Source organism: Doryrhamphus excisus, linkage group LG1 (genome assembly GCF_037039965.1).
Source record: "Doryrhamphus excisus strain RoL-2023G ecotype Guam linkage group LG1, RoL_Dexc_Guam_v1.1, whole genome shotgun sequence".
In the NCBI taxonomy this organism is placed as follows: Eukaryota; Metazoa; Chordata; class Actinopteri; order Syngnathiformes; family Syngnathidae; genus Doryrhamphus; species Doryrhamphus excisus.
This window is the reverse complement of record NC_136357.1, coordinates 3473860-3538555: the sequence shown is the minus strand read 5'-3', so window position 1 is coordinate 3538555 and position 64696 is coordinate 3473860. Positions and strand designations below refer to the sequence as shown.

At 38.7% G+C, this 64696-nt stretch overlaps 2 protein-coding genes across 2 annotated transcripts; one reads left to right on the top strand and one right to left on the bottom strand.

Annotated features, from left to right (window-relative positions):
• Window positions 1-4106: 4106 nt before the first annotated feature.
• On the top strand, window positions 4107-11858 carry rag1 (recombination activating 1). The gene is made up of 4 exons (XM_058075674.2): window positions 4107-4128; window positions 6009-6360; window positions 6706-7817; window positions 9704-11858. The coding sequence occupies exons 2-4, from the start codon at window positions 6023-6025 to the stop codon at window positions 11434-11436; spliced, it is 3183 nt and encodes a 1060-aa protein (XP_057931657.2). The 5' UTR covers window positions 4107-4128; window positions 6009-6022; the 3' UTR covers window positions 11437-11858.
• A 2759-nt stretch (window positions 11859-14617) lies between these two features.
• rag2 (recombination activating gene 2) lies at window positions 14618-16440 on the bottom strand. The gene has a single exon (XM_058075865.2). The coding sequence runs from the start codon at window positions 16438-16440 to the stop codon at window positions 14839-14841; it is 1602 nt and encodes a 533-aa protein (XP_057931848.2). The 3' UTR covers window positions 14618-14838.
• Between the last annotated feature and the right edge of the window lie 48256 nt (window positions 16441-64696).

The following is a 64696-nucleotide window of genomic DNA, read 5'->3' as shown; positions in this document are numbered from 1 at the left end:
TGGGAGGTCTAAACACAATCATACAGTATATTATCTTATATTTATATAAAGCTGTTTATATACACGGGCTATATTGCTGTGGCAAGATTATTTTAACTTAACTCTGTAATTTTTTTTCTCAGTTTTTTCTTCCTTTTAATTGTGGAAATTGTTTTAATTCTGTGAAGGACTTTGTGTTGCATTTCTTTGCAGGAAAAGTGCTATACAAATAAAGTTGATTTTATTTTATTTAAATGAATGTGCATTGTTTAAGTTACTTTCTGTCTAAATCAGGGTCCCTCAAACTCGGGTCTGGTAGTTTGGGGATTTGCCAATTTTATTTGCAATAAATGAATTTAATTATGGCATATAATTTAAATGTGCAGCACTATGAATATGCACCACTATACCAGAGGTGGGCAAACTTTTTGACTCTCGCGCCGCATTGACGGGGTGCCAGAATATATATTTTACACATATAATTCCAACACTCCACCTGGAATTACTGTATCTGTAAAAGTGTTATATGGGCTTGGGTCCCTTTTTTCAGGACCACATCAAATAACCAAATAGCTAAAAAAGCTACCGAAACCATGAAAAGGTTGGCTCAAGCCATGATGCCAAGTTTCAATGAAATACTTTGCAAAGAACGGGTGGGCCGTATTTAAACACTTGGCGGGCCGGACGTGGCCCCCGGGCCGTAGTTTGCCCACCCCTGCACTATATTAATAAAAACAAATATTTGGAGCCAATGAGGCACTTTGGTAAGTGAATTTAAAATGGCCGCACACATACACTTCCCCAACAAGAAGTTACCCAGCATGCCTTGCGGGTTCTAAATGAATGTATTATAGTATTGTTTTGTATGTATATGAGTGTGAGAGTTTTGACTTTTTATGGGCACCAACGTTATTTTTATTTGGTTGGTTTTATTTCATTTGAACATGCATCAGATTACAATTGAATGCATCACATAATCAGTTCACAGTTCCACATGTCCAAAAGGAGTAGGAAGAAGCAAAGCTTATTAAATCCTACCCCTCCATCTGGTACTTTTACAATCAGTAACTGTTACATTTGTTCACTTCCTGCTTTCCTAATATAATATAATTTTTTTTTTATTTATTTTTGTATTTATTTTTATAAATAATATTTTTATAATTATTTTATATATAATATTGTAATAATAATATAATATAATAATATAATATATTATTTTTTATATTGTCAATAAATTGACATGCATCTGTGATTTTTCATTTCATCCAGGTACATTTCCAAACAAAAATGAAAATACTTATGATGCGTTTACTCCTTTTGGACATGTGGAACTGTCCAATGAATGTAACTCGATGCATGTTCAAAAAAAATTAAACCTTTGTCATTACCATACATCTAGCATTATAATGCAAGAATTTGAACAAATAAATGCAGCCCAAAGACTCGTCAATAAAATTAATATTTGGAAAGCTGGGCATGGATGATATTGTAATGTCATGGCGTTTTTTTTTTCCTGAGGCTGTGACGTTGTTTCACATCTCAGCACCCCTTTAAACCTCCATCAGTCACGATGAGCCAACAACAAAGTCACACAAGGCCGCAAGACGACATCACTCAACTCAGACGCCCCCTGGTGTGATTATAGACCCACTAACATGCGGAAAAGGATGGAAGGGGTGGACAGTAATTAATCACCTTATTGGAATAATCACACAATTGACTACAAACAAAACCTGAGGTGAGGGCGAGAAGAAGAGACAAGATGAGGGAAAACATCTTTGAGCAGGAACGACAATAGAAGACATACGAGGTGGATTTGAATCGTGATTTGAAGGGTTTGTTCTGACGGGTAGCTTTGAATAATTTCTTTGCATTCAAGTCCACCTCCTCAAAGTACTAATCTACCTAATCATGCATCGAGAATAGAATAGATGAGGTGTGTCCTGAAGGCAGGCCACTGAGAATTGGCAGTAGAGAGGCTGAAGCTGTTGAACCCGGCATGAAAGTGCAATTAAAAATTTGCATCAATATATTGCATAACACTCAGTGGGAATACAGGAGTGAAATGCCCTTCTTCTATAATCATAAATTCCTACATATTTCATGACATTTACAAAGATCATGCATCAATTTTGAATCGTCTATTCAAACGGAGATACACAATGTTTGACATTTCATTCACGATGAGAAATATTCGGGCGCATCACTCATATTCATTCATTGTCAATATCCATTTATTGACATTTTTCTGTATGCTGCAATGTGACTTGAGCTTCTCAGGGGGCCTTTTTAGACCTCAACGGTTATGCTTGGAAGACTTGATCTCCTCACCCCCTTTCCTTGTCACAGCGTGCAATCAACCTAAAGCCCTGACGTGTTCTTCACAGTGAGCTAAGCCTGTTATCCTTTGCAACTCTTTTATGCAAGATCACTGCTACTATATCCTCCTTCTATGTTTTCTCTTATATTATTCTCTTCTCAGCCTCTTCTATACACTCAAACCACAAATTAAAGATAGTAATGCTGCTCGGGTTGGGCTACTTTATATTCATTCAGGCTTGTTTATCACATCGCATCACATCAAATTCGCAAACAAAAACAGAAAATGCACATAAACAACCTTAAAGTCAAACAAATAACACAAACTAGAGTCAATTAGTCCATCATAAAACTGGCTTTTCTTCTGCAGGAAGGTATTGAAAGCGTAACAAAAAGCAGATCAGTTTAATTAATTCCTTCATTTTCTACTGCTTATCCTAACAAGAGTCGCAGGTATGCTGGAGCCTATCCCAGCTGTCTTCTGATGTTTGCTAAATACAAGGATGAAGAGTCTTGAACCAGTCATGATGTGCTATATATATCACTATATTGACACTTACTTTGGTACCCATTATGTCATTGTATGCTCATATCACCTCCTACTTCGGTACGGTAAAAAATTAAATAACAAAAAAATTTGTCAAGTTTTTGTTTTTAAATAAATAAAAAAAAACTTTGTCACTTTATTTATTTATTTAATTATTTATTTAATTTAATCATTAAATATATAACAAAAAAAACTTGACCAAGTTTTTTTTTTCAAATAAATAACAAAGAAAATGTCTTATTTTTTTGTACATTTGTCACACTTTACAAATTTTTCAGATCATCAAACAAATTTAAATACTATTCACACTACTATTAATACTATTAATATACTCATTATTACCATACTATTAATACTCATTGACAACGCTACTGAACTAAAAAAAAAAATTATTTAGGGAGAAAAAAATGCTAACTTACTACACTGTATGTGTACAGTACTATATATACCGTATTTTCTGGACTATAAGTCGCTCCGGAGTATAAGTTACACAAGGCAAAAAATGCATAATTAAGTAGAAAAAAAACATACATAAGTCGCACTTTTTGCGAGTAATTTATTTTATAAACTACTTGAGCAAAAAACAATAACAAAAAAATACTACTTGACCAAAACAAACATTACGTCCTCTTGGAAGGGAAGTTCTAACAATAAAAGAATATATATATATATATATATATATATATAAAATATGCTAACACAATGGTTATTCAGTTAAACGAAAAATAAAAATGAACAGAAAAGGTGTCCAGTTTTTATGTAACAAACAGTCGCTCTGGAGTATAAGTTGCAGGAACAGCCAACCTATGAAAAAACGTGCGACTTATAGTCAGGAAAATACAGTATTGTTTATACATGTATACACATGTATTTATTATAGTGTATTTTTGAAAAACAAAAAACCAGCCACAAAATTCAAAGCCCAAAGTATTGCGAGACAACAACTATACATAAGAGGCTGAAAGTTGTTTGTGTAGAACCCAGACCGTGAACATGTGTGACCTCATTTTTTGGGGTCAGAATCAGCTGCCTGCATCAGGTGTCGAGAGTTGACTGTTGGGATCCCGGCAAAGAAAGGGTATAAATACAAGCCACGAAAGTCAAGACAACATCAATTCCAGAATATGGAGGTTAGACTCCTGGTAACAGATGCCTGAAGCTGTGAAAGACAAACACATACAGTAACAGCAGCGTGTTTGGGCCTATAGCTCCAGGGTTTCCCTTGCGCCCCCATGCAGAGAGGGCCCCCAGGGGACTGACGCCAGCTGAGACTGAAAAACAAGGTAGGAGCCCAGCTGACACTCATGCACACGGGCTCAGCTGTGGGGCTAACAAGAAAGTTCAGTATGAGAAGTAAATAGAGGCCTCGGAGATGAAGGGTTAGGTGCATAGACAGGAGCTGCTACAGCGAGTGTGCAATGGTAAGACTTAATAAGAAATACTTAATACTTAATTATTATTTTAATATTATTATTATTTTAGTATTTTGCTAAATACAAGGATGAAGAGTCTTGAACCAGTCATGATGTGCTATATATATCACTATGTCATTGTATGGTCATACCACCTCATACTTTGGTACATGACAAAATTTAAAATTAAAAAAAATAAAAAATATATTTTTTAAATTTTTTTAAACATTTACAATTTTTGCTTAAAAATTTAAAAAAAAATAATTACAAAAATTCATAAACAATAAAAAAAACTTAAACTATATTATTGAAAGCAGGAAGTGAACAAATGTAACAGTCACTGATTGTAAAAGTACCAGATGGAGGGGTAGGATTTAATAAGCTTTGCTTCTTCCTACTCCTTTCGGACATGTGGAACTGTGAACTTATTATGTGATGCATTCAATTGTAATCTGATGCATGTTCAAATGAAATAAAACCATTACCATTACCATAATATTTGACAGGTAATGGTTGCTTCCTGGAATTAGACTCTCTTTTAAGTTGGTAGTCTTCTTGCACTTGTCTGTACCCATAGAATTATGAACTGCCAAACTGAACAATGTTATATTTGAAATAATTGGTTATCATCTCTATTCAGTGATGGCTTCACATGTTCCATTTCTTTTTCCAACATAAATCTATTGTGAAATAACTGTCTTGGATTTTCCTCTGCTTTCACAGATATAGTTTATGACTATGGCCCCCGCTCTCCAGCTTAGAGAATGACAAATATAAATGATTGACAGTCTTGCAAAGATCATGCTGCCATTTAGCAAGTTCTTTATGTCAGAGAGATAAAATCTCAATGGTTGCCTGGAAAAAAAGTGATTGGAGATGAAAGAAAATAAGATTTTGGGGCTGTATCGATTAAATGTATTCCATATAACATAGCATTGCAATTCAGGGATCATGTGATGATGATAAGATAAGATATGTCTTTATTTGTCCCTCAGTGGGGAAATTTGCATTGCACAGCAATCAAATGTACAGAATCAGTTAAGCAGTACAAAATACACAATATAAAAAAATAAAAATTAAATAAACAATATAAACAACCCAAGTATTAACAAATCAACAGTTTTACCCGGAGTTATATACAAATACAGTATGCAGATAATATGAAACGAGATGAAATATATGGTAATGGTTTTATTTCATTTGAACATGCATCAGATTACAATTGAATGCATCACATAATCAGTTCACAGTTCCACATGTCCAAAAGGAGTCGGAAGAAGCAAAGCTTATTAAATCCTACCCCTCCATCTGGTACTTTTACAATCAGTAAATGTTACATTTGTTCACTTCCTGCTTTCCATAATACAGTTTAAGTTTTTTTTTTGTTTTTTTTTAAATAATGATATGATCAGGCTATACACTATGAGATCTTACTAGTGAGTTAATATGAGGCATTATAGAAATACTTCACATAGAACTTAATATATTGCACTTAGAGCCTTAATATTGCACATGGAGCTTGATCAGATATTGCACAGAGAATGGAGTCTGGAGTAACTATACTGAATATAAAAAACAAAGTATTGCACGGATGTACATAGTGCTGTAGATACTAGATACTAGACCTGGGGATGAGATATTGTATTTTATACAAACATACTCTCATATGGACTTTTTTCCATGCTATTTTTGTCTGTATTATCCATATTAATCAGCCAATCATATACCACTCTTCCTTTCCCCTCTCCTAGGCCTAAGTCCAACCATGGCAGAGGAAAGCTTGGAGACAGATGGCCCCAGATCATCCATGCCGCCTGAGCTCCACCATCCTCATTCTAAGTACTCTCAGTGGAAGTTTAAACTGTTTAGAGTGAAGTCTATTGAAAAGGTTCCTGTGTCCAGTGAGACGCAGCCAGAGGAGGAAGACATGTCAGGCGTCTCTAACCCTAACCCATGTGGAATTCCAAATATACAGTTAGGTAATGGTGTGAGCCCAGGTACTGTTATGCCAGTGTGCATAAAAAGCAAGGAACATGTTAAAGGACCATGCCAAAGTATGGATTTGAAGGCAGAAGAAATAGAAAACCACATAAACCATCTCAGGTGATGAATCGACACAATCCTTTTTTTTATTTTAATAAATTAAAATTAAATTAAATTAAAATTTATAATTATTATAATTATGATTATAATAATTATGCTATATATATTATAATTATAATAAAAATATTATAATTATAATTATTATAAATTTTAATTTAATTAAATTTTAATTTCTTAAAATACAATAAAAATAAAAATAAAAATAAAAATAAAAATAAAAATAAAAATAAAAATAAAAATAAAAATAAAAATAAAAATAAAAATAAAAATAAAAATAAAAATAAAAATAAAAATAAAAATAAAAATTTAATCAAAAAAGACTAATGTTTTTTTTTTTCTTTTTAGGTCTCTGTGCCGTCTCTGTGGAACCACTTTTACAAAAGTCAAAGGTCCAATCCACGATGTTCACGCAGCTCTAGATGATGAAAGCAAGAATACCCTTCGCAAAATGGGCTGCAAGTCAACAAAATGGCCACAGATCATCCTGAAAGTATTCAAAGTGAACGTGACAGAAGATACAGAATCAGTCCATCCTCTTTCTTTCTGTCATCACTGCTGGATGACTGCCGTGCGAGGAGGGGGTGTTTGCAATTTCTCCAGAACAAAAGTCCCAGAGTGGAAACCTCATTGTGCCATCTGCCGCCTTTGCTCAACCAAGAAACGTGTATATCAGAGAACCGCAAGAAAAAGAAGCAAAGCCACTTCTAGAGCCCACAGCTTAATGAAAAGAATACGTCTGGACCACAGTGGTGATAGTCCACCATTTGGAGGCCATTTTCATGGTCCTGTGTTAAAAACATGGAGAAGTCCTAGTGTCCAAAGGGAGCACTGGGTGAGGACCATCACACACTGTCAAAAAGAACACCTGAGTAACAAGCTTATGTCTGAGAATCTCCCTGTTGACTTCCTCTGTTCCTTCACTTGCATGGTGTGTGACCATCTGCTGTCTGACCCAGTTCAAGCCCCCTGCGGGCACCTCTTCTGCAGCAACTGTATTATAAAATACAACCACATTATAGGACCTCACTGCCCTGCCTGCAACTTGCCCTGTTCCAGCGATGACCTCGTTCTACCCGCTCAAACTTTCTTGTTAGTCCTGCATTCTCTTCTTTTGCTCTGCCCAAGAGACGGCTGTGGCCAACAAGTAAGGCTAGACTCATTTAAAGCTCATTCTATGGACCATGATTTGCAAGAGCAGGATGCGGCCAGACGGCAATCACCACAGCTTGACAACTACTTGATAACCAATAAAGGAGGACGACCCCGGCAGCACTTGCTATCGCTCACACGTCGTGCTCAGAAGCATCGGCTGAGGAAACTGAAGAACCAGGTGAGGGCGTTTGCAGATAAAGAGGAAGGTGGCGACCTCAAGTCTGTGTGTCTGACACTGTATCTGCTGGCGCTGAGATCTGAGAATGAACACCGGAAGGCGGATGAGCTGGAGGTCATGATGCAAGGTAAGAGGCTGTTAATCAGGCCTTTGTTCAATCAGTAACATACAGTACACAAATAAATGAATTAGTTCGCATTAATATCTGGCATAATCTGAAGGCTGCGCTCTTCTCTTAATGGTAATGGTTTAATTTCATTTGAACATGCATCAGATTACAATTGAATGCATCACATAATCAGTTTCATTGTTCCACATGTCCAAAAGGAGTAGGAAGAAGCAAAGCTTATTAAATCCTACCCCTCCATCTGGTACTTTTACAATCAGTAACTGTTACATTTGTTCACTTCCTGCTTTCCTAATACAGTTAAAGTTTGTTTTATTTATTTTTATAAATAATATTTTTATAATATTTTTAATATATTTTTTATTTTTTATTATTTTTAATAATATTCACAGAACCTCAATGGTAATGGTTTCATTTCATTTGAACATGTATCAGATTACAATTGAATGCATCACATAATCAGTTCACACTTCCTGTTACATTTGTTCACTACCTGCTTTCCTAATATAGTTTACGTTTTTTTTTACATTTTTTTTAAATTTATTTGTATAAGTAATATTTTTTAGAATATTTTTAATATTATTTTATTATATATATTTGTATTATTTATAATATAATAGTCACAGAACCTCAATGGTAATGGTTTTATTTCATTTGAACATGCATCAGATTACAATTGAATGCATCACATAATCAGTTCACAGTTCCACATGTCCAAAAGGAGTAGGAAGAAGCAAAGCTTATTAAATCCCACCCCTTCATCTGGTACTTTTACAATCAGTAACTGTTACATTTGTTCACTTCCTGCTTTCCTAATATAATTTAAGTTTTTTTGTTATTATTATAGATGAAAAAATATTATTAGATACAATTATTAGATAAAAATATTTGTTATTTTTCATTATTATTTTATATTTAGATTTTTTTTACAAGACTCTTCATCCTTGTATTTAGCAAACATCAACTGCTTGTATTGTTTCTTGAATTGGCTCATCGTTGTGCATTGTTTGAGGGTCTTACTCAATCCATTCCATAGTTTGATTCCACATACTGAAATGCTATGGCTTTTTAACGTAGTCCTAGCATAGAAGTGTTTCAAATGTAGTTCTTCCCTGAGATCATATTTCTCCTCTCTTGTAGAGAAGTATTGGATGACATTTTTAGGTAATTGGTTATTTTTAGCCTTATGCATTACTTTAGCTGTTTGAAGATGAACTATATCAGCAAGTTGAAGTATTTGTGATTTTATAAATAAGGAGTTAGTATGTTCTCTGTAGGCGGCATTATGAATTATCCTTACTGACCTTTTTTGCAGTACATTTAGCGAGTAAAGATTGCTTTTATAGTTATTAACCAATATTTCCACACAATAAGTAAGATATGGTCGAAGCAGAGAGTTTAAAAGTTAACTGTTCAGAAGAGATGATTTTTTCTGTGCTTTTGATGGAAAAGCTTTTCATGCTTTTTCCATCTTTTTGTACTACACCACCATTGTTGGCTCCATCTTGATTTACTCCAGCATTTTACACTTTCTCTGCCTGACTGTCAGTCTTTCATTTTCACACTTCCTTTGATATAGAATAACAACTTTTGTGAAAGGGGCAACATCGGCGGCTCTTGTATCTGCAAATGACACAGACAGCAGCAACTTCGCCGTTTGGGAATTGAAGCCAGCTGGTGTCTGTTTTCATCTGCAGCCAATACATCACTTTTGCCAGTTTCGATGATTTACCCTCGAGCCCATTATAACATTTGATAATTAGGAAATGCTATATTGTGTACTTATGGGGTCGTGTGCTCTGGACAGGGGTCAAATTTGTGTTGAATAATTCTCTAGCCTTTGTCAGTGTTTGACTGAAATTGTCTAATTTGTATTTTTCCTGCAGGCAGAGGCTTTGCTTTGCATCCCGCCGTGTGTTTGGCCATCCGGGTCAACACTTTCCTGAGCTGCAGCCAATATCACAAAATGTACCGGACCGTTAAAGCCACAAGTGGCCGTCAGATCTTTCAGCCCTTGCACACTCTCCGAGCTGCAGAGAAAGAGCTCCTTCCTGGCTTTCACCAGTTTGAATGGCAGCCAGCTCTCAAGAACGTGTCTCCATCTTGCAATGTTGGCATCATTAATGGGCTCTCTGGATGGACTTCCTCTTTGGATGACTCACCGGCTGACACCATCACTCGAAGATTTCGCTATGATGTGGCTTTGGTGTCAGCGCTGAAGGATCTGGAGGAGGACATTGTGGAAGGGATGAGAATGACAGGTATGGAAGACAACGCCTGTAGCCTTGGCTTCAGTGTTATGATCAAAGAATCTTGCGACGGCATGGGAGACGTCAGTGAAAAACATGGAGGGGGACCACTTGTTCCTGAGAAAGCTGTGCGTTTCTCTTTCACCATTATGTCTATTTCGGTTATTCTCGGTGAAGACAACGAAGAGGTCACCGTCTTCACTGAACCAAAGCCAAACTCCGAACTGTCCTGTAAGCCTCTGTGTCTGATGTTTGTCGATGAATCAGACCACGAGACACTCACAGCTCTCTTGGGGCCGATTGTTGCAGAGCGTAACGCAATGAAGAACAGCAGGCTTATCCTGTCCATAGCTGGCCTGCCTCGATCGTTTTGCTTCAAATTCAGAGGCACGGGATACGATGAGAAGATCGTACGTGAATTCGAGGGACTGGAAGCCTCGGGGTCCACGTATATTTGCACCCTGTGTGACTCCAGTCGAGCTGAGGCATCTAAAAATATAGTACTTCACGCCATCACGCGGAACCATGATGAGAACCTGGCACGTTACGAAGTCTGGCGAACAAACCCTTTTTCCGAGTCTGTATCGGAATTGCGCGACAGAGTCAAAGGAGTTTCTGCAAAGCCTTTCTTGGAGACGCAGTCCACACTGGATGCGTTACACTGTGACATCGGCAACGCCACAGAGTTCTACAAAATATTCCAGGATGAAGTAGGAGAAGTGTACCGAAAGGAAAACCCCACTAAGGAGGAACGGCGCAGCTGGCGGGCAGCTGTAGATAAAGAACTGAGGCAGAAGCTGAAGCTCAAACCAGTCATGAGGATGAATGGCAACTACGCCCGCAAGCTAATGACCCTGGAGGCTGTGGAAGTGGTGTGTCAGCTGGTGCCCTCGGAGGACAGGAGGGAAGCCCTGAGGGAGCTGATGAGGCTGTACATCGAGATGAAACCAGTGTGGCGCTCCACCTGTCCGGCCAAAGAATGTCCTGACCAGCTCTGCCGCTACACCTTCAACTCTCAGAGCTTCGCTGACCTTATCTCCTCTACCTTCAAATACAGGTATAACGGCAAGATAACCAATTACATGCATAAGACCTTGGCTCATGTTCCTGAGATAATAGAGCGAGATGGATCCATCGGCGCCTGGGCAAGCGAGGGGAACGAGTCAGCAAATAAACTATTCAGGCGTTTCCGTAAGATGAATGCACGTCAGTCAAAGGCCTTTGAACTTGAAGACGTCTTGAAACATCACTGGCTCTACACCTCAAAGTACTTGCAGAAGTTTATGGAGGCTCATAAGAACTCTGGAAAATCCCTGAGAGCAGAGATCCAGGACAGTGAAATATCGCACCAGGAGGCCATTGAGTGTTGATTTTTTTTTTTTCAAATGTGAAATTAAGATTGAAGATTTGATTGATTTTACACTAGCAAGACTGATGTCCACACATTGTGCACTGGTGGTTTCATCATTTTATTTATTTTATGCAGTGCTGTTCTTCTAAAGCTTTTATGGTAATGGTTTGGTTATTTATTACCAAACCATTTATTTCATTATTCATTATTTTATTATTTCATTATTTCACAATGAAATTTTACAATCAGTAACTGTTACATTTGTTCACTTCCTGCTTTCCATAATGCAGTTTAAGGTTTTTTTTTTGTTTTTTTTTTAATAATGCACCTTGTACCGAAGTAGGAGGTGATATGAGCATCCAATGACATAATGGGTACCATAGTAAGTGTCAATATAGTGATATATATAGCACATCATGACTGGTTCAAGACTCTTCATCCTTGTGTTTAGCAAACATCAACTGCTTGTATTGTTTCTTGAATTGGCTCATTGTTGTAGCATTGGATGAGATTTTTAGGTAATTGGTTGTTTTTAGCCTGAAAATGAACTATATCAGCAAGTTGAAGTATTTGTAATTTTAGAAATAAGGAGTTAGTATGTTCTCTGTAGGCGGCATTATGAATTATCCTTACTGACCTTTTTTGCAGTGCATTTAGCGAGTGATTGCTTTTATAGTTATTACCCCATATTTCCACAAAATAAGTAAGATATAGCCGAACCAGATATTATACTGTAATTCAAAATATTCAAAAACTGCACCGTCATTAACTTTTAACGTAATATGTTCAGCCTGACCGGAATTTCAAGACTGCTATGCTTTATTAATTGTGTTTGTGACCCGTACCTTAAGAACAGCGTCACACACAGACTTTCACACACTTCCTATTTTACTTCCTATGCCGTGATGTATGGCTTATTTTATTGTATTGTGAGGATGTGACATACTTGTGGATTTATCGAGTGGGTATTTATGGAAGCAGATGAAAATGCTGTAAATCATAGTTGGGGAAAATGCGTTAAGATGACCGTATTTGTGGCTACTATATTTTGATATCATTTCTACTGGAGAAAAATGCAATCACAGAGACGTTAATGCTCTTTGCTTCACAGGTGACCTTTGAGAAAGATTAATTTATTGCTTTATTCTGGCACCCGTAGAACAGAATATATGCCAGGTCACTTTGAAGTGTTTTTTTAAATTTTATTTTGCGGACATTAGATGATAGATCATACTTAATAGACATTTTCACATAAAATAAAGCATATACTGGCCTTTTTCATATGTCATAAAAATGCAGGTTGTCCCGCGTGAAGCCAAACATCAGATTCCCCAGAGAGGATATTTCTTTAGCTTGGTATGAACCGAGCAGTTTTCCTCTGTTCTTTGCAGTGGTTGAAGATGGAGGCTGGAGGAAGGATGGAAGGGTGTCATGGAAACCAAGTTTCTTAGCAACTTTATTTTGTTTGACTGATTGCATTGTCTTTCCCTGCCCCCCAACATGTGAAGATGTGACAAGCAATTTGGTTTTCTTATTTGATGGAATGTCTGATTCTATTTTACTGTCATAAGTGCAACCATACACCAGCAGTGAAATATTACCAATTCATCGTATGGTTGTCACAGGCCTCCACAGACATCATGTTTTAGAATGCATCATGTCGCAGCTTGTCTCATATTTGTGTTTTGCCAAAATAAATTGCATTCCCAAAGTAATGGGTGATGGATGATTCACAAACATTTCCATCTCAGCCTTCTTCATTTTGTATTTTCCATCAACACTCAATTACAGATATTATTTTGCACACCGGGTTTCACAGGAAGTCTTCTGTTTTTTTTTTTAACACTTTAAACAGTCACAGTTATAATCTTTTGTATTCTTCTCGACTATTTTTCAATAAAAACTGAAAACCATCACAGTGTAATATTGTGTAGCTTTGTTTTACTAATGGCTGCACGGTGGATGAATGTGAGTGTGAATGGTTGTTTGTCTATATGTGCCCTGTGATTGGCTGGCCATCCAGTCCGAGGTGTACCCCGCCTCTCACCCAAAGACAGCTGGGATAGGCTCCAGCAATGATTTACATTTTTGAGTAGCTTCATGCATAATTTTTGTGACTTTACAGATGTCATTTGTATCAAGGTTAAACAGTTTTGGTCCCAGTATTGACCCCTGGGGTATGCCGCACAATCTATTTAACTCCATATTTCTTCCTGTTTGCTGTGGAGGAGGGCTGTACGGCGGTCGAGTGACCTCACAGCTAGGAGACTCGAGTTCAATCCCACCCTCGGGCATCTCTGTGTGGAGTTTGCATTTTCTCCCCGTGCATGCGTGGGTCTTCACCGGGTACTCTGGTTTCCTCCCACATTCCAAAAACATGCTAGGTTAATTAGCGACTCCAAATTGTCCATAGGTATGAATGTGAGTGTGAATGGTTGTTTGTCTATATGTGCCCTGTGATTGGCTGGCGACCAGTCCAGGGTGTACCCTAGCCTCTCACCCAAAGACAGCTGGGATAGGCTCCAGCAATGATTTACATTTTTGAGTAGCTTCATGCATAATTTTTGTGATTATACAGATGTAATTTATATAAAGGTTAAACAGTTTTGGTTACAGTATTGACCCCTGGGGTATGCCGCACAATCTATTTAACTCCATATTTCTTCCTGTTTGCTGTGGAGGAGGGCTGTACGGCGGTCGACTGACCTCACAGCTAGGAGATCTGAGTTCAATCCCACTCTCGGCCATCTCTGTGTGGAGTTTGCATGTTCTCCGGGTACTCCGGTTTCCTCCCACATTCCAAAAACATGCTAGGTTAATTAGCGACTCCAAATTGTTCATAGGTATGAATGTGAGTGTGAATGGTTGTTTGTCTATATGTGCCCTGTGATTGGCTGGCCCCCAGTCCAGGGTGTACCCCGCCACTCGCCCGAAGACAGCTGGGATAGGCTCCAGCACCCCGCGACCCTCGTGAGGATAAGCGGTAGAAAATGAATGAATGAATGAGTAAACAGGACATTTGACATCATATTCTAGAATGTTCCTTTTTATTAAATAGAGAATGCAGGGCCATTATGGTCCTCTTCATTATGTTGTTCACTAGTTCTAAAGTAGGGTCATTTAAAGTATTAGGATTGTTTTTTTAATATCAAGGACGTTAAGAGTCAGTCATGAATTTTATTGGATCAAAAACACACAACAAAAAAATCCATGCTCAGAAAATAGTTCATTTGTAAAAAGAAAGTGTAAATCTTTCTCTGATGTTGATTAGAAAACAAGCAATTGAAAGAAGTAAAGTAAAACCAATAAAAAAGAAAACATCACATGAAAATGCTGAGTGTTGTTATGTTTTGGTTTCCTGGATGTTTATTTTATTTATTACATTGGTCATCTTTGACCGTCACTTCACAAAATAAACTGATTAGTCAAAAAGTCTTCTAAAAACACTTTTTTTGAGATGTGAACTCTTGGTTCCTGTATGAGATTTCCTGTGTTTAACTTTAACTTTAAGTGGGGTGCGCTGCAAGGGCATGACCTTCGGAGGTGGGGTCATCTCCTGCTGAGGAAGACCACCATGTTCAAGGCAGAAGTATTTTTTATTACCCTGAGAGAGCTTAAGCAGCAGTGTCTCAGACAGCTCCATGCACTGGGCGTGGACCCAATGCCCCGCCTCTCCCTTGGAGCAGAAGATCATGGCCGGCCTGTGGAGCTCGGTGGAATAATACGGCTCCCACGTATTAGCGTCCACTTGACAACCACGACAGCATTTGATCCAGTAGCCCGACTGCGACTCATCCTCCTCATCTTTCTCGTTGTATTTATCATCTTCTCCATCACTACTATACTCCAGCTCATGAGGCTCACGGCCAAAGTAGAGTTCTTCTGAATCTTCAAGAGGAGTGGAGTTGTCGGTCAGATCCTGACTGCAGCCCTGCTGGGTCTGATCATCTTCACCTTCGACCTTTTTCTGAAAGTTCACCAGGTAGAAGTAATGCATGTCGGTTTGGCATGATCTTCCCTCAGCTGGTACAGCGAGCAGCATGCCGAGTTCCCCTGCGGCGCCACCATACCAAGTTCGACTATGAACAATATCTGGGGTCCATTTTGGTGCTTCCATAGGTTCAATGTTGATCCCTTTGTCATTAAGAGTAACACTACTGCATTGCATTCTTTTCTGAGCATTTGACTGATACCCCCCCAATATAATATATTCATGAGAAGGACCCGTGCGGGAAATTATGGCACTTGAGATGGATAAACCCAAGTCCAGGGTGTCACAGGACAATAATGGACTACCTTGCAGGAGTTCGACATGCAAACAAAAGAGCCGAGGAGGCCGGCTGTCAGATTTCAAAGAATGACCGCCAAGAAAGTAGACACGGTCCTCCCTAGCGAGGGCCGCATGGAACGACTGTCCATCACCGAGCTCTGGAAAAGTGTAAGCAGAACAACAACCAAACTCCAAGTCGAACAAGAACACCTGAGGAGGACAATCAATGACGCTATTCCAGTTCTCTGAGGTCCGCTCCTCTGTAGGAATGTTAGATCTTCCCCCGAATACAACAAAGGCCGTCTTCCCTCGGCTTTGAACTACACTGATGGTGTGGCCATATCTAGCATCGGGTACTTCTCCTACCAGGTCTTTTTCCTTACACCGTAGGGTGAGTTTGCGATTGCAACCACGACTATCCATGCTAAGAACATAAAGACTCGATGAGATTTCATTATTAGGTGTTCGGCCACCGTGGATGAGATAACTCTCTGGAAGCCCGTCATGAGGATCAAGGCGGCAAACAGCCGGGCAACGCAAAGGAGGAAGATAATTGGAGTCATTGGAGAAAGAGATGGCTCTCAACCTGAGTTCTCCTTGTTTAAAGCGGACACCAAAGACTCCCGTTGGACAAGAACGCTTGGGCCAGCCTTTCTGGCCAAACAGGAGAACTTCACCATCCAGCTGCAGCAGGGAACAACCAGGTTGCAGAAGGCCTTCACAGTTGACTGGATTTAATGGTTGCAGACTCATTTTGGCTGCAGGTGCTGCTACAAAACAACACAGGAACACATAAACAGTCAGATGTGGTTTTGGTTTTGAATTTGTAAAATTGCTTCCTGTTTATCACCATCATTATCAACAACTGTTGATGCCCTGCTGTACTTAAATAACACAATAAAGACATGAATGCATATAATACTTGAATTACTTGTAATTAATTAAAATAATTAAAATTATACTCAAGTGAAAGAGTTCAAAATAAAATGTAAGAAAAAATATAACAGACGTAGGAATAAGTGGAACTAATTGTGTTGACTGATACTGCTAACAAACCAATAATAATCCATAACTGGATATCAGAGGAGTGAATTTGTTATTACATAATTCTTTATTATCTTGCATCATATGTGCAAGATGATAATTTATGTTTGTTTCAACATATTCCCCATCCATCAATTTTCTATGATGCTTATTCTCACTTGCATCGCGGGTATGCTGGAGCCTATCCCAGCTGTCTTCTGTAAGGCCGGGTACACTCTGGACTGGTCGCCAGCCAATCACAGGGCACATATAGACAAACAACCATTCACACTCACATTCATACCTATGGACAATTTGGAGTCGCCAATTAACCTAGCATGTTTTTGGAATGCGGGAGGGAGGAACCCGGAGTACCCGGAGAAAAAGCCATACTTTTAAACACTGGAGAATCGAACCCAGGTTTTCCCGATCTGTCCGCCTGACTGTGTGGCCTACATGCTAGCCACTCAACCACCACTCAGCATATTCTCCTATTCTTTTTTTTGTCTTTAAAATATACAGTCATGGAGAAATGATTAGATCACCCTTGTATATTAAATTAAATTAAATTAAATTAAATTAAATTAAATTAAATTAAATTAAATTAAATTAAATTAAATTAAATTAAATTAAATTAAATTAAATTAAATTAAATTAAATTCTATAGTATTCATGTATTTATCAAGAAAACCATGAAAGTTCCGCCTTTGGCCATCTCTGTGTGGAGTTTGCATGTTCTCCCCGTGCATGTGTGGGTTTTCTCCGGGTACTCCGGTTTCCTCCCACATTCCAAAAACATGCTAGGTTAATTAGCGACTCCAAATTGTCCATAGGTATGAATGTGAGTGTGAATGGTTGTTTGTCTATATGTGCCCTGTGATTGGCTGGCGACCAGTCCAGGGTGTACCCCCGCCTCTCCACAGCTGGGATAGGCCCCCGCGACCCTCGTGAGGATAAGCGATAAATGAATGAATGTTTCAGATCATCAAACACAAAATTAAGTTTTTAAATGAAACACTTGATTTTTTGACCCTTTGTAGTTTGTAGTTTGAGTTGTGGACTCCTATAGAGCGGCTACACACAATAACCCGAAAACCTTTTAGACAGCTAGGATAGGCTCCAGCACCCCCGTGACCCTCATGAGGATAAACGGTTGAAAATAAATGAATGAATGAATGAACCATGGAAGTTGCTAGATTTCAGCTCTTAAATTAAACTGTTATGAGCTATTTTTGTTATCATCATTATATTTATCCAAACAAATCTACCTTTGGTAAAAAAAAAAGGGTGGTCGAATGAATCTTTCCATGACTGTAATATAAAAAATAACTCACCAAAATGTGAAATTAACTTATAATAGCAAGGTTCAAGACTGAAATACAGCTGCTAGACAAAATAACATCATATAATATAAGCAACATCAAGCACAATGTCAGCATGCCACTTATGCTGAGAGATTACAGTTCATTTAGCCAGTTTTTTTTGACACTATGGTGCCTTTGCATTTATCAGCAACAGAAGGCTTAAAGTCATTTACAAAAGTTAAGCAAAAATAACAATGCATAAATCTAGCTTCTCCCATTTACTTCACATCAATTTTAATGTGCTTACCTTGCAGCCAGGAACCGGGATTTAGTGCTTGAGCTCACTTGACTGTGAATTTTAAGATCACTAAGCTAAACCTAATCACTCTTTATACAGCCTAACTTTGACAAAAGCAGACACTGGCAGGGAGTTTGTGAAGCTTCGTTGAGTCACAAACACTTCCAGATCTTGAGGTTAACTGTCTGTGACTGCTGCTCATTGGCAGCGCTGCTTGACTGCATTTAGCCAGTCACTTCTGTGGTATAGTCGCACATCAAACACACCTAAGAAGGCAGGAAAAGCAGCGCAAGACTTTGGAGAGCAGATTATTTTCTTCAGATGTTTCTGTTGAAATATGTTTGTGATGAAGTCTTCATGAAATATCTCCAAGAAAAAAAGGGTCATTATTATTATTATTATTCTTTGACTTGGTTTCCAAAATGCCACACACAAAAAAAAATAATCTCAAATTATGAAACAGTTTAATTATTAATATATGCTCATTATCACAACAGAGGTGAAAACACAATACAGCGGGAAAAAAAATGACCCACATTATCCAGCCAATGGATGTTGACAGTTATTTGAATTAGTCCGCTCCTCTTTCAAGAGAGCAGACATTTTTAGGACTTGTCCGCAACTCCATAACAAAACAGTTTTTATATAAGTTCTGTTTTCATTTTTTAACAAGAAATGATGTGGAAATGATTATTTTGGGGCCGAGTGGTTAGCGCACAGGCCACACAGCTAGGAGACCCGAGTTCGATTCCACCATTGTCCATCTCTGTATGGAGTTTGCATGTTCTCCCCGTGCATGTGTAGGTTTTCTCCGGGTACAAAACATGCTAGGTTAATTGGCGACTCCAAATTGTCCACGTTTTGTCACAAAACATCCTTGTTAGACGGCTGCACGGTGGTCGAGTGGTTAGTGCGCAGAAGTCACAGCTAGAAGTGAGGAGTTCAATCCCACCCTCGGCCATCTCTCTGTGGAATTCGCATGGTTTTCCTCCCACATTCCAAAAACATGCTAAGTTAATTGGCGACTCCAAATTGTCCATAGGTTTGAATGTGAGTGTGAATGGTTGTTTGTCTATATGTGCCCTGTGATTGGCTGGCCACCAGTCCAGGGTGTACCCCGCCTATCGCCCAAAGACAGCTGGGATAGGCTCCAGCAACCTCCGCGACCCTTGTGAGGAAAACCGGTATAAAATGAATGTATGAAAAAATGAATATTGGCTGTGGTTGGAGCTCGGCGACCCGAGTTCGATTCCACCCTCGGCCATCTCTGTGTGGAGTTTGCATGTTCTCCTTGTGCATGCGTGGGTTTTCTCCGGGAACTCCGGTTTCCTCCCACATTCCAAAAACATGCTAGGTTAATTAGCGACTCCAAATTGTCCATAGGTATAAATGTGAGTGTGAATGGTTGTTTGTCTATATGTGCCCTGTGATTGGCTGGCGACCGAGACTTGCTCGGCCAAGCATTGTTTGCACAGAGGTTGAGATACGTTTGCCCCAAAATTGAACATTGAACATTTAAACATCTTCTTTGTGTACTGGCACACAGCTCAGCACGGCACAGTTGACACACACTTCACACCTGTTTACAACCAATTTACTCATTGGCACACACAATTGTGTAACACTGCAGGGACAAAATGTGTGAAAGTGTAAACTAGGTTTTACATTGGAGAAACAGTCACATGTTATTATTAGGGAAAGTCATTCATGGATCCAGATTGATTCATTTCCATTTCAAGGCAATTAACAAATGTGCAGTGTATCTAAAACCCACAATTCCACTGGTGACACATGGTACCCTGGGACTCGTGGGAACCGTGACCCCTGTATTGAACAGTTCGATACAAATACACATATTGTTGCACCCCTAATAAATAAATACGAATGATGACTGAGGGGGATAAAGGAATGTTTAAATAAGGCAGTGCAATTAACACAGACACCACCTTCATGTTTTGCCATGAGTTATTTCTTTAAGAGTCACCTTCATCATAAATGGGCAAGGGAACTGACTTTTGCTTCCTGTTTTATGTAGTGACAAGCTAACAGGATGCTAACAAGGATGTTCATTCATTCATTCATTTTCTTCCGCTTATCCCTACGAGGGTCGCATGGGTGCTGGAGCCTATCCCAGCTGTCTTCAGGCGAGAGGTGGGGTACACCCTGGACTGATCGCCGGCCAGCCAATCACAGGGCACATATAGACAAACAACCATTCACACTCACATTCATACCTAGGGACAATTTGGAGTCGCCAATTAACTTTGGCATGTTTTTGGAATGTGGGAGGAAAACCATGCAAATTCCACACAGAGATGGCCGAATGTGGGATTGAACTCCTCACTTCTAGCTGCGCTAACCACTCGACCACCGTGCAGCCAAGGTTGTTTTGTGATTAAAAAAAATAATTGTATTAACAACATGACAAAACGTGCTGACGTACGCCAACCAAGGTTCTACTGTATCATGTTATGAGTTTTAAAAAATGCTAAATAATGAATGGCAATGAAAGAGCATTGCACCTCCACATTATCCTAATATGATGCTCATGAAATGAAAGCGACGTCTCTCCTCCCACCTATTCAACCAGCACAGGACTGACAACAAGTAACCCATGTTTAAACATGCAGAGAGAGAAAAAGTGAACTGGAAACAGATGTCTACCCATTCATTAACATAATGTTTTTGTGCACTGAGCGGCTATGCGAGCACTCAAAGAGTGTGAAAAACAAAAGGCACAAACCACAAGTGCCTGGAAAAACGTTAGAGCTTGAAAAGTACGCAGCACCTGTGTGCCTAAGCTCATGTTTACAGACGCAAATGTTGGAGCGAAGGCTTCCCACTTGTTACTACAGGAGTTACGTGATGTCAGCGAGTTTTTTTTTTTCCTAAGAATTCTTCCATCTGTAGCGTTGGAAAGAAAAATCAACCTTTCAGGCCACCTAAAGGCATCCACTCAAAGCACTGTTAAAGCCTGCTGTGGAGTCACAGATGGGTTTTTGTGGAGTGTGCAGCGTGAGCAATGTGGGGCACACCTTAGGCAGTGCATGGATTTGTACATAATTAATGGAAGAAAGTCATTAGAAGCTACACTGGCACCTGTTCCTGTCCCTTGTAAAGCATCACTACTTTGCTGTTGTTACCCCTGACAGATAACACATCCGTACTATATGTTGCACATCGGAAACAAATTCATCCATTTTCTATACTGCTTATTCTCATTAGCTGACTTTGGGTCAGATTTTGGGTACACCAGGGACTCTGTGTATATGGTCAAAGAACCTATGGATGATTTAGAGTCTCCAATAACAGCACGTGATGTGGTAACCACTAAACCACCGTGTGGCCAAGTACGAATATAAAAAACAAACTCAAAACTGAAGACATTAAATTTCATTAATCTGTTTTAGATGGTCAATATTAGTATTTTGTCAAAAATATGCAAGAAGACGTCTCATTGTGTTGATATCACAAATACTTCAACTTGCTGATATAGTTAATCTTCAAACAGCTAAAATAATGCATAAGGCTAAAAATAACCAATTACCTAAAAATGTCATCCAATACTTCTCTACAAGAGAGGAGAAATATGATCTTACTATGGTACCCATTATGTCATATTATTGTCTGGTCATATCGCCTCCTACTTCGGTATGTGACAAAAAAATAAACAAATAAATAATAAATACTAAAAAATAATTACACTATATTAGGAAAGCAGGAAGTGAACAAATGTAACAGTTACTGATTGCAAAAGTACCAGATGAAGGGGTAGGATTTTTAATAAGCTTTGCTTCTTCCTACTCCTTTTGGACATGTGGAACTGTGAACTGATTATGTGATGCATTCGATTGCAATCTGATGCATGTTCAAATGAAATTAAACCATTACCATACTTGGAGAATATGTATGCAAACTAATACGTACGTAGAATAAATCATACTGGTGCTTTGCTACACATCACTTTTGTTACTTATACTTAACTGCAAGAGCTCGTTGGTCATGGCTGGCGCCATTAAATGTAATTTTTGCAAATCTTTTTGCAAAAATTGCTGGGTTCCACTGAATTTTAGGGCTTTTAATATCACCAAAATATTTGACTTGGAATGTAAAAAATATGTCAAGTGTATTCATGAATTTAACATATTCTACTGGCTTTTTGCTTTTATGGGACAACCTTCAGTTACTGAAATGTATTGTATTACTTCTTTTTGAATTCAAGAAAGAATACAAGCAGTTGATGTTTGCTCAATACAAGGATGAAGAGTCTTGAACCAGTCATGATGTGCTATATATATCACTATATTGACACTTACTATGGTACCCATTATGTCATTGGGTGCTCATATCACCTCGTACTTCGGTACAAGGTACATTATTAAAAACAAAACAAAAGAAAAAACCTTAAACTGTATTATGGAAAGCAGGAAGTGAACAAATGAAACAGTTACTGATTGTAAAAGTACCAGATGGAGGGGTGGGATTTAATAAGCTTTGCTTCTTCCTACTCCTTTTGGACATGTGGAACTGTGAACTGATTATGTGATTACCATTTTTCATATGCAAAATATAAAATTGGATATGTTTATGCAAATATCAAGTGCTGTATAGTAAAGGTAATAATTCCATAAACATACTAGTCAGTAAAGACGAACTGTAGGAGGAATATGTTACCTCGTAATGTTATTGGGTCAGTCAAATCCCCCCACCCAATGAAAAGTAATTCCAATTATTATGAGTTATTTATCGATTGTCATTTTAATATCCATTGTCTGATGCGGCTGGACAGTTGAGATCTATTCATGCTGAACTGTTTCCTATTCTAAGAGACTTTTCTCATTTTAAATGTAATCAAGAATGCTATTAATTGGAAGCCAAATATCGGATCCATTTTGGGACCATCAGTCTCATTTCGCAGTCTGCTGATCTCTTGTATTGATTGTGAACAAGGATCCGTCTAATCAGAATCATGGCAAAATCAATAGCTTGGCGTAGGTTGAAGTCCTGTTCATGCCTCAGTGTACATATCTGAAGTTAACTCTCCTGTGTTGCCTTTAGAAACGGAGAGTTTCTTGAATATGTACCACTTCAAAGACACTGGAGGAGAAACACAGTATGAACCAGAACCATATAGAGATATTATAGGTGAAGAAGAGAGAACATAAGAACGTTTCCCTTTGCTGAAGGTTTCTTCTACACTGAAGAATAAAAGCTTTCTCACTGCCTTACAGGCAAGATAAATCCACCACGGTGTTGTCACATCTCCTTCCTCATCCACACCGACTTCTCAGTTCGTCTTCCATCGTTTGATCACTCTCCCATTCCGTCTTCAATGGGACCAAGTTAAGTTGTAGGGACACATTCATATGCCTTTTCGTGGCGTTCCCTGTTGGGTGAAACAGGAAGCAGATCTGAACACATCCAATTAAAAGACGCCTTCAGAGCAACCGGTCAACATAATACAATCGCAGTACATTTTATTCTTTGTTTATACCACATGGCACAACACTAATGCTCAACCATCACTGAAGGGACATAAGAGACAGCTGCCGCTTGGAAAAAAAGTACCACTTCCACATGCGGTGGGAGTTTTTTTTTTATGTGATGTCCACAGTGACTGAAATATATGACTTGTCTTTGTACATTCTTTGTCCTGCAGGGGCACAAACCAGAATAAAACACATTTTTTTTCAGCATAGACTACAATACAAGGTTATAGTCAATACATGATGCATGCCATTATTGATATATTACTTTCAATGAGACCGAATATTTTCATTGTTTTTTTAATTACTTTTTTAAATATGTTTTTTTATACCATTATTAGAGCCCTGTAGACATGAAATAACACCCCTATAGTCATATTTGCACTCATTTTATTCTTTGTTTATACCACAGGACACAACACTAATGCTCAATAATTACTGAAGCGACATAGGAGACAGCCGCTGCTCGGAAAAATGTACCACTTCCACACGCAGTGGGAGTTTTTTTTTTATTAAATGTGATGTCTGTAGTGACTGGAATATATGACTTGTCTTTGTACATTCTTTGTCCTGCAGTGGCACAAACCAGAATAAAACACATTTTTTTCAGCATGGACTACAATACAAGGTTATAGTCAATACATGATGTATGCCATTATTGATATATTACTTTCAATGAGACCGAATATTTTCATTGTTAGAGCATAGAACACTTGTTTATGACTTTTCTAAATATGTTTTTTTAACCATTATTAGAGCCTTGTAGACATGAAACAACACCCCTATAGTCACATTTACACTCATTTTATTCTTTGTTTATACCACAGGGCACAACACTAATGCTCAACAATCACTGAAGGGACATAAGAGACAGCCGCCGCTCTGAAAAAAGTACCACTTCCACATGCAGTGGGAGTTTTTTTTCATGTGATGTCCGTAGTGACCGGAATATATGACTTGTCTTTGTACATTCTTTGTCCTGCAGTGGCACAAACCAGAATAAAACACATTTTTTTTCAGCATGGACTACAATACAAGGTTATAGTCAATACATGATGTATGCCATTATTGATATATTACTTTCAATGAGACCTCATTAAGCCATTAATGCCTTATTCCCTGTGCTCCATAAAACCTTCACAAAATATTTACTGCGTACTTGAGATATGACCAGCCACCCCCCAAAAAAGCACTTAAAGGTACTTAAAACTCTGAACATTAGAATGTTAACATGTGGAAGCAAGCTTGGACTGGAGTGCAGGTAACCATGTTAGTGGTATGTGTGCTCTTTGACCACAAGGGAAGATATGGTAATAGTAATGGTTTTATTTCATTTGAACATGCATCAGATTACAATTGAATGCATCACATAATCAGTTCACAGTTCCACATGTCCAAAAGGAGTAGGAAGAAGCAAAGCTTATTAAATCCTACCCCTCCATCTGGTACTTTTACAATCAGTAACTGTTACATTTGTTCACTTCCTGCTTTCTGTAATACAGTTTAAGGTTTTTTTTTTTTTTAATGTAGTAATTTTTTGTAATTTTTTTGATGAACTTCCCAATTAAATTTGATAAATAATTTGTCAAATATGCAGTTAATTTCCCCTGTTTCAAAAACCAGCACTGGGGTGCTAAATGGTATTGAACCACGCCTCTTAAACGTATTCTTAGATGGCAGCATGTGCCTCCATCTGGGTTCTCCAATTTGTTTTTGTTTTGGTGTAACTTTCTGCACTGAAAGGCTGATTTCCACAAAACAACAGGAATTCCTTGTTGGCCAAAGATAATCTGTTTTACAATCAAATGCAAATTAGATTCACTGTGTTTTAGAAATATTTTTTGCTGAATCAACCAGGAAATGCTGGTTTATTTAAGCACAGCCTTTTCTATAACCTTGTGGCAATTTAATGACTTGATTTAATTCAGTGGGTTGGAAACAATATTAAATATATATTATGTGTGTGATTAAGGAAGTCATTTCCTTTAAGTCTTCCCCATCGCCATTTTTCTGCATAATCAAAATGCCGTGCTTAACAGCGATCCTGTTTAAAGATGCATCAGATGATTGGCTCATGCATGTTTTCCATAGAATGCTCGGGATTTGATGTTGAGAAGAAACACGGCACGGTTGAAGTCATGTTTGCCAAATTCCACCAAACTTACTTGGCAGGAACGTCTAGTATTTCCACCCGGTGATGCTGACATATTGTATAATAGAAAAGCCCGCTGTGAGCTCCCATCATCATGATCAGGTTTAATTATGAATATACCGCTACAAGGATAATATGAGAGTGAAAGAAGTATCGTTCTGATAGTGGAAACCTGGAACGGAAACCAACCATTCTATGCTAACAAATCTATTTCGTAAAACAAATAATGGCTGAACATTTGAGCATGAATTCATCTGTGTGGATTTGGGGAATCAGGCCAAATTTGAATTTGGCTGAACATTTTGTAATCTGTTCTACTCAAACTATTGATATACATAAAGCTAAATATGGATGATGGATGGATGGATGGATGGATGGATGGATAGATAGACAGACTTCCTTCATTGTCATTGCACAATAACAATAACACAGCAGGGAAATTACCAACGTTGCCTGGCTCCTGTGTAATAATAAATAATAATAATGTGGAGAATAAATAGATGACATCAAATATGAACAACCATGTAAGGTGTAAACAGTAATTTGTACAAATAATTTTAATAATTTAGAATAAATAATAATAAATTAAAGTAAAATAAAGTAAAATAAAACTGCCAGTGGTTAGTTGTGATGTTTATCAGTAAAATATTACATCATATTTGTGTGAATTGGTTATTGCGTTGTTTTGTTTCCTCGACTAAGGGAACTTACCAATTATTTAATGACTTTACGAGTGGAACTAGTTTAATATGCCGTGCTGACTCCGGTGAAAAAGGAAAACGTTCTCACGCTTTTGTTTTTAACGATCCAATATGAACAACAATATACAGCGTAAACAGTAATTTGTACAAATAAGTTAAATAATTTAGCATAAATAATAATAAATTAAAGTAAAATAAAGTAAAATAAAACCGCCAGTGGTTAGTTGTGATGTTTATCAATAAAAGATTACATGATATTTGTGTTTGTGTGAAGGTGTTAATTGGTTATTGCGTTGTTTTTTTTCCTCGACTAAGGGAACTTACCAATTATTTAATGACTTCACGAGTGGAACTAGTTTAATATGCCGTGCTGACTCCGGTGAAAAAGGAAAAAGTTCTCACGCTTTTGTTTTTAACGATCCAATATGAACAACAATGTACAGCGTGAACAGTCATTTGTACAAATAATTTAGAATAAATAATAATAAATTAAAGTAAAATAAAGTAAAATAAAACTGCCAGTGGTTAGTTGTGATGTTTATCAGTAAAATATTACATCATATTTGTGTTTCTATGAAGGTGTTAATTGGTTATTGCGTTGTTTTTTTCCTCGACTAAAAGAACTTACCAATTATTTAATGACTTCACGAGTGGAACTAGTTTAATATGCCGCGCTGACTCCGGTGAGCCATTTTAAAGCTCAAGTGCCTGTAAAAATGAGAAAACATCCTGTCCGACAGTAAAAAGGAAACGTTCTCACGCTTTTTGTTTTTATGGGTGCCCTTTGCTGATGGAAATGTTGCATCATGAGGAATTCTTATTTCACTAACCTGCTGAATTGACTACCAGTAATTACAAACATGTTGTAGCATTGCCTTGTCAGCAAGTCGGCACACGTGTAAAGACAATGTGACCTTATGACACAAATAAGAATGAGGTGCTTTGTGTTTAGTTCTAAGCAATATCACGCTTGTGATTGCCAATCCAAGGAGGAGGAAAGATTAGCAGTGTGGTGTGGGGACTGGATATTTAATAGCTTTGGCTCCTTTAAATGGCTTGAAATTCCCTTTTATGCACACAGGAGAGTATATAATTGTATACATTCTGTCTTTCATGGTCACCTTCTATTCTCCCCTTTCAATGTACCCCGTCTGGACCAATTGTTGCAATGTTTTTGTCCGCCTGCCTATTATTCTGCTTTTTTGACCCTGCTTGTCTCTTCTGACTGTTATTGGTCTTTGGATTCCATTAGTACAGTGACAGAGAGGTGATTACAGTCAACACGGGTCTTTTAATACAGATTAGCCATCATCTGTGACACCTTTCATCCGCCAGCCTGCACAACAACAGTCCCTTTGGTAATTGTCTGGGGCATTTTTCCCCAGACTTGTTGATGTCATTCTTCTATTTTGCTATTGTCTGTGCTCTGCCACAATGCGGATTGGTAATTTCACTCCGATCATTCATTTTGATACACTTTCACTTCATCAATATGGTCCCAAAGCAGAGTTTTCTTGCACTAAAAGTTGGAGTGATCCCCCTCTTTGCGTCTTTCTCTCTGATGCTACACACTGCCTGGATTGGACTACCTTTTGCTTGGCGCACATTTAAGATTTGCCTTATGATATGCCTTTATTCGTCCCTCAGTGGGGAAATTTATATTATATTCATATTTACTGTGGCGATTATCTTCACATGCTTCTGCAATGTCACAACATTTATTCCTGTCCGGAGTTGCAGTTCTGATGATGCAACATTCAGCCAACTGTACAACGTTTCCACACTGTCCTTCCACTTAAGTGTTAAATAATTACAAATTGTCATAAAAGATGCTTTAAAGGGTGTCAGATTAAAGGATTCATTGTGATTAATTAATTACAGTTATATTTAGCATAGGTGATATACTCCCATTGTATTGGGAGGGCAAGGTGAGGAGCGGTGAGCAGCGGAATAGACGACCATGTGAGAGTTGTTGGTCCAATTAATGGGAAATTGAAGTATTTGAAGTATTCAACAAATGCGACAATCTGCATCTATTAACAAAATGCATCTGTCCAATCCGGTTTAAGAACAAACAATGAGGGTGTGGCCTCCATTTATTTTAGCTACAGTTTGTTGCAAAGTGGCAATGATGAATGAACACCGGGATACGTCAACATGCTGCAGAGGATAAACCATTTGCATTTGCAAATTACGAGCTCATAAACAAAAAAAAGAATTGCTGGCTGCAAACCTTGCAGCACGAGAATAACAGATGGAGAAGTGCCAATTACTTCAAACTTTGTTCGGCACCTAAAGTTGGACAAAGAACGATAAATTTGGCTGAAACCTGTTGTGATGTCATGCTTTGGGTAACTCTAGCTTAGCGTACATTTTATGCATCTGTACATATTCGCTGAATTATTTATTAGTACATATTTTCCATTCTCTTCCCCTTATAAGGGACCAGGTTGTGGGGGCAGTAGTATCTGTAGGAAAGGCCAGACTTCCAGTCCCCGGCCACCTCTTCCAGCTCTACCAGGAGGACACCAAGGCAGTCCGAAGCAAGCTGTGAGATATGGTAATGGTATAATTTCATTTGAACATGCATCAGATTACAATTGAATGCATCACATAATCAGTTCACAGTTCCACATGTCCAAAAGGAGTAGGAAGAAGCAAAGCTTATTAAATCCTACCCCTCCATCTGGTACTTTTACAATCAGTAACTGTTACATTTGTTCACTTCCTGCTTTCCATAATACAGTTCAAGGTTTTTTTGTTTTGTTTTTTTTTAAATAATGATATGATCAGGCTATACACTATGAGATCTTGCTAGTGAGTTAATATGAGGCATTATAGAGTTACATTTGTTCACTTCCTGCTTTCTTAATATAGTTTATTTTTATTTTTATTTTTGTCATGTACCAAAGTACGAAGTGATATGAGCATCCAATGCCATAATGGGTACCATAGTAAGTGTCAATATAGTGATATATATATAGCACATCATGACTGGTTCAAGACTCTTCATCCTTGTATTTAACAAACATCAACTGCTTGTATTGTTTCTTGAATTGGCTCATCGTTGTGCATTGTTTGAGAGTCTTACTCAATCCATCCATAGTTTGATTCCACATACTGAAATGCTATGGCTTTTTAATGTAGTCCTAGTATATAAATGTGTCGTGTGTCCTCAGTCTTCTCCTGGCACAGCCTTTAAAAACCAAAAATGTGGCCTTTCAGTCTTTGTTGCTGCATAAGGAACGCCTCTCACATCCTGGGATCCAGACAATGCTGGCCTCATCTGGCTTGGCTGTCTCAGCATCCTCTGAATGACAAAAATATTGATGCTCTTGATTGATTCACTAGTTCAACAGAACTGAATCCGTTTAAGCACCTTTGGGACATCACCGCTACATCATAAGATAGACAATATAGGTGCTGACTCATGCTATGACCCAGGTCTGGAAGGAGATCCTTGTCTGAGACTCTTAAAAATGCTGGGTTGGTTTTTTTTTGCCTGTTGGGTCGTTTAATTGTGTTATTTTTATAGAATTGGGTATTCTGAGAACCCAATTTCCTGGGTTATTTCTGTTGGGTACTGGGTTATTAGCTGCTGGATTTTGATTTCCATTATGTTGCATTGGGTTATTTTGGACAACACAATTGTTGGGTTGAAATAACCCAGCAGTGTAGTAAATATCAACCCAGCGTTGGGTCATAGGAACAACCCAATTGTTGGGTTAAGAGAACCAACCCAAAATAACCCAACGCAGGGTTGGTCCAATATTTAACCAGCGCTGGGTTGGGAAACAACTTATATATATATATATATATAAGTATACTGTATATACTTATCAAACATACGACATACATGAGTAGGTTTTTTTTGCGTATCTTCAAATCTTTACGAAGGCACCATTTTTGATACAGCTCCTGCATTGCCTCTCATTAGATTGTGCACCTAATGAAGTGTCCGTTGAGTGTACTGGTGCATGATTTCCTCGCGACGCAATTCAATAACACTATATTACAAGCAACCCACTCAGAAACAACTGGAGCCTGATTCTAATTGAATAGTAAGTCAGCTCTCATTTCCGCTAATGTGATTGTCACACCCCAGAATTGTGTTTGATGATCACACATAACGCAGTCAGTGAGACAATCATTTGGAGTGTGTTTCTCCACATATTGCGATCTAAAGAGTTAGCACTGAGTTACCATCCAAATAAGAGAAGCCGTCATTCCAAATAAGGCAGAGCTAGCGAAGCAGCCAACAAGAAGATGGGAAAACCTTGAAAAGGACTTAATGGTTTGGTCTATTGCATTTAATCATGTGCCTGTCTGAATTAAGTGTCTGCTGGTGGCAGCGTTCATTAATATGTTGATGTGCTGGAAGTGACCTGGGGTGAGAGGGTGTACTTTGTAATGCATGCCAGTGCAATGGGAAGCAAGAAAACAGGAAACCTTTCCTCTGTTGACTTTGAGTTGGTCCAAGAAAGAATGGTGTTCTGATTCACATGTGTCACCTTTCACTGCTGCAATGGACCCTCACTACCACGAGACACTCGTAGTAAGGGGTGTAAGATGGGCACATGCTTTGAACCTGTGACTTAAACTCATTTATGGCTAAAATAACTACATTTACCATGATTCATAAGCCACTTTTACATGAGGAGTTTTTCTCTTTCCGAATGGAATCTTTCCGAATGACCTTTTCGAAAGCAATGGTATACATGGAAAGGAATATTCCAATCGCGTGTCTACATGCGCCGCTATAATCAACCAGAATAGTCAATGGGGCATGCCCAGTAAAGCGTAAACACCAACATCACGTGATACCGACTTCCTCGAGTTTTCTTTCACTTTTTTGGAATAACTCCGTATTGCCAGTTTTTCATTCGTCCAGTCTTGAAATTTAGTTTGAATCAAAAACAAACTTTCCTTAGCAGTCCAGTGCCGATTGCTCGCCTCCATTTTTATAAAATCGAAGAACGTCTCGAGCTGCGTGTTACGTCATATCTCAGCATTCTCTGAAAGAACGCACCCAGGAACATGAAAAGATAAAGTTCAATCTTGCTAATATTTTCATAATTAAGCTCGGCACATATTTTATATAGATATGTATTTTCTTTTTTTAATAAAACTGGACTTGTGAATGGCGTATAGAAGGGTTTAGATTCTGTTCCACAGATGGCGCTAATGCACACGAAAGCTGCTTGCCAACCGCCAATAAACAACAGAAGAAGAAAAACACCACAAAGAAGAACGCAGTCTGACAACTTTCCGATTGAGCGGGTACAAGATACCTCAATCGGATTGGGGAAAGGAATATTCCACCCCTGTGAATCAGATTATATATTCATTCGGATTGGCACTTTTCTTTCGGAATGAGGTTTATACAAAGGTTACATTCTTTCCGTTTGAGCAAATAACCCGAATGGAATTGGAATATTTCGATCCATGTATACGTGGCTATAGAGTGCAGCTTGAGGAAGTAGTGAATTGGGGGTAATGGGACCCAACAAATTAAGCTGGAAACAAAAAAAATACATTAAAAGGATGCCATTATTCAATAATGTACTTTGTATGTATTAGAAATAGCAATCTTCATATACCGACAAGAAAAACTGCACAAAAATGTAATTACATTTACCAGCATGCATAATAGTTCATTTCCTTTTAAAACATTAAGAGGAATATGTTAACATGTGCACGCTGGTTCCGATGTGTGAATATTTAATGCTTGCCCTCAGTCACCGTACATTTAATTGGTAGGTGGCAAAGCAGAGCAAGTCCAAAAGGACAAGACCTTTTCAAAAAAATGTGCCAAGCTTTTTCCTACAGCTGCTCAAAGTGAAAAACATCTTACAGCTATGACACACATTTCTGTGGCAAAATGTGAAAATATTGTCAGTGTATGACTCCTCTGTGAAATATCACAACACTCTGGGGAGCATACACTCGTGCACTGTGCATCCTCATATATAAACCCACTCTTTCATGTACCTACATTTTATACAAGTATTATACTATTCACAACACTAATGCTCAACCATCACTGAAGGCACATAGGAGACAGCCGCCGCTTGGAAAAAAATGTACCACTTCCACACAGAATGGGAGTTTTTGTCTGTAGTGACCGGAACACATGACTTGCCTTTGTATACAAACCAGAATAAAACACATTTTTTTCAGCATGGACTACAATACAAGGTTATAGTCAATACATCATGCATGCTATTATTGATATATCACTTTCAATTTTTATTGTATTATATTACTCACTGAAATAATGAGTGTTAAAAGATCTCAGAATTACTAGAAAAGCAATTTTGTTATGTCTAAAATACTATTTTATTAGAGGAAGGGGGTGCACTGAACTTTGCATTATGCTTCAAGTCATAATTATCAAAAAGTTCCACACTATAGACATAATCCATTAAGCTTTTATTATATTATTAGGTTTGTGGTTAATCTGCAGACCAGAATATCATGGCCGAGTAGTTTTTGTGTAAACAAAACAGAAACAAACCCTTACAGAGAGCTAATTTTGCAGATAATCATTAAACTATGTAACAATTTAGACAACCCGGTGATGTTTGTGTTTGTGGGTGAAAAGTGAGTCCGTCTAAACAAATATGCTCTGGCGTAGTGGGGGTCCTGCAGTGCTAAAGCCCAGACTCATCCCTCCGCTCACCAGGTGGTGCCTCTGCCTGTTGTGGCAAAGACGTAGGGGCCATAACCACAGCGTTTCAGTTAGAGCAACCCTAAAGGGAGAGATGGGCTTTGAGATAAAAGCAGCACCGTAAGCCTCAACTTGCCTCCTGTGTTGTCTGCAGGTGTGCTGTCAGTGGGGCACCAACAGTAGCAACCAGGTGATACAAAGAAGAAGATGTAAGACCTCCATTTGGCTCGGGTGCTCACAGCACCATTTCGTCCTCACAGTTTAGATTCCCTCAATATTTCAAAAGTTTTTTGACTTGTGGGTAATAAAAAAATTCAAGAGGGACACATTCATTCTGAACAAAAATCAAATGCATTATATGGAACATTTCCATATTCTGGTTACATTAGCCACAAGTGACCAAGTTATTTGAATAGCTATGATTTCACTAGGGCTGTCAAATAATTAAAAAAAAATTAATCGGATTAATCTTTTTTTTTTAAATAACAAATTAATCCTGATTAATCACAATTAGTAACTATGTTTAAAATATGCAAATTTTTACTGCATTTAATTAAGATACAACAATTCTGATAATTTGTTGTAAAAGTTTCATCACCTGGTGCATTTTGGGTATATAATCCTCCATATTGGCAGTACATGATAACATTTCTTTGGATTTAATTGTCTGATCAGCAAGAATAATGTAGTCACACCTACATTAAAGACATTACACAGCTTGTGGAAAAGTCATGGTGTATAATAAATGTTTATGCAACGTTATATTATCGGCGACATGCTGACAAAGAGAAACTGGCAGGCACCATTAGTCAACAAACGATAGGTGGGGTTTGTGCATGAAGCCGAGAAGCCAAGAACCAAGAACCCTTAGGCTTCTTCCCTGTATTTGATCCGTAAATCTTAAAATTCCGCCTTTTTTTAGGATATGTTAGGATAAGATTGTAATCATACAGAAAATACATTTATAATACAGTTCAATGGCCAAATATTTTTTTATTTTTTTTATCATGACAGGTAAGGCGCTGCTCTGCCTACTATTACTACAAAAAAGCGTAATTCATTCACTTAAAAAAAAAAATCCAGGTCATTATGTTATGAAAATGACATTTCCCCTTGTAAAATGGTTTGGATGTAATCAGAATCATCTCCATTTCCATTATGGAAAGCAGACCATCAACATTGTGTAACACTGTGCTTGTCACAATCCTATATTTATCACCCCGATTCAACAAACAACATGGCCACTTAGTCCGCCAAGTAGACAGCAGCTGGAGTACAAACACTTGAAAATTGTAAAATCAACATTTGCCATTCAGATGACACGAGTAGCAAAATATCTTTAGCATTGCCAGATGGGTAATTGATGACACATACAGTAATATTTAAGAACTGTTTATTACTGTTTATGACTAACTACGCACCCTCCAAGGAGAGCATTGACTCTGTGTTACCTAACTGAGGTTATTTGAGGCCTTGGTGGAGGGCAGAGTCATTTGTCCATAGCACGGGCAGATGGAAACCAGAGTGACAGATGATTCACTTTACTCCAGCTTCCCTTTCGCTATTATGTGTCTCTCTTCCCTATCTTCCATGTTGTACACAGTAACTGTGAAGACATGTTGATGGCAGACATGAATCAAGTCCTTTACTGCACTCAGTATCATCATTTTAACCATAAATAAAACATTATTTTTATATTTCAGAGATAAGTACATTTTTTTAGCGCATGTTTATCACAAAATGAGTTATTTAATGTAAGTAATTAAATTAAGAATGTCAAAAATAGTGCATTAACAGCTCTAACTTATCTATTTAATTAATTATGTTAAATTTTTGAGGGGCGTAATTAACGCATACGCATTATAGCGAGCCAAGCGTCTCTGTTGTGACGACAGACGACGGCACAGTGTGGTTCCCCAAACAGACTTTTATACCTTTATTCTGGCATTTCCTTTACAAAAGTGTCACTTTTGTAATGCTTTTGAAATGTGTTATCTGTTGCTACTTTGATAGCCATGTTTGGTTAGCCCGCAGGCTTCACAGCGAGAACACCTGAGTTCAATTCCACCCTCGGCCATCTCTGTGTGGAGTTTGCATGTTCTCCCTGTGCATGCGTGGGTTTTCTCCGGGTACTGCGGTTTCCTCCTACATTCCAAAAACATGCTAGGTTAATTGACGACTCCAAATTGTACATAGGTATGAATGTGAGTGTGAATGGTTGTTTGTCTATATGTGCCCTGTGATTGGCTGGCGACCAGTTCAGGGTGTACCCCGCCTCTCGCCCGAAGACAGCTGGCTCCATCACCACCGCGACTCTCGTGAGGATAAGCGGTAGAAAATGAATTAATGTTTATTCTATAATTATGATCAGTAAAATATCAAAACAATATATAAGTAATTCAAAAATGAAAAAAAAAACAGTTACTGTCCAGCCTTGTTCTACTGGTGGCGGCAGTGATAATCTTTTTGGACTCCTCATTACACTCTACAATAACTTGTCCATTTTGTCGAAAATACATTAAACAGGATCATCGCAATTATGAACAAAAGTAGAATAATATGACGTCAAACTTCCATTTTTTTGTGAACCCACACTGAGCACAAAGCCAAAAATTGGACTTGACAAAGCGATTGAGGTGGTTTAAGATGTGTTGAGTTGCGTCATGAGCACAAAGCTTGCCTTTGTGGAGTCACTTTTGCCGTATACGACTCAGAGATCTTGGGCTCAAAATACATGACATGTAAGTCAATGAACATGTGACGTCTCGTAACGTAACTCCTGTTTCTAAAACAATGTGACACATTTTTTGACTTTTTTTTTTTTTCTCTGCCCAATAATGCATCCGGAGACAGTGGGAGTGTTTTTCCTCTCCTGTGGGTGTCACTGTTACTTCACCCAATCTCATTCAGGACATCCACTGCACTAATGGCTCACACCGGCTGATGAACACAGACCACCACATTTCTCAAACACCATTCATGCACACAACAAGACACATGGCAAGGCCACACACACACAGCAAGAACACACATCCTGGCAGTGAGGAATGAGGCAGAAAGCCGAAAGCTCTAAATATGTTACACGGGAGTGGGTTAAGGTAGAACTTCAGCTTTGCTTATCGTTGTTAGATAAATAGAGGAAGACAACCAAGCAATTGGTCTAAAATAGCCTCGGTAGTAAGCACATTTCAAAGCTCTGGAGATAGAAGCCCAAACCCTGCTTGTGTTGTGAGATTTGCATTACTCATAAAAGACCTTTCTTGTCTGCCATATTAGTGAGAGCTGGAAATAAATAGACTGCGGCGATACCACTCCTCGCTGCCGTTGATCTGCATATGACCAGGTTTTGTGTAATTTCATTCTCACAGCACATTTTTATTGTTGAAGCAGTTCGATGTGATTTATGCGGAAATGTAATGACACAATGGTAATAATGTATAATTACAAGGCAGCGTGAATACAGAAAGAGAGGGTGAATTACTCGGAAAAATTGAGATCAGCACTCTAGACACTATTTGTAGGAGTTACCCTGCTTCCTTAAAAGGGAGGGAGAAAGTCACCTTGCTTATATGAAGGATGGCACCACAGAGTGGATTTCGTGGTGGATCAGTGGGAGTCCGTAGGGCAAATACTTGCATGTATGCTGGTGAAAACTAAATATGTTTATTCTTTTCATTATATTGTTTGTGTTTTTGATGAGTACGAGCCTATCCCAGCTGACTTTGGCCGAGAGGCGAGGTACACCCTGTGCTGGTCGCGAGCCAACTACAGGGCACATACCATTGATAACCTATAATAAACAATAAACAATTTTTTTTCAAATAGTGTTTAATAAATGTTTAATAAATCACTATTTTATGGTTAACTGTGGCCTATTAGTCAAAAAATATTGAAAACTTACACTAACTTTGCCCATGGATGCAGGCTCCGACATGCAAGAGTGGAAGGTTTTTCTCACATTCCGTGTGGAAGTGGTTTGTTTTCTTGCACATTCACTTCCAAACCCATTCTTAATTTTTTTTTAAATATGAAATTGGATTCTAAGTGTCAATGCCAACAATGTTGACATTCAATGTCAAATGTTAAAAAACAGTTATTAAAAGGTCACAAACAGGATTCCTATGCCAACTTGGAAAATATTCATTCATTCTTTCATTTTCTACCACTTATCCTCACGAGGGTCGCGGGGTTGCTGGAGCGAGAGGTGGGATACACCCTGGACTGGTCGCCAGCCAATCACAGGGCACATATAGACAAACAACCATTCACACTCACATTCATACCTATGGACAAATTTGGAGTCGCTAATTAACCTAGCATGTTTTTGGAATGTGGGAGGAAACCGGAGAAAACCCACCAATAACGGGGAGAACATGCCAACTCCACACAGAGATGGTCGAGGGTGGAATTGAACTTGGGTCCCCTAGCTGTGAGGCCTGCGCGCTAACCACTCGTGTACCGTGCAGACGAAAAAAAAAAAATTCAGTTTATTAATATTGAATCCGACTTTGGAGAAATTCACTTAAACAGTGGTTCCCAAAGTGGGGCACGGGTACCCCCAGGGGTACGTTAATTGCCATTGGGGGTACAATAGCAAAAAACAATGCAAGACCGCAGCAGGAAGGCGTCAGAGCGGCAAGTTGTTCCTTGCTCTGTGTGCATCATATCAACAAATAAGTACGTTTGAATGATCACTTTGTACATTAAGAGAGTTTCATCTTGAAGATTTCATTTATTTTGGCATTCCAATTAATCCCAGCAAGGCCCCAACGGTGAAAACCTGGCACCGTGAGTGGAGATTTGAAAATTACACTTTATTGATGGTTGTATTTATTGTTGTTACTATGAAGAAGGATTAAGAAGGGGGTTGTTGTTCATATGTTTGTTCATTGAGTTGAAGTTGCTCAAACCTGGTGAATGGTTATACAAGTCCCTTGCAAAGTCCCTTCTGAAGGTCACTTCAGTGAATGTTTGGTTCAAGTAAAACAAATACTGGTGTATTTGCTGTACTAGTGCACTTTTTCTGGTCAACTGTGTCATCCTTACACTACGCACAAGACAGCTAGGGCTACATACATGATTTATGAATACACGTCATAATTATATGCAATATTAATTCATTTTACCTTCAACATTCTACTTGAACACTTGGTACTCCCAATATCAGCCAATATTAGTGACACCTCATGCTGTGTGATACCACTGGAGTCACGGTAATGAGTTGTGTGCAGTGTTTGTACAACTTTTGAATGAAACACCGATTATTTTAACACCTGATGTAGCACTGACATAATATTATAACAAATGTCTTATTATTTTTATGTTGTAAAGTGGAGTGGTACTAATTTGGGGGATGTGGTACCCTCTTGACTCTGTCTAAGTACACAACAGGGAATCTGCAATATTTATTTAGGCCAGTCAAGGCCAAAACAGCAGGGACAATACAGAGAAATGAACTCTAAAGTTCATGGTTCTTGATACTAGTCTTGGTTTCTTTGACTAACATACTCCCACGTCCACAAGAGTCCACATGAGTCAGATATGACTAACATTCACATAATGTTTTTCCCTTCACGGCATTCGCATGTGTGTTTGCAAATAGAGGGGTGATGCATGATGCCACAAACAAAATGTGATCTCTTAGTCACACCACACAGCAGAGACGGAATTATCGGAACATTTGCTATCATAATTACTGCCACCAAAATCATCACTAATTTCATTATTATCACGGAAAAGTCACACTGAAGTCATTCATTCATTTTCTACCGCTTATCCTCACGAGGGTTGCAGGGGGTGCTGGAGCCTATCCCAGCTGTCTTCGGGCGAGAGGCAGGATACACTCTGGACTAGTCGCCAGCCAATCACAGGGCACAAATAGACAAACAACCATTCACACTCACATTCATACCTATGGACAATTTGGAGTCACCAATTAACCTAGCATGTTTTTGGAATGTGGGAGGAAACCGGAGTGAACATGCAAACTCCACACAGAGATGGCCGAGGGTGGAATTGAACACTGGTCTCCTAGCTGCGAGGCCTTTGTGCTAACCACTTGATGGCCGTGCAGCCTGTTTTCTACATTCATTCATTCATTTTCTACAGCTTTTCCTCACAAGGGTCGCGGGGGTGCTGGAGCCTATCCCAGCTGTCTTTTCCGGCGAGAGGCGGGGTACACCCTGGACTGGTGGCCAGCCAATCACAGGGCACATATAGACAAACAACCATTCACACTCACATTCATACCTATGGACAATTTGGAGTCGCCAATTAACCTGGCATGTTTTTGGAATGTGGGAGGAAACCGGAGTACCCGGAGAAAACCTACGCATGCACGGGGACAACATGCAAAGTCCACACAGAAATGGCCGAGGGTGGAATTGAACAATTATTAAAATGGTTTTGTGTGATGTTGGGTGGTCCTTTTGGCCCCGGTTACAGAGGCAAATACAAAAAATCTTGAATTGTGGTTCCATGAAGAGAATTAATTGGAAACAATTGTGCTCATTTTCGGTGCTGTTTATTGAGTTGTGGACTCCGATAGAGCAGCTACACACAATAGCTCAAAGTTTACTTTGTGCAAAATCTGCAGCCCATATAAGGATGTTTGGACCCCAATGACATCAGTAGAACTTTTGTTAGAAAAAACAAAATCAGTAAAACCAAGCATGCAGAGCCATCCAAAAGCAAACCTCATTATTTTTAGCATTAGCTTTAGCATCGGTTTAACATGAGAATACAGTATAACAACATTTATATGTCAGAAAAATTAAAAAGCATAATAGGGCCCCTTTAATGTCTCAAAGCAGAGGTGCACAGGACGGAAAAAAGGTAGTGGACAAAAATCTGAACCATAAAGCAAGCTCAAGCCACAAAAAATTGGCTGCGTAATAATGCTGAACCATACCAGAAAGGCGTATCAGCACAGACAGCCTAATGAGAAAACAGTCACTGCATTAATATTACACACCGCAAGAAGTCACAGTGTCATACCTGTCCAAACTTTTGTCAGTAAAGGTCGTAGGAGCCGTTGTCCAAGAATTGTGAAGGATGCTGAAAAAATAAACAACATTGCTCCTTTCAATTTGAATATCTGCATCTACTTGGCAAACATAATCCAATATGTTCACGTATTTACATCCCTACGGTATCCACCAGGCCTAACGCTGCTCTGTGCTGTTGTGCGACGGCGAGATAACACATTTATAGAAACCCAGATTGAATATTAGAGGAAATGAGTGAGAGCAGTAATTCACTAAGGTAATATAGTAGACGTCCCCCAACACTAAATTGAAGCAGACCCTCAACACAAGTTCAGGCTTGTTGTAATCCCTTCCCTCACATTACCTCTCAAGCATTAATAGAGGTACAGCTAATATCCTGCAGACGTGCACAGCTAATTTACATTCACCAGTAGTTTACTGTCGGTACAATGTTAGTACTGAAAAACAACAACAGGCTGGGAAGGTGGGAAGGTTTCCTCTTCTTCATAGTGTACACTATGTTAGCTGTATGTGAGTGTTTAGGACATGGAAATCAGTCAAAATAAGATGGAAACAAGTGAATATGGGTTTTGTATACATTCAGCACTTTTTGGTAGTATGACTTTTTGGTGATGCAAATATATTACTCTTTTGAACGCATATTGTTTTGAGAAGCCAAACGCTTTACTTAAGCAACCAACAAGCAGGAACTATTTTCATCTCCCTTTAATATATTTACACCTGTTATATTTGAAAACCGGATGCACGGCGGATGAGTGGTTAGCGCACAGACCTCACAGCTAGGAGACCCGAGTTCGATTCCACCCTCGTGCATGCATGGGTTTTCTCCGGGTACTCCGGTTTCCTCCCACATTCCAAAAACATGCTAGGTTAATTGGCAACTCCAAATTGCCCATAGGTATGAATGTGAGTGTGAATGGTTGTTTGTCTATATGTGCCCTGTGATTGGCTGGCCACCAGTCCAGGATGTACTCCGCCTCCTGCCTGAAGACAGCTGGCATAGGCTCCAGCACCCCCCGCAACCCTCGTGAAGATAAGCGGTATAAAATGAAAGAATGAATGAATATTTTCCAAGTTAGCATAGGAATCCTGTTTGTGACCTTCTAAAAACATTTGAGCCCTGTCGACATTGAATGTCGACATTGACACTTAGAATCCAATTTCATAATAAAGAATTTAAGAATGGGTTTGGAAGTGAGTGTGCAAGAAAACAAACCACTTCCACACAGAATGTGAGGAAAACCTTCCACTCTTGCATGTCGGAGCCAGCATCCATGGGCAAAGTTAGTGTAAGTTTTCAATATTTTTTGACTAATAGGCCAGAGTTAACTATAAAAAAGTCATAATTTGTTATCACTATATGAAAAAGAAAATGAATGAATGAATGAATGAATATACTGTATGATTTGTACATCTGTACATCACTTACACTGGCGGATATCAGATTTATCAAGGCACATATGAAAGAGGCCTAATTTAGATCTGAGGATATCTGATTCCATTTTTTTATTTTTTCCACACAGGAGAAAAAAAAATCTGAATTGCGTCACTTAAACAATGTGATGTAAATCCAGCCTATGAGAACGGTCTTCATACACACAGACTAATTACAGTCGGTTCAAAGGAAATTGGGGATGGCATCAAACAATGTGAAACAAAGAATCAGCTCAAGATGTGGAAATCATGACAATAAATATGGAAACGTAGTAATCATGAAGCCAACTACCCTGTATTTATTTTAAATTATTTTTTTAAATGAAATATGACTTTTCAAGAACTCCAAGGACACTTTAGATGGAAAAGTCCATGAACTTAAAGCATGAAGTAGATACTGTAGTTCAAACAGAGACCACTGGCTTTGGTGAACTGTCAAATATAAATTAATTGTCACTTACCATTTGCATTGCTGTTGTAGAGTTCCTTTTATCGTTTTTCTTGCCGTCCAGTTTTTCCCTCACCTACATTTATCCTTCATTCACCAGGTCGGATGCTGTATAAGACCAACTACTGAGAGTTAGAGTATCCTTGCTCATATTTTATTTTTATCAAGACCACAAAAGCCAAACTTGATCTCTTCTTTTGCAAAGTAAATTCAGTTGACTTTGTTTTATAATGACCTTGAAACGACACCTGGCTATTCACTGACTTTGAGCAATGTTATTTTAAAAAAAAAAAGGTGATTTGTGTTGTCAAACGTCCATGAAATGCTGTAGACCGTGACACACCAGTCTACTGTATATATGACTATGACTTTACTGATCCTTACATCCTTTATTTTGATGCTGTTTGCAGAAAGGTCTCAGGTCTTGACGAAGAAAAATTCTCGAGGAAATGGGGTGAGGGCACCCCAACTGAGCAATCAGAAACTTGCTGTGGATATGCCAAAACTAAAGTTATGTTATGTTATGTTATTAACTAATACTTTGTTCAGGCAAAATAAGGCGCAAATAATCTTTGACATGATTCCGAGGCTCCTGGAGCTTCAAGAATTACAGAAGACATAAGAAAAAGGTCAACCATGACCTTATTTTTAACTTCCTGTCTGTGGTCTGTGTATTTCCTGTTGTGGAGTTGTGGTCCCGGTATGAAATCTGTTGGGATTACGATTCTTGACCAGTTTTGGGCGGATTAAATTACAGTAGTTATGTTCACTCTTTACTTTCCCAAAAATGTAACTGAATTAGTAACATAATTACATCTTCACAAATGCAATTAGTGGCGTTGAGATAAGAGTTACTCACAACGGACGTGGAGAGAATGAGAGAGGCAACTGACCCCAAGCTCCATGACCAGGACCAGATTTCACACTGACCAGATTGCCAATCTACGGAGCTGTCACTGGAGTGTAACTCCCCCTCTACATCAGCTTCATAGAACATAAAAAGGAAGTGTGGACAAAGAGTCGCTGTGGAAGCTGCTGAAGCTTGTTGTCACCATTTCTCTTCCTCCTGGTCATCGGACTGGATCATGAAGACCACTACAACCGGTAGAAAGAATGGGATACAGATATTTCGCTGAAGACTTGGTGCTCCAGACTTGGAGACCACTCCATCTTGGACGGAGCTCAAGACCAACAGAAAGAAAACAGAAGCTGTCGAAGATCAACACTACTAACACACCAGTCACAGTCGACGGGGAGCCCATCAGGGAGGTTGAGTAGCGGGAAGTGTGGTTGACGGACAGGCAGGCACAGACCAAGACATTCCATAATCAGCAAGACGTATAATCCAGTTATTATTTCTTATATGCCAAGTCAGCTCTCTTTTCTTACAGAAGGACGATAATCAGAAAAAAATATCGGTGCATAATAATGCTCCACATTTCAATATAACAGTAACGGTATTGTACTATTTTAAATGGTAATAAAGTAGATTACCCATTACTGTATCACAGTAAATACATGCTGCTATTTTTCTACCATTACACTACTGATGACTAATTACACCTGCAACCATGGCAACCAGTGTGACCGCGGTGAAAATATCTTCCTAGCCTCTCGAGTGGGCAGACAAAAGGAAATTGTACCACGCATGACTCCTTGCATAGCACGCCGCCACCAACACAGACTTTCATGGCGGTCCGCACAGCAAGCGGAAAAAAAAAAAAAAAAGCAATTTTGTCTTTGGTTTATGGTTGGAGTCCAGCGGTTGAGCGATTTGTATCACTAGAGGAACATTTTGTGCTTTGATAGCTCATAGAGGCTGCAGCTGACAGGAAATGAGACTGGGTTTTTCATTTCCCTGCCGCTATCTTCACTCACAAACTAAATAAGGACCCCTTTGCCACGGGGCCCCGATTACATCTACCTGCTATTCGCATTGCTAGAGGAAGACAGCAGTTCTGTAATCAAGAAAGTAATCTGCATCATGAATTTCATATTCATGGTAAATACCCAAAAGCAACAAGGTCAAGAGCTTTGGGGAAAACAGGATTGGTTTGATAATTGATTTCACTTTCTGGACTGGTCTTATTACCGGTGGAATGCGACATGAGTGGAGTGGTTGACACTATACTGTGAGCTATGGAAATGCATTCTATTATTATGAGAGGGAAAGCTAAATCAGTGTAATTTTATCACTTTATTAGAATTTTTACAACTGACAGAAGGTCAAATTACATGCAAGTAAATGCACCACTTGCTATCCTCTCTCAAATCAACATGCAGTGTATTACCTCTAATGTATCTCAGCCCTCTTAAACGATAACGAGTAATCACGAGTCTTTGTTTTCAATGCAATGTGTGCATCTCTTTGTGGTGGCAGCATCTTATCAGAGTGATATGAATTTTAGTTGAATTCACATTTAATTGCTTCTAATCTTTACATATCTTTTTTATTTTTTGCCTTTGGAATAGAGAAAGAGGGTGACCTCACTTCGAAATAAAAAAACAACAAAATAATAATAACATCCATCCAGTCATTTTTTATGCCATTTATACTCACTAGGGTTGCAGGATATGCTGGAGCCTATCCCAGCTGTCTTTGGCCAAGAGACAGGGTGCACCTTGGGCTGCCAATCAGAGGGCACGTATAGTCAAACAACCATAAATGTCGCCAATGAACGTAGCCTGCATGTTTTGGGAGGAAACCGGAATACCCGGAGTATCTGTAGAAAACTTACAAACAGGGAATCAAACCCTGGTCTCCTAGCTGTGTGGCCTGCGTGCTAACCACTTGAACACCGTGCAGCTAATTAACCAAACATGTAATTTTGAGAGAAAACAGTGGAAACACACATAGATACCCAAGCGGAGAATTGAAATCAGAGAACCAAACCAAGTCTTCCTGACTGTGCAACCCTAATAACATAAAACAAAAATGAGTAGTTGTCTGTAGAACTGTATTCTAAATGTATTTTCTGTCCGGAAGTGACGTGCATGTGCAAATTATCACAATGTCACACGCATTGCCGTGTGCTGTTGTTTGTGACAGTTTCCAGGAGCCAATATTTATTTTCTTAACCGAATGATCCTGCGTAGCTGATTAAGAAGAAAGAGGACAAGAATTTTGGCTATGGTAGTTTCTGGAGAACTTGGAAAGTGGAGATGTGTGGGTGGATGTCAGACCCATCCACCCACACATGTTGGAGCTTCACTGACACTTTAAAACAATAATATTTGGATTACAAGATGAGCTTTTGCCTACATCGATGAGAGCCTTTATCCAAGTCTTGGTGAGCACGGCACTTACATATTTTATTAGATTATATATAGTCGCATTTCAAAAACATCAGAATTGCGCTGGTCACGCTGCCATGAAAAAAAAATCATATACGGGTCATATAGTAGTATGAGCAAAAAAATGGGATTTATTCTACACCAGGACTTTTTACAGTCCATGTAATGTCTTTAAAATGGAGGTTTGATATCATAATTCTTGCTTATCGGACAATACGACTGAATCCCAATTACCCCATCCCTTTGTCATACCCCTTAGCCCTACCCCTTAAAACCGAGGGACGCCACTTGATTGTCATTACGTCATCAGTCTCCATCGGCATTGGGATTGAAGCTTTTGAATGGTGCTGCTTGGTGTAGCAGAGAGCTGACTTCAGTTGGTTTAGCTTCTTTTGCAGGAAGATACTTACTCATTGTAAATAAACTAAAATAAAATAAAATACAAATAAATAAAATAAAAATAAGTAAAATAAAAATAAATAAAAACAAAAAAAAATTAAATTAAACAAAATAAAACAAAATTAAATAAAACAAAATAAAATAAACAGTAATGTGGCAATAGTGGGCTGAAAACAAATTGAGAGTGATGGTAAAAAAAAAATGCAGTAGCCTAGTTATAACTAGCGTCAACAATTCAAAACATGGCGAATATTAATGTTGAGTAGAATTGGAACATCACTTGAATGTGCAAAACCTACAGGTCATGGCGAAGGGCTGAATGAATTTGACTGCCAAGATGGAGGATTATCCAGTAATCCCTCGTTTATTGCAGTTAATTGCTTCCAGACCCTCTTGCGGTAAGTGAATTCTTGTAAAGTACAATTCCTTCTTTATAAATAGAATATTTTCGTAGTCATGGCATGGAAAACCCATTTAGGATCTTCTAAATATGTGTTTAATATTATTAGAGGCACCTAGCTTCGGTAGTGATCTCACCGAACTGTCACTGACACCTGTTCGTAGTCTTAATGGTTATACTGTATTTGTATTTTTTAAGAAGATACCATCTAAAAACCTCTGACAGACAGAGCTGTGATTGATCGGATTAGCCCAATGTAAGCAGGTCGACTCTATCTACACCGCATACTTGTGTTCCTTTCTTAATGAGACCAAGTTAGTCCCAGGCTTTATTGGCTGCTTGTTAACCTTTAAGACGTCAATGGAAAGGTTGGACTTCTCATTATTCCTTTCCCCTTTGATTTATAAGTTTACTCTCCTGTATGATTATTTGTGGAGGTAAAGCAGGTATACCTACTCTTGGAATCTGCTGGTGTCCAATCAATCAATCAGGTTGAATGCAACTATTCCAGTCAAACTTGGTCAGTTCTTTTTAAATTTTTTCACATCTTTTTCACATCTTAAACCAACTAGCGCCAATTTCAAAATTGCGATACTGAAAGTTGGTATGATTAAAAATAAAAATCAATAGGAAAGTAGTTGGTATTTTGTAAATAATACTATAATCCATAATGAAAACACAAGCTACAGTTACAGTTAACTCAACTCTGAACATTAACACTACTTCCTGTCCGCCCCTCATTTAGCTTCCCTAGGGAACATTTTTATATTCAGTAATACGAGCATAAATGTGACTATGCTGATGTTACTGATATGTTACTAATAATATTAAAAACTGTATTTAGAAGGTTGGAAACTACACTAACAGCAAAACACTAACTATAAAATTATTCCATTTATAAATTCTACTTTATGGAAATTCACTTATCACTGTTGGGTCTGAAATAAAGTTTCCCTTAATTTTTTTATTTGGGCATATACAAAAACATCCTCCGTGAGCAGCATCAGACATGCACACTGTAGTAATGCATCTTCACAAAACCTGACAACTGAGAACTTCCATTTTTTTTGCACATGACTGACTACTCAACCTCAAAATAAACCCCAGTCTCATACAATTAACCATCTAAATCTTGAATAAAGCCCCTAGTTTGGCATTTCTTTTCTTGTTTACTATTTATATTGTTAATTTGGTACAGTTTAATTTCCTAATTTGAAGAAAATGATTGACGGATTACTGGGCATACAAACAAAAAACGAAATGGCCATAATCTTCCTTTCATAAATCACACAATGTTCACCGCAAACTAAAAAGTCAACATTCAAAAGCACCTTATGAATGAAAAAATGCTAGCCTGTTGATCAATAGCAATTTGTGTTACAAGCAGCGAGCGAAAAAAAGATCAACAAACAAATATTTAGTATAATATCAAATAAACTGAGGTGCTTCTGGGCAAGATGGATATTTATAATGTAGATTTATTTTGGTCCTCACCGGAGTGATGTTAAAAATTAAGAAAATAGAGTGGAAACAGTGTAGATTATGTAATATGCTGTGACACAGAGGAGACAAAAGATAAGTGTAAGAAGCAAAAATAGATGAAAGAATTTTCATTTCCCATAAAATCTTTTTCATTTCCCTGTCTTTGTGTCACAGAAGGAAAATGTACAGTGGTGGGAAGTCTTTGCCCCCTCCCTCATTTCTTATTTCCGATTACATGTTTCAGATCAGGGCTGCACGGTTTCTCCGGGTACTCCGGTTTCCTCCCACATTCCAAAAACATACTAGGTTGATTGGCGACTCCAAATTGTCCATAGGTATGAATGTGATAGGCTGGGATAGGCTCCAGCAAGTGATAAATTAATGATATGTTTCAGATCACAAAATGCAATTTTTAAATGAAACACTTTGTATTGAGTTGTGGACTCCTATAGAGCAGCTACACACAATAACCCAAAAACTTTTTAGATTTTCCAGAATCTGCACCTATTCCAGCTGTATTTCTTTTGATTTGTGCTTCCAGCCAAAACGGTCTATTTAAAAAAAAATGTTACGATAAGGAAACAGGATTAGTGCACACTGCTGTTACTTTGGATGTTATTTTGTTGTGTGGGTTTGAGAAGGTCTCCTGACTTTTGCTAAAAGAATCTAGCCGTGTACATGAATAAACTTGCATCCCACAGTCGTAGCTCCCGTTTGTTATTTTCCACCCTCGGTTACACTGGCATGAGACAGACTTGATTAATTGTTTGACTTCCCTGATTCTGACTGTGGAGAGGATTTTTTTTTTCCTTTGCATATTATTATTATTGTGTTGCAAATGTTGCACTGAGCAACATTTTTTTTAATGAAGTCAAGCCAAACATTGTTGCTGTTTGTTTTTCTCTGCTGTGTTGGCTTCTTCTTTGCTGGTGCTCCTGGCTATTTCTTCCAGTTAATGGACTGGGCATCGAAACTAGGAATCGAAATTTAAAAAATGTATCCCGGGAGAATCGAAATGTTAGTCCCGGTTCCCATTGATGCTCCACACTTAGGACACTGATTCAAACACGGGTATTTGTTGTGTGCCGCTCACACTGGCTGTTTGTTGACACTACGTGGACATGATGTTTAGATTGTTTTGGTAAAGTGTGTCAAGGCATCCATTGGTAGCCATGGCAACAGCAGATCCAGCTGAGATTGAGCGGAAGCTTGGACCACGCCTCTCGGCACATTGCAAAAAAAAAAAATGCATTCACTTTCTACCGTTTATTTTCACGAGGGTCGCATGGGGTGCTGGAGCCTATCCCAGCTGTTTTCGGGCGAGAGGCGGGGTACACCCTGGACTGGTCGCCAGCCAATCACAGGGCACATATAGACAAACAACCATTCACACTCACATTCATACCTATGGACAATTTGGAGTCGCTAATTAACCTAGCATGTAAATTACGGAGAAAACCCACACATGCACGGGGAGAACATGAAAACTCCACACAGAGATGGTGGAATTGAACTCGGGTCTCCTAGCTGTGGGGCCTGCGCGCTAACCACTCGACGATCAGTTCTCTTTTGAAATATTATATCTTGTATTTATAAACAAATCCTGCACCTTTTTGTGATCCATACGACACTGAAATTACTAAAGTACTGTACATCGCCAGTCCAGAAAGATCTACAGGCTTTACCTTCAGCTTTCTTCTGTCATTGAACATGTGATGAAGGCCTTCATAGGAGAGTGCACTATGAGGAGGGATGTGAATTCTGGGAATGAAGACATGCTGAAATGGCTTGTCAGTCAGCCCACACTTGTGTATTAAAAGTGCAGAGAAGACATATTGACTCAATCATCCCTGAGTGCCCTTGCTTGCTGGCTTCCAGACAGAGGGAGCCTTGATGCTAATTATAATGGGGAGACAAAGTCTCCCTAGCGGGCGAGTACAGAGAAGATATAGCTTTAGTAAAGTTATCAATCATATCTCCTAGTTCAGTAGCTCCAAGGAGATCATTATTTTATCACTTGCATGCCTTCATCTGTGGTCAAAATGATGAATTTGTGTTTAACGGTGCAAAGAAAAAACTTTTATTAACAAGAAAGTAGTGTTAGTAATTGGTCAACATATTTTAAAGCAACATTTATAAGCATTTTTATTGGGATTTTTTTTCTGTTGCATTCCAATGGAGTCGAGGGAGCATTGGGACTAAGTATAGCACAATAAGTGAAACCCAAAACTGGGAAAGGAAATGAGATACCAACAGGCTAGTAGTGAATTAAGCTTGTTTTGCTGAAGTCAATATATGGAAAAAGTACAATGAAGGTAACACAAAGAAGGCTAAGTAGGAAAACAAAGCAAACACAACACAGACCAGCAGGTACATACACCAAACAAACAAAAGGTAGCATCAAATCCTAAGGATTAAAAGCAGACCACACGAGGAACAAACCATACTAATTTCTAAAAACGGCTGGAGCACTTGGCGGGATTCTGCACACTGCAGAGTGGTCCACACACTCCCGCTGCCAGTCTTCTGCCTCATTTGTCTCGGCCCTAATTGGGTGATTAGCCAAAGCTGGGATGCACCCTCCAGGTGTTTCCTATCACAAAAAGAGCCAAACTAACCCCACCCACTAAGGCACATAATACCATCATTTTGAAAAATAAATTGTATTTTTTTGGTCTTATTTTGACCCGGTTTAGCTTCGTGTTTGATATGCATCCTGAGCTTAGATGTTTGCACATATGCATGTTTTTTTTTTCCGTGTGTAAAATGTTTCATCTTGCATTTACGTGGTGTGAACGTCCATAATGACAGAAAACTACAGTGGGATCTCTTCATGGCAACACATAACCAAAACTTGTCATCGAGGGTCGCGGGGGTGCTGGAACCTATCCCAGCTGTCTACGAGCGAGACTGGTCGCCAGCCAATCACAGGGCACATATAGACAAACAACCATTCACACTCACATTTCATACCTATGGACAATTTGGAGTCGCTAATTAACCTAGCATGTTTTTGGAATGTGGGAGGAAACCGGAGTACCCGGAGAAAACCCACGCATTCATGGGGAGAACATGCAAATTCCACAAAGAGATGTCCAAGGGGGGAATTGAACATTGGTCTCCTAGCTGTGAGGTCTGCGCGCTAACCACTCGTCCACCGTGCAACCTGATTGCACATTAACATAACGAAAACTGGAGATTGGTGCATTGGTTCATATGTTTTCTGTAATTTTTGTATTTTCATATGGTATTTTATACTCTTACCTAATTCACAGTATGCTATTTTGAAGCTCAAGACTCAGTCCCAATCTGATTTATGATCTCTTAGCTGTGTGATTTTGCCCAAACCTGACAATAGCAAAATGTACAAAAGACATTTTGATCATATGGTGGATGAACAAAGAGGTACCAAGTGCCTATGTTTGTCTTGCCAACCTAAAAAAGTACACAAAGTCACATGCTGGCTGTATGGACGATGCACAATAATGTACCAAATGCTTACGTTTGTATTGCAACCTTGTAAAGTTAGTTTGACATGACAAAGAGCCTCAGTCTAAAAGTTGAAAATGTTTACACCTTTCCTGCAGTCATAGGTGCGCGTACGACCATTTGTGACCTAGACTTTACTTTACACTGAACAGGAAGTGACTGTGTGAACAAGAAAGCAGTTGCTCTTGTCTTTCACACAGCTTTGTGATCATGAAAAAGTTGACAGTACTATGAAGGTATTTGCAATTTTGCTAGCTAAAGATACTAAAAGCTGTGTGAAAGCACCCACACAAAAAAAGAGGACTAATGTGACATCTGACAATTAAGGTGGAAACATCGAGTACGCATATGACACCTTGCTTTGCAACAAAGGAAAAGTGCAATGTTCCAGATGCCCTGATGCCCCTGCAAAGGACTCTAGCCTCAGGACTCCAGCCTCGAGTGTATAAAAGACCGGGCAGGGAAAGCAAGGGTGCTTTTTGCAGCTGCGCTGTAATAAGACCCGCTTACTTGTAGGCATACAGGGACTGCAGATAAGCCCGGACGTGTGTATTAGGTATTGTTGTCAGGAATAAATAATCTGGTTCTCATTCTATAATTTGGTTCTTTAAGATTCCCTTATCCTCTATTCGAAACCCTCTTAGAGTCCTCAAGGGGAGGATTTCTACAACTGCAACGACAAACATTTGTCAATGTTTCATAGAAATGACGTCCAAAAGGAGTTAACCGTGTAAAAGTGGCAAGAACGCAATGGACTGGAACTTGATAAGTTGGAGTTACGCACCCTATTTCATTTCCTTTAATGCAATGCTTTATGTTACCATCCCTCGTCTTTGTCCATCCTCTTATAGATGCCTTCCATACATTTTCAAGGATGAAAAGGATGGAAGGTAAAACATGAAAACCTTTTATTTCTGCTCCACAGTACAGATATGAATAAAAAGGCTTTTCAACTTTCTGCTTATTATTTTATGTGAAATTGTGACCTATATTTCTTTGCAATTTCTACAGTAATATAGGTTGTCCTTCATAGACCCTTTGCACATGTTAGTGTCGCTTCCCACTGGCCTAAGGATGGGTGAAAGTACTGATGCTGTGATTTAGAATAGATTTAGAAAAGACATGAGCTGCCTTTTCCTAACATTCTCTAACTAGAGATGGGTGACCACATATCCTGTTTTACCAGGACATGTCCTGGGAAGGTCCTCCGTCCAGGATTTTTTTTTTCGAAAGTAATAAAAATGTCCTGCCATTCAACCGAGCAACATCAGGGATCTCTGCTGCATGTGACATAATCCCTGAGATGCTGGCCATCTTTTTCAATTTGTGTTGCCAAAAAGCTCAAGAAAAAGCAAAAAATGTGCATAGTTACTCCCAGACATTGTCTTGTGACATTGAGGACATCACGTACAACTGCATGTTGAAATTATTAACTGAAGTGAAAACCTAAATGGAAAGCAGGTTTACCCGCCTCTGCTGGGCCCCTCCGGCCACATCCGCTGCCTTCTGCATAGCAGATATAGCCGACATCCACTTCTGTGCCCACTTCACTTTCACACAACCAGGTGAAAGAAACCGCTGCAGTTAAACAGGAAAGCAACTGACACATAAGTATTGATCTTTTTACATTGGTATTGATCAATATTGATATCAACGTTGAGATTGATATTATCAATATTTGGATCGATCCGCCCATCACTAGTTGCAGAGGGCATATATGTTAATAGCTATTACAGAGTGCATGCTTAACAAAGCAGGCGCTGCCCAATAAAGGCAAAACAGCATTTGGTAGTGAACAAACCTGTGAATACTTGTAAGACAGAGAGCGAGGGAGAAAGGACAATTGACCAAAGAGAAACAAACAACCTAAATCGGTAAGTCAGATGGGCAAGCCTGAAAGTGATCGGTAAGCCACTAAAGGAAGAAGGCTGACTCAATAAGACCAGACAAAACTAATAATCAGACACAAGGGAGCAAACATAGACTAGGGATCATCAACAAAAACAAATTGACCAACAGTCTAACAAAAAAATCAACAATCCTGCCAAAAACTAAAACTATAAACTCTTTTAGCTAAGCTGTATTGAGAAATTGCAAAAAAAAATTACAGTCATATTATAAGAGTAAGTCATCTTTCAAGATGGAACAAGTAAACACATTGATCTTATTTTCCACATCAGTAACTTGACTGCCTTTTGCACCCAAAAGTGGGATATATGGGAAATTACAGATATGACAAGTGTCTGATGGGTTACTTTAAAAAAAAAGCTCTCTTTGCATCAACGATGCTTACATCAGTCACCAATGCCTGATGCCAACAGAGTGTTGCCTTGATCAGTATCTGTCATAACACTAAAATGCTACAATTACTTTATTTTTCCATCATCTTTCTCTACGATCTGCAACTCAGTGTGCAGATGATGAAAGTGTGACAGTATATTTTTTCCCCCTTTCATAATGAAAGACATTAAATTGTAGTTATTGTTACTTGGATGGCATGAATTAAAATACCTCAGATGTATTTCATAGGGTATTTCCTCACTTCAGGTTAAGCTTTACATTGCACTGAACAAAGAGTAAGTTGAATAAATAACAGAAACACATTAAAAGAACGAATGAAAAAGCTTCCTCAGACTATCGCTGTCACACCAGCAGACACATGCAGGGTCATGTTGCAGGCAGCAGAACGTTATCCACAGAATCTCCCGAGTCTGTTGTTTTTAGATGCCCAGGGAGTATGTTTATAACAGTTTGGGCAGACACTTGTACAGCGGTAACATGCTGGAGGTCCATTTGTTGCAGCAGCTCACAGTCCTGCCGTTGAATTGTTGCCCTTTTACAGCCCTCTTCACTTCTACTTGTTTTTTTGGCTTGTCTCCTCTTATCAACTCCATGCTCTGGACACTGTGCTTGGAGATACTGTAAACCTGGAACCTGACTGGGATGCATATAGACACGCCATCCTGGAGTAGTTACCAAAACAACTTCTGCAAGCTGCAGATATCGCCTTACGCTAACTGGTAAGCCCAAGTCCATGAATCAGAAAGGATGACAAGGGAACTGCCAAACTAATTGATGCTAATAGCTTCTCTTTCCCTTCCCTTCTGTTGAGAATAATGCAATACTCTGAATAGTTGGTAATACAGTAAAGTCTCGTTATATCGATATTGTCGGGAGTCGGAAAAAATATCGATATAACCGGACTGTCGATATATCCGATCCTGCGCCGAACTGCATTAAAAGTGGGCAATAATGCACTCGACATTGTTCTATAGTATAGAACAATGTCGAGCAGCTTAAATCAATCTTTGCTTAAGGATTTCAATACCAAAAAAGAACACGGCGAACGGCTGCTTCCAGTCAACTTTATTTTTCACACTTCCACCACCAGAGCACTGCACACACACCGATTCCCGCACTTCCTGGTTCACAGGTCATGCTCAACCCGCCCCACATAGCTGGCCAAACACATGCCTGCAACAGAAGAACCAACTGACATAGCATGAATACAACACAATTAAATATATGTATTTGTACGCTTGTGTCTTCGTTGGAATAGGTGTGTATGCTATGTCAGTTGGTTCTTCTGTTGCAGGCATGTGTTTGGCCAGCTATGTGGGGCGGGTTGAGCATGACCTGTGAACCAGGAAGTGCGGGAATCGGTGTGTGTGCGGTGCTCTGGTGGTGGAAGTGTGAAAAATAAAGTTGACTGGAAGCAGCCGTTCGCCGTGTTCTTTTTTGGTATTGAAATCCTTAAGCAAAGATTGATTTAAGCTGCTTTTGTATCGATATAAGCAGACCAAATTGGCTGGCGGGAGATGAAAAGGGCATCGTAGTAACCGGATTATCATAATAACCGGGTATCGTACTAACGGAACTAATTATATCATAAAAGACTAGAAATTTGCCGGGAAATGAAAATAGTATCGTAATAAGCAGTACTTCGATATAACAGATATTGATATAACGAGACTTTACTGTATATACAGTAAATATATTTTTAATTTTCACCACAAATGCATGTTTTAGTTATTTACTGACTGTTAAAGAGCCAATCATTGCCTCATTACTCTGAATTATTGGGAGAGTCATAGTGGCAGAAAGGTGTAATCACAAGTCAATGACTTCCCAAAAGGCTGCTCCATCCCAGCATCGCTGATATTAAGATCACATTGGAGACATAATGTCATTTACTTGCTTCATCAGCTAATGCAACACAAATCCATTTTTGCTCAAACAGGAAGGGCCACATACATTATCTTGATGACCACACAGAGTCAAGGGGGAACAACTAATGAGACCAAATGTAATTACAGCCCACCTCTATTCTGAAAACAAAATAAACCCCCACAGCACTCGAATGTAGAGTTCTGAACGCCGGGACAAGAATAAACCTTCACATCATCACTCAGTTCCACAATGGGCTTTTCTGTCATTGTTCCGTCCAGCGTTCATGTGCTTCATCCGGATACACATTAGTTGATGCAAGGACTAACACAAAAACTAAATATATGGTAGATGCTGTTGAAATGCTGGTGATATCTGACATTTTTAGACATTTTACATGTTAGAATTCTCAATAAAATATTTTATCACGATTAGTTAACTCAGAATTAATCACAAATAATTGTTTTTAATACACCTGTCAACATCATTCATTCATTTTCTACTGCTTATCCTCACGATGGTCGTGGGAGTGCTGGAGCCTATCCCAGCTGTCTTCGGGTGAGAGGCGGGACTGGACTAGGTCGCCAGCCAATCACAGGGAACATATAGACAAACAACCATTCACACTCAAATTCATACCTATGGACATTTTGGAGTCGCCAATTAACCTAGCATGTTTTTGGAATGTTGGAGGAAACCGGTGTACCCGGAGAAAACCCATGCATGCACGGGGAGAACATTTTTAATTCGTATATTTCTTAGCTACCCTTTGAGTGTAAAGTTGCTGTGTGATGAATATAGTGTTCTTAGTAAGATGACAACATGAGTCAGATTGTTATACAGATATAGATTTGCTATGCCACTTATCCTCTCTAGGGTCGCGGGGGTGTGCTGGAGGCGGGGTACACCCTGGACAAATTGCCAGCCAATCACAGGACACATATAGACAAACAACCATTCACACTCACATTCAAACCTATGGACAATTTGGAGTCGCATAGCATGTTTTTGGAATGTGGGAGGAAACCGGAGTACCTGGAGAAAACCGGGGAGAACATGCAAACTCCACACAGAGATGTCCGAGGGTGGAATCGGTCTCCTAGCCGTGTGCCCTGCATGCTGACCACTCGACCACCTTGCAGCCCACCTGTTAACATGACACTAGATAATATGCTTTATGCACTTAAATTAAACATTCAGTTTTTTTAAACATCTCAACAGAAAATAGAGCTCAATGCATAAAAAACAAACACAATGTACACGACACCTCGCTGATCACTCATCTCAGCATCATTCACAGACGGAAAAGTGGATACCTAGCAATCAATTTCGCTATAAAGACTCAACAAGATGCTCGTTTGCAGTTAGCATTTTTTACCAGAGGACTGGAGCACATGTTTTATGTTAAAACACACAGCCATCCTAATGAGAGCGGACACCGTGAGTCTATGGTACGGTATCTAAACTGCTGCTGTTGACGGAACTAGCATAAGTATGCATATCATCAAAAATGAAACTGAAACTATTGCATGTTATATCAGTGTATGTGTTCATGCATGATCACAACATGGATATCAAACGATGCAACACTGTTACAGGGGTTTTTTAGAGGGCTTCACAGTCCAAATAAGTGTATCCAAATGACATGCATTGTTAGCTAGCTCATATTAACAAGTTTTTCCATGTTATAATGCACAGAAATGGGAAAGAAATGTGTGTTTATGTTTCACATAAGGATTGTGAATTATGAGCACAATTCCAAAAAAAGTGCAGTGCGCCTTTAAACCACACAGATCCTGAGTGGACAAAAAAGTGAATCTTAAATTAAGTCAAATTAAGTCTTTTCAATACAATATTTATAATTTTTGATTAAATCCTTGTTTTTATGAATTGAGAGCAGAAAATGCGTACGTGTTGCGTATGAATAATTAACAGGCAATGAAAAATAAAAAATGTAAAAACTGTGAATAATCTTATCATATCCAACAGCTGCACTGAAACTCTGACACCCCCACACCCGTGACTGGAAAAGAAAAACCCTGTCCATGCAGTTAAGCTGCTTATAAATATTTGTAATTAAAATAGGGAGGGAAAGCAGTGAGAGTGGCATCTTTATCACTGCAGACACTGCTGCTGCAGGTGTCTTTCATGGCTAAAAAGGCAGTTTGATCTGACAGCCTAGGAGTGCACAATCAGTTTGTCGCACCAGGCAGCTCCCTCCCTCCCCAGTCTTCACTTCCCCTGCGTGTGCACTCTCACATGTTCAAGAGTTCATCACCAATTTGTTGAACGTTTCCATGTATTTCTTCCTGGCTCCTTAAGCATCATGAGTGTAACCCTTTTAATTATTCATCAACAGTCCCCTTATTTATGCCTCAATGCAATCTCAATGCTTTTGCAAGGGTGTCCATATTGCAGACACTGTGATTTTTCCACTCTAACGACATATAAACAACTTACAACAAACTTCATACATGTTGTAATGAACAAATGTTACACCCGCAAACGTAATAACTGCCCACAAACGTAATAAACCACAAATGTAATACAAATCTGCAGCTTTGAATGTAAAAATCCAGCAAATTTCCCACAAACGTAATAAAATTTACTTACTGCAAAAGTAATACTGAATTTCCCTAAAATGTAATAACTATTGCATTTGCAAGAAATTATTACATTTTGTTTGTGTGCGTACATGTGCATTTTCGTTACAGTATATTATTGTATGTGTGATTTTGTGTGTATATGGGGAAGAAATAATCAAAAGAAATAATATTATAGTATAATAATAATAATAGTAATAGTAATAGTAATTTTATTAAAACAATTGCAATTATCACAGTTATGTAATCTTTTTAAATTTAAAATAAATTATATTTTAATAATTAAAGATTCCTTGAATGTATTCAAATGATACTCTTTGAATAATATTTTTCCACAAAAAAGAAAAAAATAATTATTTTGTTAAAATCCTCAAAATGACATCTACACCTTCTCCCTCATTAAAAGAAGAACAAATAACAACAAACAACCACAAAGATCATTATTTTGTCTCATTTTACATTTGTTGGAAGTTATTATATGTACAGATTTTCACTTTCCCACATATGTAATAATTTTCTGCAAATGTAATAGTTATTACATTTGCAGGAAATTCAGTATTACTTAGTTAGCAGTAGGCAAATTTTATTACATTTGCGGGATTATTACATTCAAAGCTGCAGATTTGTATTACGTTTGTGGGCGGTTATTACGTTTGCGGGTGTAACAAGCAACCAGGACATCGACACACACATCACATCTTAGGCCCCGCCCTTTTTAAGGCTCACACAAGCCACGGCTATTACACTACATATCACATCTTCTGAATGTCTTACATGTATATAATCTATTTCTATTGGTTAACCATTTCATGCTTGAAAAAGCTCAATTTGGGTCGAGAACCTGTGAAATTTGATTTTAAAACAGGTCTCTGGTGCAGCCACACAACGCTGGTAGACACCGACAATTATGGGGAACCCATCGGTCAACCGTGTCATGAGACTTAAGGGAGCTGAGATGTCGTCAGTAGTTAATCTGGTGGCTGACCTGACTGTTTGATGCCCCATTCTGGGTAAATATTATAATTATTATAATATCATAAATACATTTTACCCAGATGGGTATCAAGAAGAAAGGATGCACTGTGAACACAATGGCGGCGTATACAGGGACACAACATTACATCTGTACCCCCCATCTGTAGCTGTGCTGCGTGTCAACAGTGATGAACGTGCACTCCCTCAAAATACATCAGAGAAAAGAAAGAAAAGGTTAGAAAACTACAATTGTGTAGAATAAGAATGTTGCTCGATTCCATATCCCCATCTTTTCTTCGTCATTCTAGATGCTTTGTCTGGCAAGAATTATAGGACCTTTCTCTTACGGTGAAATTGCTTTTATTGCACTCTTATCCCACTCCCGGGATTGTTAGCAGCCATTTGAGTGTGTATGTGGGTGTGTACTATTCCATACTGTAAGCGTGGTAGAAGTGCTGACGCCACGAAATTCAGTTCCACTCCTCGTGGAGCTGACACAAGCATGTTCTATCACCCGTTCCTTGTCTCCTGTTTTGTTTGACATACCTGTGCACCTGTTCATGTCATTTCCTGCTTGGAATTCAAGTGCTGGAAGCAGTCGGTTAGTTTTTGTCTTATCCGATGACAGTTGCTATTAGCTTTGGTTATGCTTGTGTTGCTCGCCGGTGACACGGCTATGATTGATACTGTCAAGTAAGGCAAACATTCACACTGCCAAATAAATGGTTGCCCTCCGAAATAAAATGAAATTGAAGATGAATATCAAGCATTATTTTGAGAAGGACCAATAGCAGAGGTGCCTTCTATGTGTGACCTGACCTTTCAAGAAAAATGTTTTCAGTATTTGTCATCACCATCGCCTCCCACCATTTTTTTTCTCCCCCCCTTTTCTTGGATTACATCCTTCCTCTTTTGCTACTGGAGCGTAAACTTGGTGGCAGAGTGATCTTATTGTGAACAACCCAAGGTTATGACCCTGAGGGGATTGATTGAAAGACACAATATTAGAGAGGCATGAGCCACAGACCTGAGAGGATATCGAGGTCGGGGACTGGGCGGTTGGTGTGTTTTACTTGTGTGTTTAAATAGTAGGGGTGGCCACGGGAGGCTACATTATTATTTTACGGAAAGATTTGCGGAAAGAAGTTGCATGCGTATTTAATTTGCATCGTTTGAAGTGTGCCATACTGTACACGCAGGGATCATTTTGGTCAATTAAAAATCCAAGATTCTTCTGGTTGCAGAGGCTAATGCCATACATGAAAAAAGGTAAATAATTTTTTCTCAATTTTACAATCTAACTTTGTTATATTACAAATAATGCTTAACTCATCCCACAGCGACTTAACACTCAAAAGACATTTATTCATATGGCGCCGGCTCCTCTGGTGGACAGAGAAAGCTGAATGTAGTATTTCTTGCCACTTTATGTTGCATTGTATTGTATTGTTAGTGTGGGATTTTCATCTACAGACTGAATCCACAGTGGACGAGCGGTACAAGCAGTCGTTTGCTCTTTCACACGCTCACTGCCATTCTCACACACACTTGCACGCCGGAAAAATAATGTTTTTGACTCTCTTTTGATTCTGCTCTTTGTGTGGGGCTTTGAGACTTTTAACCCACTGATGCATAGATTCTCGACATGCCATTATAGACTCTTTATTGTTATTGGGTTTGTGTAAAACATTCACATTCTGCAATCCTGTCTTTGTTGTTCATTGAACACACCACTACTCAAATTATTATAACAGGAAAAGACAGGAGAGACCACTGTTATGAAACAACTATTTTGACATCTAAGATACAACTGTGTGTGTGAGTAGAAATTTTATGCTGTTCCGCTTTGATTCAAAGGTTATCAACCTAACCCACAAGCTCCTCTAAATACTTGAGATGTGAAATCAAACTCAAGAGTTTTACTGGAGTTGAGTTGATATAGCGTCTTCTATGATCTTTGCCGCCTTTTCAAGTGCAGGCTGGATTATATCCATAAGAACTTGACATGCACTTGAAATACAAGGATTGTCTATATATATTTTTTGGAATGTGTCATCAAATTACCAAACACTACTGGTTGAGGGGATAACGGAAGCCACATGTTTCACCATTTATTATCAACTCCTATACCATTTTACAACTCCTATAACTTTGGGTTCATCACCTATCGGCACAACAAAGTCCTTGTGACAACCAACCAGCGCAGAGTGGGCGTGTCTGGAGTGGCCATGGGTGGAATAAATTAAAACAGACTGTTTTTGCGGGAAGCACGAAATCCAAAGAATAGGAATAGGTGCAGATTCTGGAAGATCTGGAAAGCTTTCTGCACTGGTTATTTTGTGTAGCTGCTCTAAAGGAGTCTACAACTCAATACCAAGGGCCAAAAAATCAGTCCCTTTTAAACAAAACCTATTTTTTTTATAGTGTCGTTGATAACCCGTACAAAGCAAACCTGTACAACTACATATTTGTATTGAGTTATTAATGGTCTCTGCTGCAGTGAGAAAAAGAGAGCACATAGAATACGCCACAGGCATCGGTATCGATCGGCCTCGTCAAGGTTCAGTGATATAGAGGAGTTACCAAACCACCATTAATTAGAAATCACTTCTGCCGTGAGTCGATGAGAGGAAAATGCAGCAAAAAGTTTGTATCAAACAAAGAAAATTGATGGCCATGCACATTTCGGCCTTTTCATAATGCCTTTTGTGTACTGTTTTTGGATATATGTAATATGTTTACAAGCCATTTTTACAAAAAAGACATGTTGTTTGTGATTGTTCATAATTACAAGCGTGATCAAATGAATGGAGATGATTTTTTGCATGTTTTCATCAGTGAGTATTTAACCAATGACTTGGGACATATGACTAATTACAATGTGTAACGGTGTGCACAATGAGCATATGTAGCATCATATGTTTGTCAAGCAAAGCGCTACTATGATGTAGTGGTGATCAGATGCATGGTGCTGATAATCCTTTTGCAGGTTCACAGACAGTCACTGTCAGCGCCACATGAGAGAGTTTGTGCTGTCAAGAGCAGGTTGCAGAGACGCTTTACTTTGCATTAAAATCCCAACTCCACAACCCATCAGCACATTTCGGCACATTCTGCTTCACAGTCAGTTGCCTTGGTTAACAACATTGTTGGCCGAGGGAGGGGGCACATCATTTTAAAAGAACAAGTAGTTCAATAGGAATACAAATGGCTGTATTGGAAGTACTCTTGTTTATAATAAAATACATTCGTATCTCGCCACATTGCACTTTCAATTTTGGAGCTTCACTCGATCACAGTTATTCAAAATATATTAACTAATTTGCAAGCAAAGTTTTCAACCCAACTGCTCACGCCGTGAGAGGCACAAAGAGGTGATGATGCAACTCTACAATAGAATGAGAGCATGTTTGATGCAGTTTTAAGCCGAAAAAAATGCCTGCGGTGGCATACGTCTATTTCTGTCAAGTATTTCTTCCATTGGAATACACACTGTACAACAACCAGGAAGTGAAAAGGCTCAAGTCTTGTAGCGTTGAAGAGATTCCATTGTATATGTACGTATATGTATAATGTATATTAATACATTCACACACAAATGCATGCACGCATGCTCTTTTTTTTTCCAAGGTTTGAAACACCAACACCATCAAAAATGATTATATGAATGTTCAACTATTTTGTAAATATTGGTCCAAAACTGGAAGAAGGAATTCCAAAATTCCAATAGTAAAGACTGGAAAATTCCCTAAAAAAGTAAACTTGAGCACTTATATGCAAGAGCAACATTAGAAACCCACGGCATTCCAGTATGTGGTAAGAAATTTCCCATGATTTTGTTGTCTACTTTGGGTAATATGAGTATAAATGTGGCTATAATCCTACTTTGCAGAAATTCACTTATCACAGTGATAAACGAGAGATGACTGAAATCAGAATTCCATTGTTTCACTTGGGCTAAATAGCCCAATGCACACCTGATAGCTCCTTGGAGCCCGACTAGTCCAAATAGTCAACTCACTGTTAGAATAAAATGTAGATAGAATGAATATAGTATTAGTTATCACCCTTATATCCATTTGCTTAGACAATTGAAAGTGTTTGAATGTGTTGAAGAAGGAAGGTTCTTGTGACCCTGATCAGAGACCCCCAGCGACCTCCAGGTCCTGGAAGTGCCTGGATGCGCCAACAGCAACCCTGCAGATGTTCATGTTAATCCTGCAAGAATTGGCCAAGATAAGAACTCGTAAAATAATAAAAGTAATTACTCTCACATATACACACACACATATAGACAAACAAATACAGCTCGTGCAACTGCCCTCCCTCCCCCTTAGAGTTGCACGACCATGTATGTACTGGGTATGTTGTTTCACTCTCCTCGCTGCGAGTAACTTTGAATATTGTTGTCTGTCTCTTCTGTATTTCTGTGTTTAAGTGTTTTTACAAGTGTCACAGGAGTTTGAACCTGACACTCACCAACTTAATTAAAGCTAAGGTACTGACTTTAATTCTTTGCTGATTAGTTTGGAGAACTCCAGCAGTACTGCTACCTTCAAAAAAGCACGGAGTGGCTCAAAGTTAAATGATCAAATATGCTTTCTTGCTGGATAAATGTTTGTTTTACCACCAATTTATCTTCCCTTTGTTTTAGTTTGTCCTCTTTGTCTGGTATTGAGCTTCCTCAACAGACCTGCTTTTGTTATTATCCCTTTTTGCTTTTTGTTTTCAAAAGAGAGACTGCTGTCTGAGATTAATATTTGGGGCATAACTGTGTATTTAAGTAATCTCAACTCATCTGCATAGAGCCCTCTTTCTAGGTCTGAGTGGAATACCTCAACACACCAAGGTCTGTGTTGTCCTCTAAAGCTATAAAACTGATCTAAAATCACCACTTTTTCATTTGTGATGTAGCACAATGGCATGATGAACAGCAGGCTAAACAAATTCCCAGCTCTCTCTTTCTCTACTCTCTCTTCCACTCAGCCTCCACTCGAGTTGCTTTTTGTTTTATAGTGACAAGACACGGCCTGAATACCAAGGCCATAATTTCTCGACAGTCTCCCTTTATTTGTCTCTTATCATCCTGATAAGATGATTTTCACTCTCTGGGTTTGCTGCTTCTTGGCAGAGAGGGCCTGGTCTCATTTTGTCTTTCCATCAATTGTGGCTCTCCTATCTTGCAGACGGCACTGTGCACACATTGCTGTTTGTATGAGCGAGTTGGAAAACATAAAATGATTATGGGAAGTTGCCATCCAGCCAAACCCACTTGGAAGACAGTATTAGGATATAATCATGTGGGGAAGTTTGATTCTTTTATGACAAGTTGTACTTCATTACACATGTAATAACAACAAATAAATGTCTGATTTGTACTCTATTTTTAATGAACCTTTTATCAACGAACAAAGGAGCAAAGAACGTCTGATGACTTAGTTTTGGCTCCTTTATTGCTTGTGTTTAATGTAATAAATAATTGATATATAGCTCAGACAATTGGCTGTGGTCAGAATATGCATGCAAAATTAACAAGCTGGTGAGCGTCTGAATAGAAACAGAAATGTGACTCAAAGGGAGATTAAAATAGGTCAGTAAATATTTGTGCACAAGCCCGTATTCAAACCACTGTTGTATTCTGTTGCCATACAATTCTCTGCATGCACTGTGTTGAACA

What these genes read in the sequence shown, in the direction of transcription:
- rag2 (XM_058075865.2), bottom strand. Translation starts at nt 16,440, where the DNA reads ATGAGTCTGCAACCATTAAATCCAGTCAACTGTGAAGGCCTTCTGCAA.
- rag1 (XM_058075674.2), top strand. Translation starts at nt 6,023, where the DNA reads ATGGCAGAGGAAAGCTTGGAGACAGATGGCCCCAGATCATCCATGCCG. An exon ending in AACCACATAAACCATCTCAG is followed by an intron (nt 6,361 to 6,705) that starts GTGATGAATCGA and finishes TTTTCTTTTTAG; the next exon opens with GTCTCTGTGCCGTCTCTGTG. An exon ending in GCTGGAGGTCATGATGCAAG is followed by an intron (nt 7,818 to 9,703) that starts GTAAGAGGCTGT and finishes TTTTTCCTGCAG; the next exon opens with GCAGAGGCTTTGCTTTGCAT.